The 72,089-nt window shown below is 46.6% G+C and overlaps 1 protein-coding gene across 2 annotated transcripts; it reads right to left on the reverse strand.

The window, feature by feature from the left end:
• Positions 1 to 9,499: 9,499 nt before the first annotated feature.
• CHAC1 (ChaC glutathione specific gamma-glutamylcyclotransferase 1) lies at positions 9,500 to 39,239 on the reverse strand. 2 transcript variants are annotated; one of them, XM_083166232.1, is made up of 3 exons: positions 39,010 to 39,239; positions 12,218 to 12,253; positions 9,500 to 11,877 (listed from the first exon to the last, which is right to left on the reverse strand). In XM_083166232.1, the coding sequence occupies exons 1-3, from the start codon at positions 39,067 to 39,069 to the stop codon at positions 11,470 to 11,472; spliced, it is 504 nt and encodes a 167-aa protein (XP_083022358.1). In that variant the 5' UTR covers positions 39,070 to 39,239; the 3' UTR covers positions 9,500 to 11,469. The 2 variants fall into 2 exon arrangements, with proteins under 2 accessions (XP_083022358.1, XP_083022357.1); XM_083166231.1 differs by lacking the exon at positions 39,010 to 39,239 and adding an exon at positions 13,182 to 13,821.
• Between the last annotated feature and the right edge of the window lie 32,850 nt (positions 39,240 to 72,089).

The raw sequence follows: 72,089 nt of genomic DNA on the forward strand, positions 1-72,089 counted from the left end.
TGTGCGGCTCCGGCCGCACCAACCAGAATAAGGGCCATGGAGAGATTGTGATAAGAGATTGTGAACGTGGCACCTAGAAGCGTTGGTGTGTACTGCTACATCTGAGAGAAATCTTTTAAAATGACTTATATCCAAATGTAGATGAGCCCCAGAGCAGTTAGTAAGAGATACTATACTTGGTAAAGTGCTGGGAAATGGTGCTGATGATTCCCAAAAAATGTAACAGTGTAATGTGGGCTAGGTGACATGAGGGAGAGGTATAAGGTGTAATAAGCATTACAGTGTGTTGTATACAGTGGCGTAACTAAGTTTTGGGCGCCCCCCCCCGCCGTTAGGGCGGCGCCGCCCCGCCAAGCACCCCCAATCCCCTGCCGCCCCGCCGCCCATGCAAAACCCCCCCCCCCAATCCCCTGCAGCCTTACCTATTGCGCTGGTCCCGGCGGCTCCGTTCTTCTTCTGCTGAGGACCACCACAAAATGGCCGCCCCCATACAGCAGACAGTTTCAGAGAACTGTGTGCTATATGGGGGCGGCCATTTTGTGGTGGTCCTTAGCAGAAGAACGGAGCCGCCGGGACCAGCGAGATAGGTAAGTCTGCGGGGGATTGGGGGGGTGTAACTATAGCACCGCAGCCCCCACATGCACAGCGCCCCCCCGTGGTGGCGGGGGCTGCGGTGCTATAGTTACGCCGCTGGTTGTATAATGTGTAATAAGCATTATGGTGTGGTATAATGTGTAATAAGAATTACAGTGTTTGGTATAATGTGTAATAAGCATTACAGTGTTTGGTATAATGTGTAATAAGCATTATGGTGTTTGGTATAATGTGTAATAAGCATTACCGTGTTTGGTGTAATGTGTAATAAGCATTACCGTGTGGTATTATGTGTAATAAGCATTACCGTGTGGTATTATGTGTAATAAGCATTACGGTGTTTGGTATAATGTGTAATAAGCATTACAGTGTTTGGTATAATGTGTAATAAGCATTATGGTGTTTGGTATAATGTGTAATAAGCATTACAGTGTGTTGTATATTGTGTAATAAGCATTACGGTGTGGTATAATGTGTAATAAGCATTACGGTGTTTGGTATAATGTGTAATAAGCATTACGGTGTTTGGTATAATGTGTAATAAGCATTACAGTGTTTGGTATAATGTGTAATAAGCATTACGGTGTTTAGTATAATGTGTAATAAGCATTACCGTGTGGTATTATGTGTAATAAGCATTACAGTGTTTGGTACAATGTGTAATAAGCATTATCATGTGCCATAATGTGTAATAAGCATTACGTTGTTTGGTGTAATGTGTAATAAGCATTACCGTGTTTGGTGTAATGTGTAATAAGCATTACGGTGTTTGGTGTAATGTGTAATAAGCATTACAGTGTTTGGTGTAATGTGTAATAAGCATTACCATGTGGTATAATGTGTAATAAGCATTACCGTGTTTGGTGTAATGTGTAATAAGCATTACTGTGTGGTATTATGTGTAATAAGCATTACCGTGTGGTATTATGTGTAATAAGCATTACGGTGTTTGGTATAATGTGTAATAAGCATTACGGTGTTTGGTGTAATGTGTAATAAGCATTACCATGTGGTATAATGTGTAATAAGCATTACAGTGTGTTGTATAATTATTCGCAAGATTTTTATTTGTAATGTTAGTAGCTCTCCAGGAGGTGTATTTTATTTCCAGCAGCTCCTGCCCAATTACGGTTGGAGACTACGTCTCTGGAAACTCTCTCGCTGCAATCTCTTCTTTCCCATTCTGGATTACTCTGCCTATTCCTGGTCTGTAATGTCAGAATTCAGGTTCTCACTTTACCAACGGTTACGTTGATCATGGTCATTCTTTATCCTGAGTAATCAGCTGCCACTCATACCTTTAATTCTGGCACAGACGCATGATACATAGTAAACAGGACTCGTAGTGTGAATGTCCTGAACATATTGCTCTTGGGTATGATTATAACAAGTCTTACGTCATGTTAGACTGGTAAAACCTGTCTCTGTATTCTACAGTAAACGATATAAGTGTGTGTGTGTGTGTCTATATTTATATCTATATATGTAAAGAATAGGGGTTCAGCGACTTAATGTTTTCTACAGAGCCAACTTAAAAAATGTTTTAAAAATATATTTATTAAAGTAAGTCAAGCAATCACATTAAAAAACACAAAAAGAATAACAATATCTATCTTAAAATATTCGCATGATAGCAAGGAAGGGGGGAGGTATTACAATCCCTAAAAAGTGGACCTCATAAGAATTATTTGAAAAATATATATTATGATAATAAGCGTTGTGACATATCTAAAAAGAGGAGTCAGCAGGCAGTACCCAACGCGTTTTATCAATGTGACTTCATCAAGGGGAAAGTAGGTATTCCCCAGCTGTTGCATTACGTCCTTGGCTATTGGAGGCCGGTGCTGGTTTGAAAAATATGGGGGGGGGGGGGGCATGATGGGCCAATGGCATTGCAGTGTGCAGCATATTGGCCCTTATTCTGGCTCACTCGTAAAGGCAAATTCCTTCTCAAATGGCCAAAACCACGTGCACTGCAGGGGGGGGGGGGGGGGCAGATGTAACTTGAGCAGCGAGAATTAGATTTGGGGGGGGGGGGGGGAACGACACATACCATATTTTAAAAACCAGCTCCGCCGGGCTCCACTTTCACCTTCCAAGTGTTTAGCAAGGCTGCCGCTGCATTCCAGAACATGCTCCCATCATGCGTTCTGCCCGCAGTTCAGGGATCCGCCACTCACAGAGTGCTTCTGTATCAGTGATCCAGCAGCCTCCCAGCGCAGCACTCCAATCCATGCCTGTCTGTCAGCCCCTGTCTCCTGCGGCTTCCATGCCCCCACCATTATCATAGCCATGCACCATGTACAAATTCCCTGAACATGGGAGCAGCCATGTTCTTCCTGGTCACATGGTATTTCTCAGCCTATCCTGTGAGGCTCTCAGCAGTGTTAATTGCCCAGCCAATCACCACTTCCCTGCTGCTATATAAGTGCTGGATAAGTAAAGCCAGTTGCCAGTGCTACTGATCAGATTGTGCTACCTGTATCTAGGAACCATTCTCCAGAGCTTTACATCCTGCTCGAAGTGTGCAGCTCCCCTGGATCCATCGATGTTCCACCATCGGTGACTTCCAAGCACCATCGGTAATTCCTCAACTCAATCGATGTTCCACCATCAGTGTTTTCCAAGCACCATGTGTGATTCTTCAGCTCCTTCATTATTCTTCATTGATATCTACCATGGGGGATTCTCCTGCAACATCGGTGACCCTCCACTTTCATCACTGATCATCATCGGTAGGGTTTATCCAAGATTCTTCAAGTATTTCCTGTGTTATTATCTGGACCCAATTTCCACAGCATTCCTCCAAGTCTTCAAGGGCCCGTACCACTCTGCTGTTTCTTCATAGTGCATTTCCTGAGACTGTGTTATTATCTGGATTTCATATGTGTTCCTACACTGCACCATACCCCAATATCCTTACAGTTGTTGTCATTATTGTTCCCCGGACTCCATCAGTGTTCTCACTGCACCAATTCGTATACCAGTCAGCCCCTATGCCTGTGGTCATTTCTAAGCTCTAAGCTCTGACCACAGTCGCGACACCCGCCTGGAAGCTGCGGGAGGTTCATGATTTTTGGGGTGGCCTCCCGAACCCCGGTAAGGGTGGAAGACTCTCCCGAATCCCGCCCACTTAACTGGGAAATGGGCAGGATGAAGATTCGAACCGGTGAAATCCTGCACCACAGTGTTGAGGGGGCGGGGCTAAAAGTTCAGGGTGCAAGAATGAATACAACATGTATTGATATTATGCATATCAGCACAGTAAATTTGTTTTATACAATTCTGTGGTGCCACCAACACTGAAAGTACAGTATTACACTATCAATTAAACAGCTTTCAGAATATGAATAATAAGATTAAGGGCGGGATGTATTAAAATACATCGCCCCCCTTCGTGCCCCCCCCGCCGCGATGCCGCCACATATGTACTAACATATGCGGCTGGCATCGCGGTGCGGTAACGGAGGCCCCCCGCGATACCTGAAATGTGGTGTGCGGGGGGTCTCCGTCACCTCCTAGCCGTCTCCTGCATCCCTCACGCGGCGTCACACCGGGGACAGCTAAGCAAGCTGTCCCCGGTGCCTCCTCCTCCCCCCTGCAGCCGGAAGGACGTACAGCTGCATCACTAGGGGGAGGAGAGGTTTACCTTCCAGGGTCCAGGAGGACCCTTCAGGAAGGTAAGCCAGAGGGGGGGTCGGCGAGGCGGCGGGTTTGCGTCGGCGGGTGACGAAAAGAAGCCCATAGGCTTCTATAGGGTATCGCCACCCAAAGGTGGCGATACCCTTCAGTGCGGTATCATTTTTGATACATAGGAAAATGCTGTAAAACCGGGGTTTTACCGTATTTTCCATTTGATACATCTCGCCCTAAGCGAGGGCTGCCTAAGCCGGAGTGTAGTTAAGAGGCTTTCATTTTTGTGTTTGCAATAAGGAGTTAATGATTGCTAGTTGTGTAAAGTTTGGTTGCAGTTTGTTGGTAGCCAATGGGAGAGCATAGGGGCGTGAACTTGGGAGAGGGGTATATCATAGACAGGTCCTTTCAGGAAGTACTTCCTCTTGCAGAAGTTTCAGCTCCCCCCACCCTCCCTTGCCTGTCAGGCATACAAATTTATAATCAATTTTGGTACATTTACCATTTTTATGAGAACTATGCAGTACGGCGTCACGGTACAGCGGTCACTTGTGGCATACGAGGGCATTGGGAGGCATTGCCCCTTATAACAGGGGTGGCCAAACCTGTCCTCAAGATCTACCAACAGTTCATGTTTTTCAGGCAACCTGTGGCTCGGGTGTGGTATAACACAGTAGCCCGACGTCGGAATCCCGACTGCACAGCGGGGGGAGCGCAATGAAGCCCCTTGCGGGCTCGCTGCACTCCCCACGCTGCAGACACGGTGGCGAGCTGCATTCGCCACCTATTTTGTTCTCCCTCTATGGGGGTCGTGGACCCCCACGAGGGAGCAGTCGAGATTCCGTCGTCGGAGTTATGACTGTCGGAATCCCGACTGTCGGTGAGCCGTCCGGCAACCTGTGGCTCTATAGTAGGAATGAATGCAGCATTTTTGAAATTGTGACAGTGAGTAATGGCTAAAGCTAGGGGATCTGGGGAATGTGGACCGTTGGTAGATCTCGAGGACCGGGTCGGCCACCCCTGCATTATGATATACATCATGTAACAGAAACAAAGAAACAAGCAGCGCGGTCAGGACACCCTGACAGTTCCTGTTATGAATCTGTTCCCTTTCACCTTTAATCCCATTCCAATAAATGTATTCTTAGAAGCACAAGTTCATGGAACCCACATCCAAAATCATAAACATAATGTCCCCTGCCAGAGTGCTGCAGCGCAGCTGAGAAAGCAGATGGTACAGCGTGTGCCTCCAAATCAGAACAGCAGCAGACAGCAGGAAGGAGCCTTTGGCAGGCGGATCACATGGACAGAGTCTTGGTTGTGGTTCGTCAGCTTGTGCCCGTCCTATAACTGATATTACTGGATTTCATTCTGCAATTTGTTGTGTTTCTTGCAATCATTTTACATTGTGGTCATATCATTTAAATGTTAATAGGGTAACAATAAGTACGTATAGGATAACACACTTCCAATAGAAAAAAAAGATATATGGAACACAGTTCTGTGCTGCACATATATCATAAAAGACATTTATAAAATAATCATGAAATAAATGGTGTACTGTTCTCTAGCAACCAGTAGGCACTAGGACCCAGAGGCCGCAGAGAGACTTCCAACCTAATGCGCTACTGCAGCCATCTTTACTGTGTTAAGGTCCACATACACAGGTCCGACTTGTTCGAGGGAAAAGTGGGACTTGATTTTTCTTCTACCGAGGTTGAGAACCACTGCTCTAGTGTGTGCACTCAATACAGGGTTGCGGAGAGGAGACTGTCAGACGTTATCAAGCCCCACCCCCCAGTATTGCAAATCCTGCAATTTGCGGGTCTTTGGAAGGGGGCCGGACTAAATTAAGCAATTTGCATCTTTAGCTCCGCCACTCCCCGGAAAGCCGCGAATCGCGGGAAATGAATGTTGCCGCGGGGCGCCGATATCTGGGGGCACAATTTTTGGGAGCCTCCCTAACCAGGGAGGGTAGACAACCCTAACTCAATATTGTTAGCGTCCCCCTCCCTCGTCCGACCATGTACAAGTAAGACCTTGTTGATGAGGGCCAGGTCCCCACCAACGCCGATATTGGATGCAGACAACTGGCGGCATGCACAGGAAGGGGGTGGGGGGTGGAGGGCGGTTATTCGGGTGGCCGGCCGTGACCCATTCACTATGCTGCGAGTGTGCACAATCTAGTGAACAGACCCAAAATGCTCTGTATCAGGACCTTCCTCCTAATCCAGTATTGGCGTCTCCTGTGTTGAACTTTTTAATATTTAATAAAGGAATTTTAGCACGGGTGCATGCAATCATAAACTCAGAGGGGAGTCCAGGTAGAGAGGAGTTTGACCCTCCTGGAACGGGTCAGGTTGGAAGGTATGGATTCTGTATATTACATTTAATTGGCTGAAACATATTAGATTTGAACTAGTGTAATAATCCCTGGGTACTGTTATAGCTGCACCTAATTGGGAGATGACTCTCGTCTAACGCTTTCTTATAGTGGAACAAAGACAACTTACACAAAGCAAAATAACATAGTACTGTGCCATCTATCTTGTCATATGCAGGAATAGCAGCAGCCCCTCTACTGTCCTCAGGAGAGTGAGTGATGTCACTGTGCTCTGGCCGGGGGGTCTGGGGTACAGTATACCCTGTGTCTCAGCAGTGGCATTTTGGTATTTTCCCCAATATCCCTAATCCTGATCCCTACCTCTCCCCCGTAGTGCCTAAATGAACACTCTCACTGCATAAGGGTGAAGACCCCTGTTTGTGTTTGTATAATAATATTTCCTTTACAGGGGGGCTTTAGGTACCAGGGGTCTCTAATACCCCGCATGCTGGTACCTGTGGTATCAAGATATCAACCCTGCACCCACCGCCCAGGTGTGCAGGGGATAGCCCCGGCTTCAGCACAGGCCTGAGGTGCCCTGGAGAGGGGGGACCCCTTTATTTGGGGGATCCCCACCTCCCCAAAAACTCCCGGCCTGGTCTGACTAGCTAGGGTGGGTAATGTTAGGGTTGGCCACGGGATCGCATCAAACGTTTCCCCTGGCTATGGCATTACACCCCCTGCTAGTGGAGCCTGGTGCGGGTCCCCAAAATACGGGGGAGCCCTATTCTTTTTGTCCCCACTATTTTGGAAACCAGGGCCGGCTCAAGAGCCTGGTGCTGGTCCCCAAAATGTGGTGGCCTCCCACTCACTTTGTCCTCTGTATTTTGGGAACCAGGACCGCTCCAAGAGCCTGGGGCTGGTCATGCCCATTATTTCATTATTTTTCTATTATAGACAAAGAAGACGACACTGCCCCAAGCTTTATTCCAACCCATTACTTAAATTTGCAGACTTATTTATTCCCCTGAAGTCACCTAAACACTTTTTGTGAGAGATTTGAAATCTCCCGTTATGAATCTCTGGCACAAATCTCCTCGTATGTAGGGCCCTTTAGGACAGCTTTAGTCGGCTATTTTATTCTCCCTCTATGGGGGTCGCGGACCCCCACGAGGGAGCAGTCGGGATTCCAATGTCGGAGTAATGACTGTTGGGGAGCCGTCCGGCACCCCTGTAGTCATGCCAGAGGGCATTGCATACACACCCTAATGATAGTAATCTTGGGCCTTATTTTGGTTCATTCTTTCTGATAAAATCCTTCTTAGATGGGCAAAACCATGTGCACTGCAGGTGGGGCAGATGTAACATGTACAGAGAGAATTAGATTTGGGTGGGGTTTTACTTCAAAGTGAGATCTATATTGCAGTGTAAAAATAAAGCAGTCAGTATTTTCCCTGCACAGAAACAAAATAACTCACCCAAATCTAATTCTCTCTGCACATGTTACATCTGCCCCCCTGCAGTGCACATGGCTTTGTCCATCTAAGAAGGATTTTGTCAGAAAGAATGAACCAAAATAAGGCCCCTTGTTCCTATAATTTACTATGAAAAGACAAATGACGACAGCAAGTTCCATACAAAGGAGGAAGTCTACAAACTGCGCATAAAACTGAAGCGTAAAGAGAAGGTTACAGAGGATGGAAACAGGAAGTGGAAACAAAGTTCTTCTGAGCTAAAAATAGCGCATTTCAATCAGCTTTATTAGCACTCACATGGCTCTGACATTAACAAGGGAGGGATACGGTTCAGCTTTACCCTATTTTACATTTACTGTGACCAATACCTGGAACTAGCACTTTAACTGAAAGACTATGGCCTGATTCAGACCCATTCGCAGCTCTGCTGATTACCGAACCACCACGCATGCCTTTCGCAACTTGATTGACAGGCGGCCAGTGTTTGTGAGTGGCACTCTGGCATTTTCTGGGAGTGCCCATAAAATGCAGGCGGCGCTCGGCCATTGATGTGGCCACATGAAAAAGGTCAACATTGTCAAAAGCAACACAAGCAATATGTCAACATGGAAAAAGGCGACATGAGTTTTAATGTTTTTTTGTTGATGTTGTTGACATGGACACTTTTTATTGGGGGGGGGAGTGAAAAACTCATGTTGACCTTTTGACCATGTCGACATAATGCATGTCAGGCATTTCTTATGTCGACCTTTTGTGGCCAATAGTGGACCATTTACTGTCGACATAATTACTGTTGACCTATTGGTCACGTCCTGTCAGCAGCGGTCCCGATATCCTCACGGCCTTCCCGGGCCAGGTGAGTCTACTTGGCGGCAAACCGGGGGAAAAACATTTGATGGTGAGTGATCGGCTGAGAACAGGGGCGGGGATCCACACTGGCGGGCAGTCCATAGAAGCCGAGGGTTTTACGCATGCGCAGTCCTGCGGCCGCTTGTGGCCATGAACCTGTCCCGGCACCCGCTCCATCTATTGAGCTGGTGATGGAATTTAAAAGATAGAAGTCGCTGCTGAATAGCAGAATTATAACTTGGGGGCCGATTCAGGATACGACCCCAGCCCCGGTGTGCAAACTCCGGCAGCGAACGGCTTCGGCGAGTTAAACACTTGCCGGCCGTTCACAGCAGGGAGGGAGGGTCTGGGGTGTGTAGGGGGTAGCAGCAGGGGAACTCCCAGTGTTTTATGGGTGTCCCCATACAATGTGCTAGGCATTCCCCTGGAACGGGCTGATACTTGCTCGGAGCAGGTACCTGACGTCACATGACTCTTGCTCGGACTCCGACAGCATTCGGCCGGGCGGCGTTTATGGACGCGCTAGGCAGCGAATGACCCCTGCACAGCGAGCTGACCTGCATTAGGCCCTTGGTCACATTTCTAGACCTTATACATACGTTTCTTCTGAAGACATCCAGAGAGGTTTAATTTCATATTTTTCTATTTATTACTGATGAAGTGTATAAAAAACATACAGTACACAGGACATACAGATGGAATACATTAAGGAACAGTGACATGTACATGTTCCAAATACAGAACAATGGAGTAAGTGTCCGCAGAGCCAGGAACTGTCAGGAATTACCTGCAGGCTCCCTAGTGCTAGAAGTCCTGCACTATGGGGCGTAATGGTGTAAGGACTCCGGCACAGTAATAGTCCTTACCTAGTGATACAAGTCACGGAATGTAACAGTCCGTGCAACAATACTTGGCTGGTTATAAAGGCTCATTGCAGAACCGCACAGAACGCTAACTGTAACCTTTAAATGTTTAGCGTTCACCTTTTGCTGCAAATTGGCTACAACCAAGTAACGCTACACAGTATCTAATGCTTGTTCCTGGCAGCCAGGGATGTTACAGAACTTTACTCCACTGCATTATTGCACATTCCCAATTACACATTATAGGCTTCAAATCATTTTATTACGCTATTAAATATATATATATATAAAAAAATCGATAATGAGAATTCGATCTCCCCATAGTCAAGAAGACAGATTCTTAGCAGCGATACCGCAGTACTTTCCCGTTCTGGAAATCCAGGGCTCTCTTTATGAAGCAGTGGAAAGAGAGACAGTGGAGATGTTCTCAATGACAGCCAATCAGCTGCTATGTATAATTTTATAGAATGCACTTGATAACTGTTACTTCCAAGCTGATTGGTTGTCTTGGGCCGCTTCTCCACTGGTCCAATCTTTTCACTGCTGGCATCTGACGGCTTCAGTGTAGAGCTGGCCATCGGTGCAGTCGCCATCAATGGCGATACTGCAATTGGCCATCGATAGTTTTAAACTATGTGATGGATGACCAGCGATAGTTTTATCTATCGCTGGTCATCCATTTTCTTTGACTGAATTGCCCATGGGCCAATCGGAACATGGGGGTGGGCTTTACAGGTGTCGGAGGTATGCTCTGTGTCCCGGCACTTGGAAAAAAAACAAAAAGCAAAACATCGGTTTTGCTGTGCCATCGATGGAGGGAAACCATCTGGCAAAAGTATTCGACATCAGCCATAAACCATCAATGATTTCAAATCATCGATGGTCAATTGCCGTCCCTACTTCAGTGCAGAGTCCTAACACTTTGCCTTTCAGTGGCATATACCCGCACTGGATCCCTAGATAAGTAATACTGCTACAGTCTTAGAAGGCAGGTTTACATTTCGTGCATTCTGGGAGACAATTGTACCAAGGCGGCACCATCTGGAACTGTATTTACCAAACTTGCTCCTTAAGGCAACCTAACATGTTTTAAGGATATCCATGGTTAGTTCGCGCCTCAGTCATTTCAATTTAGCCATCACTGCTCAAACATGGATATCCTTAAAGACTGGACTGTGCCTTGAGGAGCGAGTTACAGAAATGCTGTTCTAAAATCTAATTCTGCACCATTTTATTAAAATAATAAAAATACAACCTCCAGAACAGCAGGGGGCAGTGTGAGGGTTTTAGTTGGCAGTTATCTGTCAGAGAAACAATTAGCACTTTGTAAAACCATCAACTTAGGACTGGACTTGCTTATTTCTGGTTTGTTCTTGTCCTCTAAGACACTCATTACAGACATAAACCCAGTAATAAGTGATGACATGAACCCAGAGGTAGGCAGGTAGTGTATGCGCTCCCGAAAAGGCCAGCTCTTCGGGGCAAACACATATACAGTACAGGAAAGTGCTTTGGATACATCAGGTGTGGTGAAGTGTAGTGACTACAATTATTCAAAGCTTGGGAGTACCGGACACTTTCTGGACCTGTTAGGCGGTGGAGAAAAGAACAATGGGTCAAACATCTGGGGTTCAGACAAGCACTGTCCATGAGGTGTCTGGAAACGTGAAGACTCGATAACCGTAGAGAAATGTCATTCCAACTTCAACGAATGAACGGAGCGAAGTCATTCTTAGCAGAACACAGTCGAGGGGTCATCTGTGCTGTATAGGCAGGGTAAAATGGCTACCAGAGCCTCCTCTATGGAGAACAGATGTTTATCTTCAGCTTCCGGGCAGTAATTATGCATAAAGTCCGCAAGGCGTAGGAGATACTCTATGTTGTGGCCCGCTCGGCCGCTTGACACTACTATTTGAGCTGCAATGTCCTCCTCATTGGCTGGTCCCAGGTAGCTAGGATTTTGAGGAGTGGCAATATACACCAGGGCCAGCATCGCCCCATCCTCCCCCTCATCTTGAGGGTAGAACTTGACCAGTTTGTTTACGTAGCCTCCCAGGACGGACTCTCTTACGTTTAAATATTGGAGCGATGATTCAATTTGCTGTCCGCGGACTTCATAAGCCACGCCCCACGTGCATTCCTGCAATAAAACAAAGGCGCAATTATTATTTGTACGTCTGCGTTTATAAGACAAGAAACAACCTGATCAATGGCAGAAGTACCTCCAGGAGAGGTTTATATTAAGCATTTCCTCTCTGGTAATAAGGACTATGTCAGCTACATTTAGTGGCCCCAAAAGAGCACAAGACCTAGAATTACAGGGCTTCTGTCTTAATGAAGCAGCTGCAGTAAGTAGGGAGAGCGCTGCAGTCCTCGGGGCCACACAATAGGGTATTACACTAGCGCTTCTATTTGGGTAAGGTAGCAATAAAACATCACTGCTTTGGAGAAAATTGGGAAATTCACAGAATTAAACTTACCTCATAATCCTCTTGCAAGGTGACCACTCGCCCAGGCTGGAAGACAGAAGAAGGATAGCCAATGAGAATGCTATATATTACATTACAGTACATGTATCATTCAGTGCAATATAATTCTGTAGCAGGCCCTTCTCTCACCCCTAACATTGTTCAATCTCTATTTAGATTGACTGGGTTCCCTTTAGGTTAACAGTTTCTAAGACAGGCATGTCCAACCTTGGCCCTCCAGCTGTTGTCAAACTTCAAGTCCCATCATGCCTTGCCACAGTTTTGCTATTAGGGAATGCTGAAACTATTGCAAGGCATGCTGGGATGTGTAGTTTCAAAACAGCTAGAGGGCCAACGTTGAAATAAGCCTGGTCCAAGTCGACTGCTATTGTGGACTAGATCGAGATAAACAAAAGCTTGACGTACCAACGGTCAACCCGTGAAAAAGTCAACATGCGTTTTTACAGTTAGATAAATTGTTCAGTTTACGAAACGTGTAGACTGCAGTTGGGAATGGTATGTGTGAAGTCCCCACAGAGCGAGGCACCATGCGGGGTACGCATTATACTAATCGGGCGCCAGCCCATGTCGACACATGTCAACAGACACACAAAATCGCATGTCGACAATTTCCATGTCAGCCTTTTGGAAAAGCTGACCTAGTGCAAGCCTGTGTCCCTTTTTCACCGTCGACCAATAGTGTATCCACTGTCGACCAAATAATCCACACCCGACTGACTAATACCGACTACAAAAATATATATATCCAATTAAATAGTCCAAATAAGGCTTTTATATAGTAATACAAATAATAATAATAATATCAATAAGTATAAATAGTAATAATAATAATAATACATAATGGGAGTGGGCAGAAGAAGACATATGAGGGTACCCCTGAACACCCAGGCAGGTGACCTATGTAATACAAGCACCAGCTGCCTGAGCACAGGCGATAGGGATGATAAATACTCACCATTTGCGGGCTGCCCCTATGGAAACTGTCCCCCTGCCAGAATTTGCGGCTGTAACCAGGGACAAAGCCAACTTTGCTAGAAGTGAATTCAAAATCCGGCCTCCACACCAGGGAGCCATAGCCAAATATCCAGAGGGACTCTCCGTGCTCCTCCATGGTGCTGGGCATTACAGGACAGGTGACACAGTGGTACTGATGCAAGCGGCTGCCGGATCCTATATACACACAACTTACTCTGTAGCCACGCCCAGCCAGCGGGCACTGCCAGGGATCCATCCAATCCCAGCGCCGCACTACGCCCAGCGTCCCGCCCTGCTGCCGGCCGATTGGCCGCCGCACCTGCCTGTCTCTTGCTGACAGTCCCCCTCCCCTCTCAGCCGCCTGTATGATGCAACTGCCCGAGCTGGTGTCAGTCAGCCCATAGAGCAAGCAGAGGGAAGATTGCATCAGGCACTGGCTGCTCTATTGCTGGGATCTAGGCACCTAGAATACACAGGAAAGGACAATAATGCCGGTTACAGTCACAGTTTCTGCTGGCAAATGTATCATATTGCAGGAATGAAGAACATTTAGTTGTATATGTCACAGTAATGCAGTAATACTGTGTTCTGGTTATTATTATTATCAGTTATTATATAGCGCACACATATTCCGCAGCGCTGTACAGAGAATATATGAGCATGCACACAGTCCCTGCCCCAGTCATGGAGCTTACAATCTATATTCCCTACCACATGAACATGCACACAGACATTCTAGGGTTAAATTGTTGGGAGCCAATTAGCCGTCCAGTATATTTATATATTATAGTTCAGTATTTGCCATAGTTTTACAATGGTAACAGAACTGCACATAGGCCCTAATACACTACACATAGGCCCTAATTCTGGTCCGATCGCTCCCCTGCGCATTTGCACAGGGGAGCGATGTTTAGCTACTGTGTATGGGCATATACTTTTATGCACATGTGCAGCCGCTTTGTGCGAGCAGGCGCTAAAAATTTGCCGCCCTGTTCACATGCAGCAGTGCGGGCGTGGGGGCGATGGCCATGGATAGTGCCCATGTTAACACTCAGAGTTTCATGGGCAATCCTATGAAAACGCTGGAAGTTTCCATGGAAATTCAGCGGTGCCGCGGATGCTGGGGGCGGGCAGCTGATGTTACCGGATGTCAGCCGCCCGCCCTCTTCCTGTGCAGCTATGCCACAGATTTAGGACACCAGAGAGCGACTTAGATCTGTGAGTGCTACAGAAATCATTTGATTGTCGGCGACCATTGAATGTTTTCTGCCCCGCATGCAATGTGGGGCAACTACACATCGGCCCTAATTCTGGTCCAATCGCTCCCCTGTGAGTTTGCTGGCATTTGGATGAAATTCGTAGTTTTGCGGGTCAATCAGAATGACCTCCATAGACCCTGATTCTGATTCCTTCGACCCCCTGCGTGTTCGCACGGGGAATGCATGGTGAAGTACTGCGCATGCTTGTGCCGACCTACAATCGGCATGTCGCTCCCACAGGGGGGTGGGGGCAGGACTGGGACGGTGGCGGTGCTGGGACATGGGAACGTCCATTGTTTCATGGGCATTCCTATGCAGATGTGGCCGTGACGCAGTGTGCCCGCCCTGTCTTTATCACAGAGCCCTGGAGAAATGATTCAATGCTTTCTCCTGCTGCGGGCACATGCGAGGGGATGTGTTTTCATAACACATCCCCTCACATGGTTGAGAGGCGATAAGGGGGGGGGGGGGCATTTTTTCGGCAGGGCGGGCACTCTGAGACTTGGCAAGCTGTTATCTTCGCATCTTTAGGCCAATAGACCAGAGGTTATAGAATGACACGCCCCCCAACATGACCCATTCCTGGAAAGAGATAATGCTCTGTTCCTGGACTTCCCTGGTAACGTCTGATTGCCTTCACTTGTTCTAATTAGGTTTATTGATAAGAAAGGGGATTCACTACAGGTGATAAGCATAAATTTATACCCCTTTCAGACATACGCGAAAATCCCGGGTTTTTTCACATGAACGCGCTCAAACCCGGGACTAGTGTATGTCTGAAAGGGTATACCCGGGATTTCACTCCCGGATACTGAGCACCTGCAATTGACCAGGGTTTTTCCCGGTATTTAACTCCCGGGTATAATACCCGGCTTATGTCTGAATGGGTTTACCCGGGTTTTTCAGTTTTAAACCTGTGATGTTGCTTTTTTTTGCTGCCGGGGCGTGTCCCATTTTAATGATGAAACATTGAAATGCTTGAAAAGCCTGGCTTATGTGTGAAAGGGGTCTACCCGGGTATTTCCCGGATTTGAGGTGTAGTGTGAAAGGGGGTCTGTTACTAAAATCCTGGGAGTGACCTGGGTTGAAAATCCCGGGTAAACCTGGCCAAAATCCCGGGTAGTATGTCTAAAAGGGGTATCAGTGGGAAAGTCCAGGGAAGTCCAGGGAAAGAGCATTGTGTCCCTCGTGGAGAGGGTCATGTTGGGATATTAATATATTTTACGTGTCAGTGTGTTGTTTTACCAAAAATGGTAGGGGGGAGAAAAATTTCTAGTTACGCCACTGAACCCATACACACTATGAGATTATTTTTCCATTCTGGCTGTTTGGAATTAAAATCTGGAACTTTTTGGGAGCAAATAACAATTGACTATTTGTTCCTAAACATGGAAAACAGACACAGGTAACTGTGAAAGGGAAGGTGGCCCCTCTCAGCTATGGGCCCCCGGGGCCGGCGCTACCATTAGGCAGCTTTAGGCAGCTGCCTAGAGCGCCAGCCACTGGAGGGCGCTCTTTGCTCAGCAGGCACTTCCAAGGGGAAGGGTGCGGTAGAGGTGCGGGCACTCCACACTTATTTCTAATCATTGTGCCGAACATCTGTCTGGTGCACAAAAGGGCTAGAGTGGCCGGCGGTTTCTCAATCATTGCCGCTACTGACTGCTCCAGCCGCTAAGGTAGAATCAATTACTTCCAGCCGTGTCCTTCTTACCTGCTGATAATCCGTTCAAGTTTGCACAGTGATATCTATATTTATTTATACTCCTGCAAATAATTTTTTTCAGCGATATCTAAATACTTTTTTGATTTCCTAAAAAGTCAGCAAATGCTGATATCATCTAATTAAGCTCAAACTATTCTAAAGAAAGGTGCTTCCCTCAATATATTCCAAAAATATTCCGGAATTGGGTATAGCGAATGCTGTTTTAGATTCATTCATTAAGGACATTTCCAGTACTAATTGTATTCTTTTTGTTTTGAATTGTGTTTTATTGTATAATTCTTTTTATTACTATTAAATATTGCTTAATATTTTTAATAAATTCGTTTTTGGTAGTAACAATTGTGTGGTGCTCTCTCATATAAATATACAAAAATATTTATGTTTTGATTAAATTGTATAGATTAAATCCCTATTTCTATTTATAACTGGGCAATTTCCAGATTGCCACTGGGAGCAGCCTTAAGTATTGCATTTGTTCTAAGACCCACAATTGATCATCTAATGGATAATTGAATGATTTGTCTTAAGGTCCATACACACTGAGCCCAAAGCGTGGCGAGCGGACGCGTATTACTTTACATGCATTCCGCGTCCCCTCGCTCGCCACACTATCTAACATCAACTCTACAGCAACGTGGATAGTGGGGGTATGAAAAGGTCGTTGCACTCGCCATGCTTCAGGTTCGCGTTGATACTGGGGATGGCGTGCGGGTGCTTTTAACATTGTAAGCACCCATTACGGTGCTTATACAATTAATAATCTTATAGGGAGCCCATTTAACATTGAAATCACCCATTAGGGTGCTTATACAATTTTAAATCGTATACCATCGGGTGCCATCGCGTCACATCGCATTGCATACCATTGTAATGCTTATGGTATACGATGCGATGGGCGCCGTGCTAGGTAACAAGTACCATTATTATTTTGCAAAACTTCACTAAATTACAGCTCATCCTGAATCAGGCCCAAAGGGCGGTATGCAGGGGCTAGCTGGCAACTTTTAGCCTAGGGGGCAAGTCGAGAGCACTGGCCCATACCCACCCCCCCCCCAACTTTCTTGAAGACGGAATGCTTGTGCGCGCCAGAGTCGCGCTGAAAAATTAGGCGTGTGACCTATCATAAGGGGGCGTGGCCTGTACCATGATTGTATTGTGCACCTGCAGATTGCACATTGTGATGCTAATTACACATTATGCTGCACACCTAGATGCCCATTACACCCCATACTGTGATGGCAACTACCCAATGCTCCCCACACCGTAATGCCCATTATGCCCCATACCATGATGCCCATTACACCGCACAATGTGATGTCCACAGTGCCAGATTTGCCCCCACAGTGCCAGATATTCCGCCACAGTGCCAAATACACATATGCCCCCACAGTGCCAGAGACACATATGCCCCTACAGTGCCAGAGACACATATGCCCCCACAGTGCCAGATATTCCCCCACAGTGCCAGATATTCCCCTACAGTGCCAGATATTCCCCCACAGTGCCAGAGACACATATGCCCCTACAGTGCCAGATATTCCCCTACAGTGCCAGATATTCCCCCACAGTGCCAGAGACACATATGCCCCTACAGTGCCAGATATTCCCCTACAGTGCCAGATATTCCCCCACAGTGTCAGAGACACATATGCCCCTACAGTGCCAGATATTCCCCTACAGTGCCAGATATTCCCCCACAGTGCCAGAGACACATATGCCCCTACAGTGCCAGATATTCCCCTACAGTGCCAGATATTCCCCCACAGTGCCAGAGACACATATGCCCCTACAGTGCCAGATATTCCCCTACAGTAGGGTGGCCAATCCCGGGATCGGGATCGGCGGGATCCCGGGATTTGGACCCCAAAACGCCGGGATTTCAATCCCGGGATTGGCGTGTCCAATCCCGGGATTTCGGGATTAGACTGCGCATGCGCAGTCTAATACCGGGCAGCGTCTGAGCACTCAGACGCTGCCCGGCTTCTCCCTTACCCGGCCGGCAGTGCAGCACTGAGCAGCGTGATGAGGTCACGCTGCGCAGGGCACAGCCACACACGCACATCCCGCCTCAGCCGTCCACCCGCCCACCCAGCCTCTCCGGCTCCCGGCCATCCCGCGGTAGGAGACGGCAGTACCAACCCGGCAAGAGAGCAGCCCTCCCATCCGCCCACTCGTACATCAGGTCACTGTGATACATGATGTGACTGCTGTACGTGATGACAGTCTTGACACTGCACGGTCAGGTAACAGGAGGTGCATGACCGCATGTGCAGAATGTAGTTTACATGCAGTGTGATAGTGTGTGTGACCCTGTGTGTGACCCTTTGTATGCTCTGCTCTCTACATTGTGAATGGCATGATCTGTAGGACAGCACAGAATCATGTGCTATGCTTTACACTCCACAGGGACTTCTTCCACCCTCCTGATCCCACCAGATAGCAGCCTGTTGCAATAAGACTTAATTTCCCAGTGTCCATTCTCCGATGGAAGGGATAGGCCGGCTGGCAGTACATGCAAGGATTAACAGTGTGATGCATGCCATCATTCCTATCATTTATGTAGGTGGAAGATCAGTTCTAATGGAGGAGAATGGGGAAGTCTAATGTGCAGTGCAGGTAGGGAAGCCAATCCCGGGATCCCGGGAATCCCGGGATTGAGCATTTTTCAATCCCGAATCCCGGGATTCAAAAAATGCCCCGGGATTGGCATCCCTACCCTACAGTGCCAGATATTCCCCCACAGTGTCAGAGACACATATGCCCCTACAGTGCCAGATATTCCCCTACAGTGCCAGATATTCCCCCACAGTGCCAGAGACACATATGCCCCTACAGTGCCAGATATTCCCCTACAGTGCCAGATATTCCCCCACAGTGCCAGAGACACATATGCCCCTACAGTGCCAGATATTCCCCTACAGTGCCAGATATTCCCCCACAGTGCCAGAGACACATATGCCCCTACAGTGCCGTACATCGCATGCATATGCCGTATCCATGAATAAATATGATTCTCATGTAATGGAGAGAACTTCTAATGAGATAAGAGCTGTCTCTTGTGTTGTGAGGACATGTACAAGCCACAGGGGATCAGAGCTGGATCCTTCGGGTCCCTCTCTGGAGCACTACACAAAAAAAGAGCGAAATCTTCTACATGGAACCCCATCTATGGATGATTTGCCTATTGGGAACTAGGGGGTTGTTCTGGTTCATTCGCTCGGGTACAAATTTGCAGCTTTGTGAGTGAACCAGATCTCGCCTTATGAATGGTGGTACGGCGGCCCAACAATCTCAAGGCGCGAACGTTCTCACTGGCTGCGAATGGATGATTTACCTAAACATCGCATGCCACTGGGACCCTCCCACATCTTTCAATGGCCGCCGATCATCGAAAGATGTGGAGGGTGCACGCATATGTGAGGTTGTTCTGAGCGACCTTACATATGCGCGTATGCTCGGAAGGAAGTGGGTGGCAGCTGACATCCGGTGATTTCAGCTGCACCCCCCCACATGTCTGTCATGGCCGCATTAGCGAGAGAACGCCCATGAAACACTGGGTGTTTACATATGCTAATGAGCGGCCCCGCCGCCCCATGCCCCTCCCACTGGGTGTTTACATATGCTAATGAGCTGCCCCGCCGCCCCATGCCCCTCCCACTGGGTGTTTACATATGCTAATGAGCTGCCCCGCCGCCCCATGCCCCTCCCCCTGGGTGTTTACATATGCTAATGAGCTGCCCCGCCGCCCCATGCCCCTCTGCCCAGCAGCTGCAAAATTCTGTTCGCCGTGGCCGCAAAAATGCACATAGCTAAACATTGGCCGCGTGTCAACGCACCGGGCCTTACGAACAGACATGAATAAGCTCCTAGCTCCGGTACCATTGGGAACCATTGGCACCCACAAAATCTCCCCCCCCCCCCGTCCCTGTCTGCTCCTACCTCCAACCTCTGTCTTCAAAGCTCTCTCTCTCTCCATATCCAGCAATCTGAAACAGATCAGTGTCCCTGCAATAATTGCTTTCACTTCGGTTATGATGGTTTTTAGCACACAAAGGAGTAATTTCGTCTGTCAAGTGGCCTCCAGTGGTCAGTGGGGGGTACTACACCTCAAGGAGGTGAGGAATAGTTAGTCTTTTATACTGTATATAGATTTGACAAGGATGAGGTTGAATAGTCTTTATTTGATAACAGACCCTGACAGCTGCAGCTATGTTCTTACAATACAGTCACCGTCTGTAATAAGAATCTGTACGAGATGACAGTGCCATCATATATCGCATAGAAAGGGTGAATAACCAATTGAACTTTGCTCTAATTTCATCGCCCCGTCTTATCAGTTTTGTACATTATGATCCTCAGTATTCGTTTTATTACGTCTGTATTTTCATATCGTGCCGTAATTACACCAAGGAATATTGGTAATGTTCCAAAACGGTGCGAGGATTCAGGGAAACTCAGCACAATTTGGTTTCAAGCCCACGCACCACAGCACAATGAGAGATTCAGTGGCGCAGCCTGGACATTAACGCAGTTAATATTAATTCACAAGTGTGAATAAAATGAACTAATGACTGCAAAGGTGACTATTACTGGGCTCTGTTCTAGCCTTTATCCTGACATTAAGGTTTTGTACGCCTTACGTTTTGCAACATATATTGCTGGCGGGGAAGTTTTACATGTCAAAATATGCAACTAGTATAAGCAGGCGGATACTGGACTTCACAACTGCATTAAACATTAGAAAGTTTCTTATAAACAACTGAATAGCTTCATGGAACACTGCAACATATTGCAAAACTAATGTGTGTTTAAAGCCTTAAGTGAATAGGTTTAAAAGAGGTTCTGACCCCTCGCAGATATCTGACACCCTTTATACATTTATACCGGATACGGTCATTTGGTCTACAGCAGTGGTCTCCAACCTTTTTTGGCGTGTGAGCTACTCGCGGCAAAATATACCACCCGAAGAGCTACTAAAATTAAAAAATATCTACCTATTAACTAAATAATACTCTTTACACATTATGCCACACACTGTAATGCTCCTGACACACCAAACCACATGAAGAACTGCGTGTGCGCGCCATAGGCGCGCACCAAAAATTGGATGTTGCCACATGGGGTGCGTCCAATTAATATGGGGGTGTGATACACATATGCCCCCAATAGTGCAGTGCCAGATATACATATGCTCCCAATAGTGCCAGATACACATATTCTCCCATGGTGCCAGGTATGCCCCCACAGTGCCAGAAACAGGAATGCCACCACGGTGCCAGGTATAACCCCATGGTACTGGGTATGCGCCCACAGTGCCAGCAATGCCCCCACAGTGCCAGCAAAAAGTATGCCCCCACAGTGCCAGCAACAAGTATGCCCCCACAGTGACAGTAACATGTATGCCCCACAGTACCAGCAATAAGTATGCCCCCACAGTGCCAGCAACAAGTATGCCCCCACAGTGACAGTAACATGTATGCCCCACAGTACCAGCAATAAGTATGCCCCCACAGTGCCAGCAACAAGTATACCCCCACAGTGCCAGCAATGCCCCCACAGTGCCAGCAATTCCCCCCACAGTGCCAGCAATAAGTATGCCCCCACAGTGCCAGCAATGCCCCCCACAGTGCCAGCAACAAGTATGCTCCACAGTGCCAGCAATGCCCCCACAGTGCCAGCAATGCCCCCACAGTGCCAGCAATAAATATGCCCCCACAGTGCCAGCAACAAGTATGCCCCACAGTGTCAGCAATGCCCCCACAGTGCCAGCAATAAATGTGCCCCCACAGTGCCAGCAATAAGTATGTCCCCACAGTGTCAGCAATGCCCCCACAGTGCCAGCAATAAATATGCCCCCACAGTGCCAGCAATAAGTATGCCCCCACAGTGCCAGCAATGCCCCCACAGTGCCAGCAACAAGTTTGCCCCACAGTGCCAGCAATGCCCCACAGTACCAGCAATAAATATGCCCCCACAGTCCGGGTCTGGGGTCGCCGTCGCTGCTGCTTCCCTTCTCAGGAGGGAGAAGAGGAGGGAAGTTTTGTGCCTTACCAATGTCTAGGGCTGCCTCCGCTGCTGCTTGCCTTCTCAGGGAGGAAAAGAGGAGGGAAGTTGTGTGCCTCACTGGGGTACGGGGCCGCCGCTGCTTGCCTTCCCAGGGGGGAGGAGAGCAGCACACCATGCGTCTCTCCTTCCCCTCACTTCCATGTACCTGCGTCATCCGCCAATCAAATCTCGCGGGCCGGCTCCTGATTGGCTGCCGGCCGACGAGCTTTGATTGGCAGACGGCACAGTGAGGGATAGGAGAGACGCGCAATGCGCTCTCCTCCCCTAAGAGAAAAGGGAAGCTGCAGTGGCAGATAATGGACCTGCGGGCGAGGGCAGAGTGGTCGAGCCACCCGGATCGCTGCAGCGAGCTACCGGTAGCTCGCGAGCGACGGGTTGGCGACCACTGGTCTACAGCATGATGGTCGACAGTCATTAGGTCGACATGGGTCTAGGTCGACATGGGAAAAGGTTGACATGGTTCTAGGTAGAAAGGTCATTAGTTTGACAGGTCATTAGTTCGACAATGTCTAGGTCGACAGTCAAAAGGTCGAAATGGGGTTTTTCACTGTTTTTTTGAGCCGACATGAGCCAACAGGCGGTATTTCATGCCCTACCATCCATTAGGGCGTGGTGGGAGAATAAAATAGTGTGCCGAGCGCAACGAGACACCGTGCCCGACGCATAGCGATGCGAGGGGATGCGGTGCACTTGAAACTGTGTCCATGTCGACTGTGTTGACAATCAGGTAAGAAAACAGTGATATTTATTTATTTATTATTTATTAACAGTTTCTTATATAGCGCACACAGATTCCGCAGCGCTTTACAAAGCATAATTAGGAGCAAAAACATATATCAAATTACAGTACAAGACAGTTTAGGACAAGTACATGGTAAATATGGATAGTTGCATCAGGGGACAGGACACTGAAGCAATCATCAGGGTGGCAGTGGTTTATATATTCTGAGAAAGGCACATGAGGAGAGGGACCTTTTCACTGTCGACATAGACATTGTCGAACTAATGACCTGTCGAACTAACGACCTGTCGAACTAACGACCTGTCGAACTAATAACCTTTCGACCTAGAACCATGTCGACATTTTCCCATGTCGACCTAGACCCATGTTGACCTTTTAACATGTTGACCTAATTGTGTCGACCTAATGACTGTCGACCATCATGCTGTAGACCAAATGATCCCAACCCATTTATACATACACACACAGGTTGAGTATCTCTTAACCAAGGGGTTCCCAATCTTTTTCGAATCACGGCACCCTAGAGTATCAGAATTTTTCCACGGCACCCCTAGGCGCCAAAAAATATATATACAATTAAGTAGATTGTGTTTATATGTGCTTTTTAGGTTCAGTTATGGTTTAAAGGGCAGGATTTGCTTCTGATTGTACATATATTTTATGATTGGCAGCCACCAGCACTGGTTTTGTCCATAAATAATTGATCATATATAATTTGAATTGGTCCTGGACCACCAACCCGCGGCACCCCTGAAAGTGTCCCAAGGCACCCCAGGGAGCCACGGCACACAGTTTGGGAACCACTGCCTTAACCGTATATCCGAAAATCAAAATATTAAAAAAATGGTAGTTTTTGTAGTGTCCTTTTTTTTTCCTGGCTCCCTGCCCGCAATCCCCCCACATCCCTTGCTGGCACCGGGCACATACTTTGGCCATTGAGACACCTGGAGCATAGAGCTGCCCACCCATTCCCGGTCCCAATGATGATAATAATGATAATGATAATAACAACAATAATAATAATTGTATTTATATAATGTTCTTTCTCCTATAGGACTCAAGGCGCTTACTCAGAATGAATATAAAACAGTACAGGAACAATGAAGTGCAGAAAAGCGTTTCAGAAACAATACTTAAGGAAATTACAGAAATGCTTGAGTAAACAGGAAAGTCTTGAGTCTGTTTTTGAAGGATTCTAGAGTGGCGGTCTCTTGAACTCTGCGGGGAAGCGAGTTCCATAGAGTCAGAGCTGAATGGCTAAAAGCTCAACCCCCAGATGAATTACGGGAGATCCTAGGTACTGCTAAAAGTCCTTCATCTACAGACCGCAGTAATCGAGTGGGACAGTGTGGAATCAGAAGCTGCTACGGGTACCTTGGGCCTTGGTCATGTCGGGCTTTGAGACTCAGTGAAGATGAAGATGATTCACCATATTATAGGCAGCCAGTGAATATATTGTTGAAACAAGAATCCCCATTACGTCGACAGCAATGTTAGTTTCAATACCATACATCTTACATGCACATAATATCTGTTTACTTATATTAATGTTGGATGGTTGTATGATGGTGGGGAGTGTTTGAAAATGAGTGTAGTCCTGTGAGTATTGGAATAAGTGATTACATGTATAATGGTGACGGGTAGTAGGTTGGTGATGGTCTGTGTATTTTTAGGTAGGATGTATAATTTATATATTTGGTGTGTGAGTGGAAGGTGGATGGACAAATGGATAAAGTATACATGGTGTCCAGTGTGGTATGAATGTGGAATGTTTGGGGGAGTATGTGTATAAATGAGTATGAAAGGGTATAAATGGGAATAAAGGATCTTTCCTTTCAAAGTGTATAGGCCTAAATGTAGGCTTAAAGGTAAGCAATAAAGGCTTGTATACAAAGTTTATATATGATTTTGTGAATGAAGTATAAACGTCAAGATATGAAATAAAATCCAGAATATATGGAAATTATGTTTATGTTCAAAGTCATACTATTCTATACGTTATGTTGTTTCTTTTTATACAATGGCAGCTATTCAATACTTTAATTCCCCTTGTGCAGCGAATCCTTCTTTTGGATTCGCTGCACAATCGCCGGGTTCCGGAGGGCTGCAACATTCGCTGCCAGCGCTCCCTCACCCCCTATTCAACGCCTCAGGGGCTTGCTGCCCCTGGCGGCGAATTTTAACCCCCCGGCGAATGCCGCAGGGAGCCGGAGGACGGCTGCAGGCAGGGAGTTGGAAGCCTCCCTGCCTGCGCCGGACACTGTGGGGGTGAAGGAGGGCTGTGGGGGACACAGGGAGAGCCCCCCAGAGCTGGCAGGGGGCTGTGTTAGGGAGCCGCTACACACTGGTCCTGATCGTGCATGTGTAATGATCGGACCAGTGTGCAGTGAATATATGAATATTAATGAGCGGCTCCCGGCTCGGCCCCCTGCTGGTGAATGTGTAAAAATAAAAAAAAATGTTAAAAAAAAATAATTTTTTTTTTAAATATATTCATGTGCTGCAAGGACATGAATAAAAATAGCATGCCCCTTCACAGAAAAAAATATCTGATTTTTTTACACCAAAATAAAAATAAAAAACGCTTTATTTTCAAAGATCACATTCCAGTTCACCTAAAAAAGATGATGAATGTAAAATGGAGAATCCTGGCAAAAATCACTGGAGAAAGCAGTTCTCCACTTCAGCATTGAATACACTCTCTGCGAATTCCACTGAAAACCCCATTGAAAACCACCGACGAATCACGGAGAATCACAAAAGGCGAATCGCCAGACATTCCCTCTTCATTTGCAGCGAATTGTGTCCATTGAATAGGGCGAATTGTCTTTTCTGTGAGAAAATTCAGAGAAGAGACAGATATCTGTGTTCTTTTATATAGAACTACAGGTCTGGGTCCACTCCGCTTTTTGTGAAATGGATAAGAAGTTAAAATTGGACATACAGGTCACACATACATATAAGGTGAAGTGCTTGTGCACTTTTGAAGTAAGAAAGTGTGTTGTTATAGTTTAAAAGTGTTTGCTAGACGTGTTACTGTGTTCTGTTGTTGCTGTATAGCAGTATTAGAGTTGGCAGTTCATGTGCCTTTACTCTCGGACACTAGGGTTGGGGTATAGGACAGTATATCATTAGATGAAATTGACATCAAATGTGCCAGTTTTATTTTTTCACTTTATTGTGTTTCTTTTGTTCACAATTATACGGTGGTGGTGTCACTTGGTATTTTATGGTTACACTGTAGCCTGGTGATAGGTGCCTTCTCAATAAAGGTTATGTTGGCACCTTGTGTGTTTGAGCACCTTTTCCCTCTCCGACCTTGGGTAGAGTCGGTATTGGGTTGGTGGTTGGATATAGTCACGAAAGAGGTATCGCAGCAACCAAATATTTTCTGGAAATGAACCAGAATGAGGAATTCAATGAATTTCTGATTGAATCCCTAAGGTTCATCCTAACCAAAAATTTCTTTACATGCGATGGCTCCCACTATCTCCAGGTTAGAGCTACAGCAATGGGGACAGCGTGTGCCCCCACATACGCTAACCTCTACCTGGGATGGTGGGAGAGAGAAGTCGTCTTTCAAGAACAATACGAGGAATACATGGATAATATCCTAATATTCCTAAGATATATAGACGACATACTGATCCTTTGGGAGGGAACTAAACAAGATCTAGATCGATTTATCCTCAAACTGAACTGCAACAATATGAATCTGAAACTGACATACGAGGCAAGCCAGGAGAGAATTAACTTCCTCGACCTAACCATCATAATAGATGGTGAAGGAAACCTCCAGACGGACATATTTCACAAGGAAACATCAACGAACAGTATCCTACACGCAACCAGCTCACATCTGGCGAGCACCATAAAAGCTGTCCCAAAAGGGGAACTCATACGTTTGAAAAGGAACTGCTCAAACCCCGAAACATTCCGAAACAGACAAACAGAACTTGCCAGCAGATTCTCAGAAAGAGGATATAGCAACAGACTCATTAAAAAATCAATTAGAGCTGTTGACAGCATTCAGAGATAATCTTTACTCCTCCCAAAAAAAGTGAAGAAAAAGAGGAACCAATTAGATTTATTGGGACCTATAATGAAAAAGGACCAGAAATTCGAAACATCTTACAAAGACACTGGTCAATCCTCCAGACGGACAAAGATCTGAAAGATATCCTGCCGCATCAAGTGCAGATGAGCTGGCGGAGATCAAAGAACATTAAAGACCACCTAGTGCACAGTCACCTCGCAGAACCCAGCATCAAACCAAAGAGACAAGGCTCTCACAACTGTGGCAAATGTAAGGCCTGTCAGTATATGGAAGATACCAAGAGATACACAGACAGATTTGGGAAACAGTGGACAATACCAGACTACATAACGTGCACAAGCATAGGAGTGGTATACCATCTCCGCTGCCCATGTGGGAAATCCTATGTGGGAAAAACCAGCAGAGCACTAAAAGTCCGTGTATTAGAGCACATAGGGTCCATCAGGAACTCGATCAATGACCAAAGAAAATTTAAAAAGTTGACACCAGTAGCCAAACACTTCCTCCAATTTCACAAGAGCAACCCAAAGGATCTAGAAGTTTTCCACCAACCCAATACCGACTCTACCCAAGGTCGGAGAGGGAAAAGGTGCTCAAACACACAAGGTGCCAACATAACCTTTATTGAGAAGGCACCTATCACCAGGCTACAGTGTCACCATAAAATACCAAGTGACACCACCACCGTATAATTGTGAACAAAAGAAACACAATAAAGTGAAAAAATAAAACTGGCACATTTGATGTCAATTTCATCTAATGATATACTGTCCTATACCCCAACCCTAGTGTCCGAGAGTAAAGGCACATGAACTGCCAACTCTAATACTGCTATACAGCAACAACAGAACACAGTAACACGTCTAGCAAACCCTTTTAAACTATAACAACACACTTTCTTACTTCAAAAGTGCACAAGCACTTCACCTTATATGTATGTGTGACCTGTATGTCCAATTTTAACTTCTTATCAATTTCACAAAAAGCGGAGTGGACCCAGACCTGTAGTGCCATATAAAAGAACACAGATATCTGGCTCTTATCTAAATATTTTAAAATAAACCAATTAATAAAGGTTAAGTCTTAAATGATGAAATAAAACATTCTTTTTGGTGTGCATCCACTGCGCAATTTTCTTCTCTTTCTCCTTTAAACCAGTCTACCAACTATATTGCCCGGATAGCACCCCCGCCTTACTACCAAAAATGGCGGCTCTCTTCTTTCATTAAATAAAACCCTATACATTAACCAAAACAAGGGTATTATTAATCTGTGTGCGGATCCCCCCAAAAAACCCTTCCCTCTCCCCTCGATAAACTGTGAGAAAATTTGCCAGAAAACAGGCGAATTGCCAGATTCGCTGAAAAAAATGGCGGCATTGAATACTGGCCAATAAAGTGATGATGAAATTCATTTTGAAGCATAAAAGCTTGTACACAAAGTATATACTGTATATGAGTTTGTAAATAAAGAATAAAGTTCAAGATATGTAATAAAATCCAGAATATATGGAAATGATGTTTATGATCAAAAGTTTATGTTATTTAATTTTTTGTATATTGTTTTTATATGATATATTTTTGTATAAAAAGTGATGATAAAATTCATAAATAAAATGAACCATGATCAATACTTCCCAAGATATGTAATTACTAATGTTATATAGAAATATCTCGCAACAACATGCATTAAAGCATAGACACGCCCATATATGGAGCTAGACACGCCCTTTTGACAGAATGTGACACGCCCCCTCAATGGCGATAAGCGCAGCAAGTCCTACAGCAATCGACATGATCCTAGTTATCAATAGTATGATTTAGGGAAAATGTGCAGACCTTGGGAACAAAGGGCCTGATTCAGACCTGTTTGTTAGGCTGCATATATCGCAGCCTGGTGGTCAGATAAACTCCGCCCCCAACAACTTGCTTCCCCCCGTGCCGCTAGCATGCGGCCGAATGGAAGAGAAATCATTTGATGGTCACTTGCCAGTGAATGATTTCTCTTCTGTTTGCAAATAAAAGTCAATCAAGACTGACTTTTATTTTGTCCGCCCAAATTTAACTCTCTTCGCACATGTTACATCTGCCCCACCTGCAGTGCACATGGTTTTGCCCATTTTCCAAACAAATTTGTACTGAGCTCAGATCTGAATAAGGCCCTATATGCAGGGAGACTTGCTTAGCACCAGTGGCGTAGCTATCGTAAGGCAGCCCCCGCTGCCGCTTGGGGGAGCAGGCGGCAGCGGGGGCGCCGACACCTGCATACCCCGTTGGGTCTGCAGGAAGCACACAGCCGGGCAAAAAAACTGCAGTGCAGGGACTCGGAGGCGCTGTCCCAAGCTGTCAGTCAGCGGTGCCGGCAGCAGGAACTCCACGACCCCTCCACTCCGCCTCTCACATCCGCTCTGTGAGGTGACGGTCTGTAGCCTGTGATTACTTGTGTCCCCTCCGGTGGCTATCTCCTCCCCCTCCTCTGCCCGGGACCTTCCTCCCCTTCCCTCCTAGAAGAAGTCACAGGTGGCTCCGCTCCATACCCTAGAGCCGGATTTAGGGCCCCCCTGCTGCCGCTCGTCTCCCCCTGCACTGCCAAGCAGCGCCGGCTCAGCTGTCACTAGCACAGCAGGGAGCGGGATGTGCAGTGCTGCAGATCGGATGCATAAGAGAGATCTGATCTGCAGCACTGCTCTGCGCTCCCGGCTCCCTGCTGTGCTGAGTGACAGGGGGAGCTGAGCGGCAGCAGGGCGGTAGAGTATGGAGCCACATATAGTGCAAGGTGCATTATGAAGGGGGGGGGGGGCAGAAAGTTTTTGCGCAGGGGGGAGCAAAATTTATAGTTACACCACTGCTTAGCACACAATCACTGTGGAGTGACTTTTTAAAATCCCTGTATAAAAAACCCCCAATATATATAAAGGTTTAAAAGCAACAAAAATAATAGCAACAGCCAGATTGACAGTAAAATATGGATAGATAAAAAAGCCCTGCATGTAAATAAATAAATTCCAGCCATCAAACGAAAATACCAATATTCACATTACATAATGCTGGAACAGTCATTCCTATCCAAGCCAATAGATCTTCCTGTTGTGACATGTGTGGCTAAGAGATCCAAAAATATGAATGATAACTGTCCATCATTGATATCATAGTGCCGCTGTATATCCGGATAGAGGTCATTGTATAATGGCCTGATTCATGTTTGTAAGTAATGCAAATAGCACATAACCGCTGCCTCTGTACTAATAACCGCTGTCCCTGTAGTGATATCCGCTGTCCCTGTAGTGATATCCACTGGCCCTGTAGTGATATCCGCTGGCCCTGTAGTGATATCCGCTGTCCCTGTAGTGATATCCGCTGGCCCTGTAGTGATATCCGCTGGCCCTGTAGTGATATCCGCTGGCCCTGTAGTGATATCCGCTGGCCCTGTAGTGATAACTGCTGTCCCTGTAGTAATAATAACCGCTGGCCCTGTAGTGATATCCGCTGGCCCTGTAGTGATATCCGCTGTCCCTGTAGTGATATCCGCTGTCCCTGTAGTGATATCCGCTGGCCCTGTAGTGATATCCGCTGGCCCTGTAGTAATAATAACCGCTGTCCCTGTAGTGATAACTGCTGTCCCTGTAGTGTGGTCCGCTGTCCCTGTAGTGATAACCGCTGTCCCTGCAGTGATATCCGCTGGCCCTGCAGTGATATCCGCTGTCCCTGTAGTGATATCTGCTGTCCCTGTAGTGTGGTCCGCTGTCCCTGTAGTGATAACTGCTGTCCCTGCAGTGATAACCACTATCTATGTGGTAATAACCGCTGTCCCTGTAGTGATAACCCCTGTCCTTGCAGTGATATCCGCTATCCCTGTAGTGATAACCGCTGTCATTGTGGTGATATCCGCTGTCCCTGTAGTGATATCCGCTGTCCCTGTAGTGATAATAACCGCTGTCCCTGTAGTGATAATAACCGCTGTCCCTGTAGTGATAACCACTATCTCTGTGGTAATAACCACTATCTCTGTGGTAATAACCGCTGTCCCTGCAGTGATATCCGCTGTCCCTGTAGTAATAATAACCGCTGTCCCTGTAGTAATAATAACCGCTGTCCCTGTAGTGATATCCGCTGTCCCTGTAGTGATATCTGCTGTCCCTGTAGTAATATCCATTGTCCCTGTAGTAATAACCGCTGTCCCTGTGGTAATAAAGCCAGGCTCTGCCACTGTCAGTAACTATCACTTCTGCCTGGCGGCAGCTGTCCCCCATTTACTGCGAGCATGTATTCCCCCTTGGCAATGAGCATGTAATCCCACATGGCAACAAGCATGGAACCTCTGACAATGAGCATGAAACCCTTGGCAATGAGCATGTAGATAAGCAGCACTTATGTACTGTAGCATAATTTTTAATAGGCATTATGGTGTTTGACATAATACATAATGGACATAATGGCGTGTAACTTAACGTGTAATGGACATTATGGTGTAAATGTTTAATGCGCGCCTTTGGTGGACAATGTCCCTGTTTATGAAGCGTATTGTGAATTTTGGCTTAATCTGTGTGGCATTATGTGAATTCTGGCTCAATCCGTGTGGCATTATGTGAATTCTGGCTCAATCCGTGTGGCATTATGTGAATTTTGGCTCAATCCGTGTGGCATTATGTGAATTTTGGCTCAATCCGTGTGGCATTATGTGAATTTTGGCTCAATCCGTGTGGCATTATGTGAATTCTGTCTCAATCCGTGTGGCATTATGTGAATTCTGGCTCAATCCGTGTGGCATTATGTGAATTTTGGCTCAATCCGTGTGGCATTATGTGAATTTTGGCTCAATCCGTGTGGCATTATGTGAATTTTGGCTCAATCCGTGTGGCATTATGTGAATTTTGGCTCAATCCGTGTGGCATTATGTGAATTTTGGCTCAATCCGTGTGGCATTATGTGAATTTTGGCTCAATCCATGTGGCATTATGTGAATTTTGGCTCAATCCGTGTGGCATTATGTGAATTTTGGTTCGATCCGTGTGGCATTATGTGAATTTTGGCTCAATCCGTGTGGCATTATGTGAATTTTGGCTCAATCCATTTGGCATTATGTGAATTTTGGCTCAATCCGTGTGGCATTATGTAAATTTTGGCTCAATTCGTGTGGCATTATGTGAATTTTGGCTCATTCCATAATGGGCAAGTATAATGGGGTCTAGTATTTTGTTGCATAATGTGTAGAAGTTGTATATGGTGTTGTACACTACACTCAAGGACACGCCCCCTGTTGAGTGGGCACAACCCCTTTTCCGGAGCACGCCTTCGGCGTGCGCACAACTACATCCTTCGCTTTTGTCGCCATGGTGGGCCTGCGTACTTTAAATGCCAGGGCCTATTTTTCATCCCATTCCCACCCTCTCTCTGCCGCTCTCTTAGCATGTACACTGGCACTGCTAACACCGCCCCTCCCCCACCTAAACCCTCTTTTATCATGGTGCCCCCCTGTCATTTTATCCTGGATCCGCCCCTGCAGATACCGGTCCTGATGTATATGGTCTTAGCGGTGTGGATATATGTAGACAACAAATGTAACTATGGATGTAGACATAACAGGTTTATATATAATATATAATATATTTACATTCTTCCAACAACCGACGTCACAATATAAATAATCATTTGCATACCAAGCAGATTTGGAGACTCTTTCATTTTGGTGCACTGACTTTTATAATGACTGATGCGTCACCAATTCCTCAGGTACAAAAAACATAGGAGTAAATGATTCACTCAGTAACACGCAGTACCGTAAACATTACATAACGTGTTAGGGAAGACTCAAACATGAGTAAACCTATAGTATTGTTCTATTCCATTCCTGGAAATGTTATATGTATCAACACTAGATAAGTCATTCGTGGTTCAACAGTTATTTAGGTTCAGACTATACATTCAATTCACCCTTCAATCCCCTAATCCTAAATCACTCAAACGAACGCCTACAGACTAGTCCGAAATGCTGTAAAGCTGCGCACACTCTAACGCTAACCCACTAGCCGTTCCAACTTTACTGCCAATTTCCGCAGAACTAACCTAATTCAGTACACACACCTCAATCTTGCTAACAACTGAACAATATTTGACATCGCTTGTACGCAGGTGATATATCGTTGCTCATGTACACGCTGGAACATCATTGAGGCCAATCCGTTCTAGGGAGTGGCATGAAGGTGACATCAAATCTGTCTAATAGTGTGTACACATGCTTCAATTTGCTTTAGATTCGATGTTTGATTCGATGTTCCATTAGATTTGGCATTAGATCTTTCCATTCAATTTAGCATTAGATCTGTACTTTTGCATTCGATATCAACTTCGATATAAAATTCGATTTACATTCAAGGCACAGTGTACACATTCAATTTACTGGATCGAATTCGATAGTTCCTTGCCTGCATAGTCTATTATTCTTTTCGATATAGAGAAAACGGGAGTGCGCATTGAATCGAATGCAGATCGAAAGCATCATAAAAACCATTTCATTTAGTTTCGATGTTGCTTCTATAAACAAATTCTAACCGAAAACCTATCAAAATCGAAGTGTGCCCCTTAACTTCTAGTCTGTAGTCTGATAGGAGGCCACCTTTGCATGGTACTGTGACAGGAGGCCACCATTGCGTGGTACTGTGGTAGGAGGCCACCATTGCGTGGTACTGTGATAGGAGGCCACCATTGCGTGGTACTGTGATAGGAGGCCACCATTGCGTGGTACTGTGATAGGAGGCCACCATTGCGTGGTACTGTGATAGGAGGCCACCATTGCGTGGTACTGTGATAGGAGGCCACCATTGCGTGGTACTGTGATAGGATGCCACCTTTATGTGGTACTGTGATAGGATGCCACCTGTGTGTGGTACTGTGATAGGATGCCATCTTTATGTGGTACTGTGATAGGAGGCCATCTTTATGTGGTACTGTGATAGGAGGCCACCATTGCGTGGTACTGTGATAGGAGGCCAAAATTGCGTGGTACTGTGATAGGAGGCCACCATTGCGTGGTACGGTGATAGGAGGCCACCATTGTGTGGTACTGTGATAGGAGGCCACCTTTAGGTGGTACTGTGATAGGAGGCCACCATTGTGTGGTACTGTGATAGGAGGCCACCATTGTGTGGTACTATGATAGGAGGCCACCATTGTGTGGTACAGTGATAGGAGGCCACCTTTATGTGGTACTGTGATAGGAGGCCACCATTGCGTGGTACTGTGATAGGAGGCCACCTGTGTGTGGTACTGTGATAGGAGGCCACCTGTGTGTGGTACCGTGATAGGATGCCACCTTTATGTGGTACTGTGATACGATGCCACCTGTGTGTGGTACTGTGATAGGATGCCATCTTTATGTGGTACTGTGATAGGAGGCCATCTTTATGTGGTACTGTGATAGGAGGCCACCATTGCATGGTACTGTGATAGGAGGCCACCATTGCGTGGTACGGTAATAGGAGGCCACCATTGCGTGGTACTGTGATAGGAGGCCACCTGTGTGTGGTACTGTGATAGGAGGCCATCTCTGTGTGGTACTGTGATAGGAGGCCACCATTGCGTGGTACTGTGATAGGAGGCCACCATTGCTTGGTACTGTGATAGGAGGCCACCATTGGGTGGTACTGTGATAGGAGGCCACCATTGCGTGGTACTGTGATAGGAGGCCACCATTGCGTGGTACTGTGATAGGAGGCCTCCATTGTGTGGTACTGTGATAGGAGGCCACCATTGCGTGGTACTGTGATAGGAGGCCACCATTGCTTGGTACTGTGATAGGAAGCCACCATTGCATGGTACTGTGATCGGAGGCCACCATTGCTTGGTACTGTGATAGGAGGCCACCATTGCGTGGTACTGTGATAGGAGGCCACCTGTGTGTGGTACTGTGATAGGATGCTATCTTTATGTGGTACTGTGATAGGAGGCCATCTTTATGTGGTACTGTGATAGGAGGCCACCATTGCGTGGTACTGTGATAGGAGGCCACCATTGCGTGGTACTGTGATAGGAGGCCACCATTGCATGGTACGGTGATAGGAGGCCACCATTGTGTGGTACTGTGATAGGAGGCCACCTTTAGGTGGTACTGTGATAGGAGGCCACCATTGTGTGGTACTGTGATAGGAGGCCACCATTGTGTGGTACTATGATAGGAGGCCACCATTGTGTGGTACTGTGATAGGAGGCCACCTTTATGTGGTACTGTGATAGGAGGCCACCATTGCGTGGTACTGTGATAGGAGGCCACCTGTGTGTGGTACTGTGATAGGAGGCCACCTGTGTGTGGTACTGTGATAGGATGCCACCTTTTTGTGGTACTGTGATAGGATGCCACCTGTGTGTAGTACTGTAATAGGATGCCATCTTTATGTGGTACTGTGATAGGAGGCCATCTTTATGTGGTACTGTGATAGGAGGCCACCATTGCGTGGTACTGTGATAGGAGGCCACCATTGCGTGGTACGGTGATAGGAGGCCACCATTGTGTGGTACTGTGATAGGAGGCCACCTGTGTGTGGTACTGTGATAGGAGGCCATCTCTGTGTGGTACTGTGATAGGAGGCCACCATTGCGTGGTACTGTGATAGGAGGCCACCATTGCATGGTACTGTGATAGGAGGCCACCATTGGGTGGTACTGTGATAGGAGGTTACCATTGCGTGGTACTGTGATAGGAGGCCACCATTGCGTGGTACTGTGATAGGAGGCCACCATTGTGTGGTACTGTGATAGGAGGCCACCATTGCGTGGTACTGTGATAGGAGGCCACCATTGCGTGGTACTGTGATCGGAGGCCACCATTGCTTGGTACTGTGATAGGAGGCCACCATTGCGTGGTACTGTGATAGGAGGCCACCATTGTGTGGTACTATGATAGGAGGCCACCTTTGTGTGGTACTGTGATAGGAGGCTACCTCTGTGTGGTACTGTGATAGGATGCCACCTTTGTGTGGTACTGTGATAGGAGGCTACCTCTGTGTGGTACTGTGATAGGAGGCCACCATTGCGTGGTACTGTGATAGGAGACCACCATTGCATGGTACTGTGATAGGAGGCCACCATTGCGTGGTACTGTGATAGGAGGCCACCATTGCGTGGTACTGTGATAGGAGGCCACCATTGTGTGGTACTGTGATAGGAGGCCACCTTTATGTGGTACTGTGATAGGAGGCCACCATTGTGTGGTACTGTGATAGGAGGCCACCATTGTGTGGTACTATGATAGGAGGCCACCATTGTGTGGTACTGTGATAGGAGGCCACCTTTATGTGGTACTGTGATAGGAACCCACCATTGTGTGGTACTGTGATAGGAGGCCACCATTGTGTGGTACTGTGATAGGAGGCCACCTTTATGTGGTACTGTGATAGGAGGCCACCATTGTGATGTGTGTGACTGTGATGTGTGTGACTGTGATGTGTGTGTGTGACTGTCCCCTCCATGTCACCTCAAGTGTGGTGTAATGTTACTGTAATACATGTGCTGCCGAATCCACAGTCCTGTTATTATAGCGCAGGGGGAGTATACTCTGGTGTGCTACTATGATACAGGTGGAGCAGGCTCTGGTGTCCTGTTATTATGATACATGTGGAGGAGGCTCTGGTGTGCTACTATGATACAGGTGGAGCAGGCTCTGGTGTCCTGTTATTATGATACATGTGGAGCAGACTCTAATGTCCGATATGATACATGTGGAGCAGGCTCTGGAGTCCTGTATGATACATGTGGAGCAGGCTCTGGTGTCCTGTTATTATGATACATGTGGAGCAGGCTCTGGTGCCCTGTTATGATACAGGTGGAGCAGGCTCTGGTGCCCACAAAGTTCCTACCTAGGTGACTCGTGCAGATACAAAATTCGGTTCAGAATCCGCTGATACCAGATTCGGCACATATACCAAATTTTGTGCAGATACCAGATTCAGTGCAGATACCAAATTTGGTGCTGGTTCCAAATTTGGTGCAGATACCAAATCCGGGCCACATACCAAATTCGGTGCTGATTGGGAGCAGATACCAGATTTGGTGCAGATTCGGCACAGATACCAGATTCAGTGCAGGTTCCAAATTTGGTGCAGGTTCCAAATTTGGTGCAGGTTCCAAAGTAAGTAAGTACAGGAACCTGCACCAAATTTGGGGGGGAAATTCTCTAAGCATCCCCCGCCTGGTTACCGCGGCAGGGGCCATTGCCAGAAAAATCTGGCGATGCCCTATAGAAGCCAATGGGCTTCTACCGCATCCCACCGCTGCCCCGCAATGACCCCCCGCCGCCCTGCACGGACCCCCGCTGCCCCGCATCGCCCCCTCCCCCCTCACCTGTGTCCGGGCAACACAGAGCTGTGCTGCCCGGACCTGTGACCTCCTCCCTGCACTGATCCTCTTCCGGGTGCAGGGAGGAGGAGAGCCCGGTGCAGCAGCAGCAGTGCCGGGTGTGGGAGGGAGGGTGGAGCCGCCGGGACCTGCTGGGACCCGGCGACTCTCCCCGCAAAGGACAGCTCCTAACGCAAGAGCTGTCCTTTGCTATAATTAACGCATATGTTATAACATATGCGATAATTATAATTGTGATGGGCAGTGAAGGGGGGCGGAGATTCTTAGCGAATCTCCCCCTTGGAACCTGCACCGAATTTGGAATCTGCACCGAACTTGCAGATGCCAGGTTCCAAATTTGCTGCAGGTTCCAAATTTGGTGCAGATAACAAATTTGGTGCAGGTATCAAATTTGGTGCAGGTTCCAAATTTGGTGCAGGTTCCAAATTCGGTGCAGGTTCCAAATTTGGTGCTGATAACCAAATTTGGTGCAGATACCAAATTTGGTGCAGGTTCCAAATTTGGCTCAGGTTTCAAATTTGGTGGTGCAGGTTCCAAATTTGATGCAGGTTCCCAATTTGGTGCAGGTTCCCAATTTGGTGCAGATACCAAATTTGGTGCAGGTTCCAAATTTGATGCAAACACCAAATTCAGCGCAGATACCAAATTCGGTGCAGGTTCCAAATTTGGTGCTGATAACCAAATTTGGTGCAGGTTCCAAATTTAGCCCAGGTTCCAAATTTGGTGCAGGTTCCAAATTAGGTGATGCAGGTTCAAAATTTGGTGGTGCAGGTTCCAAATTTGGTGGTGCAGGTTCCAAATTTGGTGGTGCAGGTTCCAAATTTGGTGCACCAAATTTGGAAATTTGGAACCTGCACCAAATTTGGAAATTTGGAACCTGCACCAAATTTGGTGCAGGTTCCAAATTTGGTGCAAACCCCAAATTCGGCGCAGATACCAAATTTGGTGCAGGTTCCAAATTTGGTGCTGATAACCTGCACCAAATTTGGAACCTGCATCAAATTTGGAACCTGCACCACCAAATTTGGAACCTGCACCAAATTTGGTATCCACACCAAATTTGGAACCTGCACCAAATGTGGTTATGAGCACCAAATTTGGAACCTGCACCAAATTTGGTATCTGCACCAAATTTGGAACCTGCACCAAATATGGAACCTGCATCAAATTTGGTATCCACACCAAATTTGGAACCTGCACCAAATGTGGTTATCAGCACCAAATTTGGAACCTGCACCAAATTTGGTATCTGCACCAAATTTGGAACCTGCATCAAATTTGGTATCTGCACCAAATTTGGAACCTGCATCAAATTTGGAACCTGCACCACCAAATTTGGAACCTGCATCACCAAATTTGGTGTAAACACCAAATTCGGCGCAGATACCAAATTCGGTGCAGGTTCCAAATTTGGTATTGATAACCAAATTTGGTGCTGATAACCAAATTTGGTGCAGGTTCCAAATTTGGTGGTGCAGGTTTCAAATTTGGTGGTGCAGGTTCCACATTTGATGCAGGTTACACCAAATTTGGTCCATATCTTCTTCTTCGTCATCGTCTCCCTTGTCTTCATTACCTCCACAGTACAGTTCCTCCTGCGTATACCGAACAATACCTCTGCAGCAAGTTCATCCTTCTGCATCTTCGTCTTTGTCCATATCTTCTTCTTCGTCATCGTCTCCCTTGTCTCCCAGTCTCAGATGTCTTCAGCAAAGGCGGGGCCGATAGTCTTCCTTGCCCCATCGCGTTAATTCCCCGGAAAACTCCTCCCAGAGGTCGTATCTACCCTCTGTCTCTCCCGGAGATAAGAGAACTTACAAAAAGGGTTTATCACCAGAAGGAGCAGGCTTCTTTTTTGTCAAGAAAAAAGATGGATCTTAAAAAACATGCATCGACTACCGAGGCTTAAACGATAAGGATGTCATCCAAATAGACCACCAGGGACGAATACAGCAGGTTTTGAAAGATTTCATTAACAAATTGCTGAAAGACAGCAGTAGCATTACAGAGGCATCGCCAAGAATTTGGTAAACACGGTAGCCCTGCTGACCTTGTTGAACAACTCTGAAGAGGATACCGATACCGGATCCTGGAAAAGTAAAGGCTATTGTTGACTGGACAGCTCTTAGCACTATTAAAACTGATATTTTAATAAACCAGTGGATAATGTAATAATCATACTGTATGTGTTACCTTCTAAACCATGCAACCAGTTAACCCTAGCAACAGCAGGTTGCCACAGTGATTTCAGCAGGGCTTAGTGCAGTGTGTGATAGCTTCCCCATTCACAGACAATGGGAAGGGCTGTAAACCACATTTACATATGAATAGAAGCTTCTGGCTATATTGTACAGATTCCTTACAAGATTAGCCTGGTCACTGATTTACTAGAAATAATCCTTTTACACTTTAAATATTGGATGTCCAATGCAGTTACTTAAACGTGCTATACAGATGCATCTGCGAATGAGACTCTCAATCAGAGTTTATGGATTGAATATCTCTATATAACCTTAAGTACATGAACAGTTCACCAATTACATTAATCGTAGTACCCACTGATACAGATCAGAGCTGAAACTGGGCCGGGCCGCCCGTTTGATTAGAATGAAATAATACACGCAGACATTGGTTAAATGGAGATCACGGATCTGACCCCGTGCCTTATATATTGAAGAAGTCGAAGGGGGGGCACAGTGTAGCAAGCAATACATTATATATATATATATATATATATATATATATATATATATATATATATATATATATATATACTATAGAATAGTACAATACAGCTTATACATGGTATAGAGACATTATTACAATAGATATAAATGCAAGTACCACTAATACACACAAAACAGGCACATATAAGGAACAGCAATTACTGTCAAGAGGAAGCAGTGACCACGACCAGATAAGAATCCCCCAAGCACTTGGGATATGTGTTCTGGCTAGATCACACATGTGTCTCTTGGGTCGGGGAAGCTAGGTCGGGGTTGAGAAGCTAGGTCAGCGTTGAGAAGCTAGGTCGGGGTTGAGAAGCTAGGTCGGTGGTGAGAAGCTAGGTCGGCGGTGAGAAGCTAGGTCGGCGGTGAGAAGCTAGGTCGGCGGTGGGAAGCTAGGTCGGCGGTGAGAAGCTAGGTCGGCGGTGAGAAGCTAGGTCGGCGGTGAGAAGCTAGGTTGGCGTTTGAGAAGCTAGGTCGGTGGTGAGAAGCTAATACTCACCAATACTCACCAGTCCATGCGGCTGGCATGTGTCCGCTGGGGTCCTGGTTGGGCAGGTGGTGGTGGTGTTGTACCACTGTGAGTGGCAGCATGGATTGAAATGTAGGCATGGCAGTCTGGCTGTCAGGAGGCCGACACCGGAGTACTTGTCCTCCTTTCTGGATCTTCCCTGGTTCATCTCAATACCCTCCTGATCTGATTCTGGTTCTGGGTCTCATCCAATCTGCAATCATCCAATCTCCTCATCCAATCTCCAATCATCCAATCTTCTTTCATCCAATCGTCAATCATCCAAGGTATATCATCTTCTTATTCTTCAAATCCAAGTCATCTGATCCTTGTCTTGTCTTCCAAGAATTACCTGCCTGAATTATCTTATATTATTATCCACTGTTGGTTATATTATTTCTTGGACCAAGGTGTACATTACCAGCAGACAGGACCAAGATATACCATACCAGCAGACAGGACCAAGGTGTACCGTACCAGCAGACAGGACCAAGGTGTACCATACCAGCAGACAGGACCAAGGTGTACCTTATCAGCAGACAGGACCAAGGTGTACCGTATCAGCAGACAGGACCAAGGTGTACCTTACCAGCAGACAGGACCAAGGTGTACCGTATCAGCAGACAGGACCAAGGTGTACCGTACCAGCAGACAGGACCAAGGTGTACCGTACCAGCAGACAGGACCAAGGTGTACCGTACCAGCAGGCAGAACCAAGGTGTACCTTACCAGCAGGCAGGACCAAGGTGTACCTCACCAGCAGGCAGGACCAAGGTGTACCTCACCAGCAGACAGGACCAAGGTGTACCGTACCAGCAGACAGGACCAAGGTGTACCGTACCAGCAGACAGGACCAAGGTGTACCGTACCAGCAGACAGGACCAAGGTGTACCGTACCAGCAGACAGGACCAAGGTGTACCGTACCAGCAGACAGGACCAAGGTGTACCGTACCAGCAGACAGGACCAAGGTGTACCGTACCAGCAGACAGGACCAAGGTGTACCGTACCAGCAGACAGGACCAAGGTGTACCGTACCAGCAGACAGGACCAAGGTGTACCTTACCAGCAGACAGGACCAAGGTGTACCGTACCAGCAGACAGGACCAAGGTGTACCGTACCAGCAGACAGGACCAAGGTGTACCGTACCAGCAGACAGGACCAAGGTGTACCGTACCAGCAGACAGGACCAAGGTGTACCGTACCAGCAGACGGGACCAAGGTGTACCGTACCAGCAGACGGGACCAAGGTGTACCGTACCAGCAGACGGGACCAAGGTGTACCGTACAAGCAGACGGGACCAAGGTGTACCGTACCAGTAGACAGGACCAAGGTGTACCGTACCAGCAGACAGGACCAAGGTGTACCTTACAAGAAGAAGTGAATACACTGGATTATCTAAGTGCTTGAAGTACCCCTAAATCCCAAACTCTCCCTCTGCAGCTCTCCGGGAGGGCTCACATACGATTTATCCTATGTATAAGGAGTCCCGGGGAGCAGACGGGGGAAGTCAGGTGAAATACTTTGCAATACATCATAGGTGCTAAAATGCACCTGCGAAGTACCGCTAATGAGTCCGATTCCGACACATCTTATGTTCTGCCCGTCTGACCTCGGGACCGCGCATCGGATCGGATGTCAAACACAACTGATTTGGGCCGATTTTACCCGATTTCTCAGCCCGATCTGTTGGAATCGGATGAAATTGACCCAAATCATAAAACTGTATGGGGGCAATATCTCTAGACCACACTATGACGGAGAAGTTCAGAATTTGATTGTCTGAAACATCGATGATAAAGAATCATTGAATGACCTGCTACAGATGGACAGGCACAGCCTTGGAAGACCTTTATCACACTGCTCTGTATCCAACCATACACTACATGGCATTGCTGTAATTTGGCAAAAGACAACGGCTAGTTCATACCTCCCAATTTTTGATTGACGTAGGGACAGTGCGCCCACTGAAATGTTTTGAGCGTAGCCTAGCGGAGGGGTCGTGGCCTATACTTGTGCTTCTTCCGTGAAGCCACGCCCCATTTTAGCCGCTCCGTGAGCAGCTGGCTATGCCCCCCTGCCCTGGGACACTGCCGGTACCTGGTGGGTGGGATGTGGGAACGTCCCAAAATTATATTCCACAGTACCGTTCAGTAATATGCAATGGGCCCACCGCCCATTGCAAATGGGGCAGGGTTGCTGACTTTTGTAATCTCCTCTCTGGAAGAAGCCCGGAGAGGAGACTCTCAGCAGGAGTGTGCCATCATTAAGCCCCACCTTCATGATGGAAACTGCCCCGATTTGGCAATTTCCTTGGAGGGGCGGGGCTAAAATGATGCGATTATGCCACTTTAGCCCCGCCCCCTCCGCGGAGATTGGCAGATCTGGTTATTTAAACTGCGAGATGAGGAGGAGGAAGCCGCGATCAGGGGGGGGGGTAACCCGATTTTCGGCCCATTCCAGGAGGGTAGGCAACCCTGGTATGGGGTAGTACAGTAATGAAAGTATAGTGGTTGTTAACATTAAATATTTTTTTGTAACCATACACTGAGCTGCACACTTTTGCTTCACATGTCTGTATACTGCCTCTGTGTAGTCCATCAGAACCTTAACCCTCTAATGCACTGCTCCATGTACATCCCCCACCAGCATCCGACTCCCGAAAGAACATGCACATTTAAAAAAACCTTCATTTCTGTGCATGCATTCATTGTTATTATTGCAGGAGGATTGGAATGTTCTGTACATACTGTATGTTAGACCACAGAAGGACATCTGTGTCATAGTCCTTAATGATAAAGAAAATAGTAACTACTGTACAACACAGCGGGTGCAGTGGGTAAAGGTTCACTGTGAGGTACTATGGATGGCATTTAATAGGATGAGAGATTCAGAAAGTGAGAGATTTGGTAAGAAATCTCTAGTTTTTTTTAAAGCGGCAATCATTTACTCTGCAGAATCAAACTGGTTTCACATTGCTGCTTTAAAAAACCTGGAGATTTCTTACCAAATCTCTTACGTTTTGAATCTCTCAACCTATTCAAATTCAGCCCATGTATTTTACCCTGGTGAACTACATTTCTCTGTATGCAAAGTTACCCAAATGTAAACAGCACGTTATTTTCTAGATTCACTTATACTATAGTATTTGTCTTGTTTATTAATACCGCTTTTCAACCGTCTTAAATATCTTGGGTTTTTGTACGTAACCCACACCAACTCTGGATTTTTGTCAGTGTAAATAGTGACCAGGCAAACCCGGGACCCAATCAGGGTTTTTAGCAGGTTAAACCCGGGTAAGCCAAAAAAGGATATCAAGTATATCAGAAAAAGGTTCTTGATATGGGTGTGCCGTGCCTACCAGCAGTCTAGAAATGATGGGTAAAGGTATAGCAAATACAGAAATGTGTAAGACTGCGCCACAAAACAATAGGCATGTGGCAATAAAGTAGCATACTTATTTATTTATTTATTAATAGTTTCTTATATAGCGCACACATATTCCGCGGCGCTTTACAGAGTATATTTGAACGTTCACATCAGTCCCTGCCTCAGTGGAGCTTACAATCTATATTCCTTACCACACGTACATGCACACACAGACATTCTAGGGTTAATTTTGTTGGAAGCCAATTAACCTACCAGTATATTTTTGGATTGTGGGAGGAAACCGGAGCACCCAGAGGAAATCCACACAAGCAAGGGGAGAATATACTCTGCACAGTTAGAGCCATGGTAGGAATCAAACCCATGACCTTAGTGCTGTGAGGCAGTAATGCTAACCATTATACCATCCGTACTGCCCCGTATATATATAACACATGGTGGGGATAGAACCCATGACCTCAGCGCTGTGAGGCGGTAATGCTAACCATTACACCATCTGTACTGCCCAGTATATATAACACATGGTGGGGATAGAACCCATGACCTCAGTGCTGTGAGGCAGTAATTATAACCATTACACCGTCCGTGCTGCCCCGTATATATAGCACATGGTGGGATTAGAACCCATGACCACAGCGAGGCAGTAATGCTAACCATTACACCATCTGTACTGCCCCGTATATATAACACATGGTGGGGATAGAACCCATGACCTCAGCGCTGTGAGGCAGTAATGTAACCATTACACCATCCATACTGCCTGTTAATATAACACATGGTGGGTATAGAACCCATGACCTCAGTGCTGTGAGGCAGTAATGTAACCATTACACCACCCGTGCTGCCCCATATATATAACACATGGTGAGGATAGAACCCATGACCTCAGCGCTGTGAGGCAGTAATGCTAACCATTACACCATCTGTACTTAGGGTTACCACCTTTGTGTTGAGCGATTCCCGGACAGTGACCTGCCCATTGACACACCCACAGCCCACCCATTGACCCGCCCCCAGCCCCGCCTTATTATTATTATTTTTTTCATTTGCTTCAAATCTATTCTTGATTTCGCACACAGTAATACCACATACACGTTACGTCACACACTGTAATGCCCATTACACGTTATGCCACACACTGATGCCCATTATATATTATGGCACACACTGTGATGCCCATTACATGTTATGCCATGAGTGGACAATTTTTTTTAAAAATAGGGAGAAAATTTGCCCCATAATGCCTATTACACGTCACACATCCATATTATACCACATGCCATAGTGCCTATTACACATTATGCCAGGGCTCAACAATTTTTCCATAAAAGAAGGACAACAGTGACCATGCGCACCAGAGGCCATGATGCCCATTACAAGTTATGCCAGGGCTCAACAATTTTTTAAAACTATGGATAACACCGTAATGCTTGTTACAAGTCCCACACCCATTACATATTATACCACATGCCATGATACCCATTACATATTATGCGACACACCGCAATGCCCAATTCATATTATTCAACATGCTATAATGCCCATTACACGTTATACCAAACACTGTAATTCCCATTCCACATTATGCCACACACTGTAATGCCCATTACATATAATACCACATGCCGTAATGCCTATTATATATTATGCCACATAAGTGCCGCTTACCTACATGCTTGCTGCTACGGGTTTCATGCTCTATGCCAGGGGTTGCATGCTCTATCAGTCAGGTCAGCAGGAGCAGAAGAGAGGGTCCCTGTTGAGGGTAGGAGGGGACCCTAGGGCCTGCTAAGGCAGGGGGCAGCCACAGCCACAGGCAGCCCACACAGGGCTGGAGACAGCACTGGCCTGCAATACAAAGTGGTGGGGCTGGGGTGGGCAGTGGAGGGTGCCTCAGTAGTCTGTCAGACAGACACTGACTGGGACTTGGGTCTCTGGAACAGCTGGTATGGTGTCAGTGTCACTCAGTCTGGACAACAGGCCAAGCATTAAAGCAGCAGGGGGCAACTTAGGGCTCCTCAGATAGCCAGTGCCAGTCTGCCACACAGCAGCAGCCATGGGGGGGGTCACTTTTACTGTTACTGATGGTAGGCAGTGGAAGCACACTAGAATGGCTGGACATGCAGCATCCAGCCTGATGTCAGCCAACCTTATAATTAAAATGTCATCGGAATCCTTGACATTGACCCCTGACACTGCTCTCTAACACTGACCCTGACAACTCTCTGGCACAGCTCACTGACAATGCTTCCTGACACATCTCTCTAACATTGACACTGCTCCCTGACGCTGACTGTCACTGCTCCCTGACGCTGACTGACACTGCTCCCTGACGCTGACTGACACTGCTCCCTGACACAGCTTTCTGACACTGACTGATTTAAAAAAAACAAAACAGAAAACTGCTTGAAAGTTAGCGGAGGCTCGAGGTCCCGGGGATGAGGTGCACTGACATGGCGCTTCTTACGCAGCAGCAGCCGCAGTTAGACTTACTGTTCTATGTATCATGTAACTAGCAGCGTGTCTGCCCCCACAGGTGCCACACATGTCCCGCACATCTGCCTGCTACAACGCCACCCCCGCCCGGCTATTTCAAATCTCGCGGTCTAGCAGCCAATCAGGATCCACCATTCCTGATTGGCTGCTGAACCGCGAGATTTGAAATAGCCGACGAGCAGACTGTCAGACAGAGGAAAAAGAATGTGTGTGCGTGGTGAGCAACCAAACAGCAGCTGACACGGGGTTGTCAGACCCCAATAGGTTAAAAAAATTGGAAAGAAGGAGTGTCAGCGCTGGCTATACCAATAATTGGATCAGACGGTTCTCAAAATATAACAAATTTAATAACATATAAAATACAATATAAATGAAAATAAATCTATTGAATAAAAGGTGTGAATCAATTGGCTGAATGTCCAATTATAAATCTTAAAAGGTATATCACTGGGATATTTGGGCTTGGTGGCATTTATAAACTGACAATCAATGTTACCATCCTGGGTGGTCTGGTCTTTAGATGTGTCCAGATTGGTGACTAGGAATGTCCTGAGTTGTCCTATGTTTTCAAGGACTCACGGTTCCCACTTGTGCAGAATTCCTCTTAATTGCTGGAATAATTAGGGATCAAGCGGTTATCCCAAATACGATTGGTCCAGTTGAGTGGCGAGGGATGTGGGTAGGTCGGACAAGTCACCGGTTCAGCAAGGATGGTGTCAGTATGCCAGGATTGTATTGGCTCAACGCGTTTCCCGGAAGGTTTGTGTATCCGGCTTCCTCAGGAGCAAGACTTGCTCCTGAGGAAGCCGGATGCACAAACCTTCCGTACTGCCCCGTATATATAACACATGGTGGGGATAGAACCCATGACCTCAGCGCTGTGAGGCAGTAATGTAACCATTACACCGTCCGTACTGCCCCGTATATATAACACATGGTGGGGATAGAACCCATGACCTCAGCGCTGTGAGGTGGTAATGATAACCATTACACCATCCGTACTGCCCCGTATATATAACACATGGTGGGGATAGAACCCATGACCTCAGTGCTGTGAGGCAGTAATGCTAACCATTACACCATCCGTACTGCCCGGTATATATAACACATGGTGGGGATAGAACCCATGACCTCAGTGCTATGAGGCAGTAATGCTAACCATTACACCGTCCGTGCTGCCCCGTATATATAACACATGGTGGGAATAGAGCCCATGACCTCAGTGCTGTGAGGCAGTAATGTAACCATTACACCATCCGTACTGCCCCGTATATATAACACATGGTGGGGATAGAACCCATGACAATGCTTCTTTATTGAAGATTGCAACCTTTTGTACAAAAATATATACCATTTTATATACAGTATAAAATATAATTTCACATAAATTTACATACATCAATTTGATCCATATCCCCATGCCTTCCCACCATCCCCCCACTCCTTTTTTTTTTTTTTTAAACATTTCCCACGTTCACCTCCACCACCTAACAATCTTATACAAAATAAACTTTCCTATCCTGTACTTTCTCCTGATCCTGAGCTCCACCATTTCTCCTTTTCCAAAACATCCACCCTGACTCATACCCTCTCATACTCATACCTCCCCATACATCTCTCCTTCCACTCCACTTTTAAACTTACCATAATTTTTACCTTATCTTCCCGTCCTTCCATCTTCATTCATTCTCACTACATTCATTCCTATCATACCTCCCCTCCACCTTCACCACTATACCCATCACCTTTAATACAGAACACATTCATTACCCTTACCCACAAGACGCCTTTCATCTCTTCGTTTACTCCCCCCAACCATTTTCTCCACCTACATTTATTTTTTAAGTGAAGGATCTGGTACTAGCAAAACATGTATGTAAAACATTCTTTTATTTCATATTCCATATTCCCCCTATTTTGTGTGAAAATAAAAAGAACAGAGGCCCTTATTCTGATCGGTGCGGCCAGAGCTGATTATGCGGCCAGGACCGTGCGTGCGAAACCCCGCCTTCCATACGGATCGCCAACTCCGTCCGTATGCGGTAAGAAGCTGGCCGAACGGACCGCACGTGTATTTTTTACGGAAAACGCCTCCTCCATCTAAGGGAACCTCCCCCATCATTCGATGGTCGCAGACCATCGAATGCAGGACCGAGTGCTCCACCAGCACCCGCAACCTCAGACCACACGGGCATTTTTCCGTGCAAAAGCAGGGATCTGGGCGGGCAGCTGACATCCGGCGATGTCATATGTCCGCCCCCTACACGTGCGTCACGGCCGCATTACCATACGTACGCCCAGCGTTTTCATGGGAACTCCCATGAAACGCGGGGCGTATGCATATGGTAATGAGCCCAAATAGCCCTTCACGCCCCTCTCCACCCCCTGTTCGGAGTGTTCACAGATCATGCGGGATTTGGCCGTACGCCCCGCTCGCACATGCGCAGAGACGCCTCTGCACATGCGCAGACACAAAACATCGGCGGCCCGAACGCACGCGGATATATCCGCACCGATCAGAATAAGGGCCAGAGTCCCAGTATGTTCCAGGTTCTACTATTTGCCACCTACTAAGGAAGTTTTCAACTGTCCCCACAAGCGAGACCAGCTGATGGCATCCAGCTTCTCCTTTTCCATCATTACCTTCACCTCATGTAGAATAAGACCCACCACCGTCCTAACAGGGATGATCTTTTGTCTCAATATAAAATGACACCGTGCATTCCACGTGTGATACCTGACTGCTAAACTAATCATATAAATTGTGCATAAATCAAAATTCCCATAACCTTTGAATGCCCCATAGACCCACTCCGAGTAACTTAGCCCCGAAAGGCAAGGGATCCCTAGAGCAACTGAGACATCTTCGTAAATTTTTACATTGAAGGGACATTTAAGAAAGAAATGGTCCATTGTCTCCTCCTCCCCAGGACATTCCTCATGTGGACAATCACGGGTATTGGCACCTCTAAACTTAATATTCCCTTTAAAGTAAAGTCGAAAGCCAGGCAATGTCTCTAAACTTCAGTGGGATCCTCTGCTCATTAAGCAGTTTCAACCCAGCTGAACAGATATCCCCTGGGCAATCTCTCAAAGCCAGTGGAACATAAAAGTAGGTCTGCAAGATCCTCTTCCCCATCTCCTTTCGCAAGAGATCTCTCACATCCCCCACCTTCAAACTCGACTTGGTAATCATCTTTATGGATTGAATCATGTAAATCGGAAGGTAACCTCACCTGGTCCAAGGTCTTCCCATCCGACCACCATCTATCCATGTTCTAGAATAAGGAGACATCCATTCCATGAAACCATGTACCCATCGAGGGGGGTTGTCTAAAAATAGACCTCCCACATTCAATTTAAAAAAAGTTGTTACAAAAAGGACTACAGGATTGACCATTTCCTGGCCCCCTTCTGCCCTCGATCTGTATGTGATTCCTCTCTTGACTATGTTCATCTTGTTTCCCCAGAACATCTGAAAAAACACGGAACATAATCTGGACCACAAAGACTGAGGCAAAAAACAGACATAGCTGATGTAAAGGAACATTGGTATCAAATAAGTTTTGCAAATGTCAACCCTTTCTCTCAGGGAGAACTTGCACCCTTTCCAGAAATTGACCCTCTTGGTGACATCATCTAGCTTTCTTCCCCAATTTAGCAAGGAATAATCTCCGTGATCAAATTGGATGCCTAATATTTTGATACTATCTTTAGGCCTGGGGAGGGTGTCCGGGAGAGAAAATTCTTTCCCTCCCTCCCCCATCCAGAAAACTTCACACTTGTCCTGATTTATCTTCGAACCAGGCGCCTCAGAAAAATCAGTCACTAGTTGGTTGATGTCACTTGCCTCCTCCTCCGCTGACAAGACCACCGTAACATCATCTGCATAGGCTACCACCTTTAGAGTACACTCCGGTGACAGCTGTACCCCTTCCAACCTGCTGCTCTCAATCCTCCTCACGAAAGGATCAATTGCAAACACGTATAAAAGAGGGCTCAGGGGGCAGCCCTGACGCACACCCGAGCTTACCCCAAATTTGGGCCCTACCCAACCATTCACAAGCGGGAAGCTCTCGGGCTCTTTATAAAGGACCTTTAACCAATTGACCATTTTTGACGGAAAGCCATACCTTTCAAGTAATTTCCAAAGATACTCATGATTGACACGGTCAAAAGCTTTAGATTGATCCAAGGCCAGCAGGAATTTTCCTCCCCCCCCCAGCCCTGCACCGCTCCATGGCTTCCTGGACACCAAGGACCGCACTAAAAGTGCTACGCCCCTTCACTGTACAGTGCTGGGAGGGGGAGAGAAGCCTCTCAGAAAACTCCATTATTCTGTTAAAGAAAACTTTTGTCAAAATCTTCCTGTCCGTATTAAGAAGAGCGATGGGGCGCCAATTCTCAATATGGGCTTTTCCTTTGGACAATAAGATTAGAGCCGACCGTCTCATGGAAGGAGGCAGATTTCCTTCCTCCAAACTTGCATTGAACACATCCGTGAGATGGTGAGCTAATACATCAGAGAATTCCTTATAGAACTCCGATGTTAGACCATCCAGTCCAGGTGACTTTTTTGATGTCAAACCATCAATTGCTTCCCTAACTTCCTCTACTCCAATCTTATTGTCCAAACACTCAAGAGAGCCATCTGGCTCCATCAGACCTGGTGTCTCCCTCAGAAAAGTCTCCATCCTCTCTCTGATAGGTGCTTGCTCAGACAAAAGATCAGAATAATAGGCTCTAATGACTTCCAGGATGCCTTCCCTCCTCTCCTGAAGCACACCCCTTCCATCACATAGGCCACTGACTTCTCTTGCATCGACGGCTTTTCTACAATTCTGGTAGGGATCCGGTGAGTGGTATGTACCATAATCCCTCTCCAGAATCAAAGATGCCAATCGGTTATACAGAAATTCCTTCATCTGAGCCTTCACCTGGGAGATTTCCCCACCATCTCCACCCTCAGAGATCAAGAAATCCAATTTCCTTTTAAGAACATAGTAGGCACTCTTTTTTTCAATCCTCTGTTTTTAATTATTCTTTTCAAAAACCTTGGACCTTCTTTTTCATTTCCTCCCACCACTCTGATTTACTCCATCCTGCCTCCAACAGTGATTCATGATCCTCAAAGAGACCTCTGAGAGACTGCTTCACACTCTCTTCCTTTAGGAGCTCTGAGTTCAGCCTCCACAGACCCTCCCTTTCTGGATGGACTGTGAAGCATTCAATGAAAAACTAAGAAAACAGTGATCTGAAAATTCTACTGGCTCTACCTTGGAAGGCAGAGTTTTCGAATTTGTTTTGACAAAAAATCTATCTATTCTACTTCTATTCTGACCGCTATAAAAAGTGTAACCAGTGAGGTTCGGAGTATGCCTTATATGAACATCCACCAGAACAGCCTCTCTAACCATTCTAACTAAATAATTTGCATCATAGCCCAAGGCCCTACTGCTTCTGGCACCTCCTCTGTCTTTGGTTCTTACAACAGTGTTATAATCACCACCAAAAACGACCTGTTGGGCTGTGAATAAGAATGGTTTTATCACCTCAAAAAGACATTTCCTATCCCAAGCTTTTTGGGGACCATAGATATTGATCAGCCTCAGGTCATGTCCTCTAAAGGTGACATTCAAAACCATACATCTTCCTACTTCAATTTCTATGATTCTGTGCACGGTTACCATGCCGGAAAAAAAGTACCGCCACCCCAGTATAGGGCTCGGCCGCAAGAGACCAGAATGAGGGCCCCCTACTCCACTCCCTTTTAGCCTTATGCAAAGCTTCTAGGGTCCTCAGTCTGGTCTCCTGAAGGAAAAAGATATCTACCTCTGCTGTTCTAAAAAAATCAAAAGCCATGAACCAAGCTCGCTCAGAATGTATAGAAGCCACATTAATATTGGCACATCTTATGGGGTGAGGATCCATGCAAAAAACCATAGTGTAGGGCCATACAAAATCCTTTACTTATTTACACCTAACTCACCACCTTCCATACATTCACCACCACCCAACGCATCCATATCCTCAGCCATACCCTCAGACAAACCATCATTCCTTTTTACAGGATCAGGAGGCCTGTCTGAGACATTTAGCAAGTTTACTCCGTTTCTTTCCGGGTCACCTTGCTCTCCTTCATCCCTTGTCACCACCTCTCTGTGTATTGTTTCATGTTCCCCTTCTCCCTTTTTCTCTTTTGAACTAATTTATTTTACCACTTACCCTGTCTCCAAGGCTACTTTTTCTATTTTCTCCCCCTTTCCTTCCTCCTTCTTACTTTTCTTCCCTTGCGTTTTCCCTTTCCCTTCCTTATTTGCTTTTTTCTTCTTTCTCTTCCCTACTACTTTCTCAACTTTCCTAAGAGCTAAAGTCTCCCCTTCCTTATAGACTTCCTCCTCCTCCTCCTCCTCCTCCTCACTATCCTCATCTTCTTCAGAAAAAACTAGAAACCTGTTGGATATGCTCACTATTTCTTCATCCCCTTTCCTTTTCGTGGCACTTTTCCTCTTCCTCACTTCCTGAAAATGTTCCTCCCTTTCTGATTCTTTGTCGCTTTCCCAAACTACCAGAGTCTCCTCTTCTACTGTTGCCTTTTTGAATTTACCCTTTGTTCCCACTCCAGGTGTTCTATCCATATGGCGCATAGATTCTGGGCATCTACTGTAGGGATGCCCCTCAAGGCCGCACAAGTTACATTTTACTATGTTACACGACCTCGAGGGGTGACCTGCCTTGTTGCAGAGGGAGCATTTTACGTTTCCACATTCACTGCTCATATGCCCCTCTTCCCCACAACGAAAACAGGTCCTTGGCTGGCCTAGATAGAACACCTGTATACGGTCTCTCCTGATATAAGCAGCTGAAGGGAGATGTTTTGTCCTTCCTTCAACTTGGTGTAATCTTATCTGCACAGACCATGCACCTCCCCAGACTCCTAAGGTGTGTCCAACCTTAACCATTGTAAATGTTGGGTTTTTAATAACTGACCGGTGGATTATGGAAGAGTTATACTATATAAGTTACCTTATATTACATATAAGCCGTTACCAAGGGCAACAACAGGATACCACAGAGATATAATAGAAAACAAAAGCCTTTACCAGAGGTCTGTGAGCTAGTCTTTTCACTGACAATGGGAACACCAATTAACATATGATTGAGAGCTTTGATAACCAGCGTGCAGTGCCCCCAGCAGACTATTAACTCTTTTCCTGCTGTATAAGAAATGAACCCTTGCTCTTGGTCACCTTAACCACACACAATAAATATTACACAGTGTAGACGCAAGAGGCGATACGCTAGCTGCTCAGACTCAAATGCGTCTGGTACCTCCAAGTCTCGATGCTTGTCCCTTTCATAACCTTTGACCAGTTATCATTACACAAGCCTTAACATGGCATGAGCGCTAGGTTATGACCAATGTTGCTAATGCGTCTGCATACGCCCACGGATATACTTGTGATTAAATATAGATATCACACTGAGGTAATAAGATTTACGGGTCCAACCCCGTGGGTAATGTATTTATTGTCTAAAGTAGACACAAGGGATAACAAAATGAAAGGGATATGCAAAATAAAAAAATATACACAATATGGATATTATTTTAAGGGGAACAGTAATACATAGATATACAATGCAGGTTACGGCTAACACACAATCGCAACTGAGACAGATAATAAAAACAGCAATTACCATCAAGAGGAGCAGACACCACCGCACAGGGAATCTCCGAGGCCTCGGAGATTGTGCTCTACAAAAGATCACAATCCATCTCCCACCCGTGGCCTCGTACCAGACTTTTTAAAGTAAGGGGGAGTGGGGACCTGCTGGAATGCTATTGGGTGCTGAAAGGGGACTTGACAGGATATCATTGGTTTCCTTCTGTTCACGGTCCCGTTGGAAGACCAATGAGAATCTTCTTCTGGGTTCTTTGTCTTCGTTCTTGGGGAGGGAAACCTTAGAACAGGTCTGGACAGGATATGTGGGCCATGGCTTTACTACACAAAGGTTTATTAGATAACATTGACTTGGATATCGGTGAGAGTCAGTATAGCGATTGTCTCCTCTTATACCGACCTCGGCCACTATTGACAGCAATTGTGACAAAAACAAATAGTAAACAAAGTCTGGGTTTATCCATGGGGACACGGACACAAGAGGGAAAAACATGAGGGAACATATTAACATGAGGATTTACCATTAACGTATCACGTCCGCCCTTGTCCGTTAATTTATGCTAATAAGACGCAAATGCGACTGAGTATTGCGTAAAGAGCGGTCGTACTACGCTAATGGCGTAGTGATAGAAATACGTTTTCCACACCATGTCCCCTATCCAGATGCATTGTCTACTCAACCAGTACTTTATGTCGTCAGCTGGGATAGTTTCATCCCTCACCAATATCCTTGCTCTGACATTCTCTGGTTTTGACACTGATAAAATTTCATAACCCTTATAAGCTTCTTCTTTCTTACTTGCCATTGGTCTACAACCTCATTCATTTTCCTCATAAAAACAAAACTGAGATAAAAAATTTGAGACCTTTCTGGATGGATACATGCCGTTAGGTCATGAGCACTGCAATCCAGAGTAAAGATTAAATTAAGAAATTTTTCTTTTGTGGGGACCGGATCTGACTTAACCCACTTAAACTGTATCACATTTCTCCTTCTCTGAATTACACTCTGGCTCATGACCTGACTTTGTCTGTCTTCATTTCTTTTATTTGTTTGTTTTATCATATTGGCATAAGATATAGGTGCTGGCATTTGAATTGGGTCTGGAGTTCCAAGCTTAGAAACTCCACTACCCTCACCGGCTTTTACCTGCACTTTCTTTGTACGGATGTTTTCTGCAATCAACTTGAAAGCAGCCCCAGCTCTTTCAGGTACTAGTACATCCCCATATACAGTTTGCATTATTTGTGCCTCATCAGCCTTTAAATTTGCCTTATTTAAAATTTTTGGCCCTGTGCCAGCTCCACACAATTTTACATTTCTGGTAGAAACATTATCATTTCTCTCAGCAGTTTCTTTAACACCTTCAAAATTTTTTGGACAGTAGCAGTAACATTGCTCGGTCCGCACAATTTGTATCCATTTTTTCACCGTCCATATTTCCCCCTCCCCCAGCTGTCCCTGCAAGGTTGGGAGTACTGTCTGCAATGTAGACAAAACTTTCCCCTTTACCTGCACCCATGGTCGGAGTTAGAGCACTGTCCAGTATCATACAGTTTTTGTCATTGGTTTCAGACTTTGCACCCGGGTCTCCCCGGGACACATTTGCAACTTTCATACTTACTGTGTCCAGGGCAGCCGAGAGGAATGCCGGGCCCCGGTAAAATTTTTGGGGTGTGGCCTAAGTGTGTGTGGTGTGGGCACCTCCCACACTTAGGCCACACCCCCACAATGTTTAGAGGTGGGTAAAAGAAAACTCTAAAAACTGTAATCTCAGATGCAGCACACACCTACAGCATGTGCTGTGCTGACAGCAGGCTCAGCATGACCTCTCACGCTGTCAGTGAGACACTCATGCTGAGCCTGCTGTCAGAACAGCACATGCTGTAGAAGTGTGTGCTACTGGTGATACCCGGGAGGGACGGAGGGGGAAGGGAGGGGTCGAACCAGGGCCCCTGCGGGGCCCCTTCAGCAAGCCTGGGCCCGGGTAATTAGTACCTGCTCCCCCCCTCTCTCGGCTCCCCTGACTGTGTCCCGGGGGACCTGCTTCATCTTTTCGGTGCCTTCCTCCTCAGCTGTTAGCTGCACTCTCTTTTCCTCTGAGTCCATTTGCATGGGCTTCTCATTCTGCAGCTGCATCTCCATGCTGCTGGTTTTTTCCATCAGCTGATCTGGACTAGGCCGCCTCCTCTGCAGCTGCTCTCCATTACCTCATCTACATCAGCTGGAGCAAGGGAATCCTGAAGCTCCTGGCTTGCAATTAACCCTTTCTTCGCCTGAGGTAAATCTTTGCTTTTTCTTTCACCTTTAATTTTTTTTGCAATATGAGTCTTTAATTTTGACAAGATTTTTGAATTTGTAACAATCTAATCTCTCCATACTTGGCGCTCCCATGAAAGGCAAGAATTTCTCTTTTTCTTTGCTTTATAGACTCTTTGGTAAACTTTTTTTGCCTCTTTATTTAATTCCTCCAGACCCATTTTCTCAAAAGCATTATCTTCTTCTGCACTTAAGTCTTCATCCTCAGACTGCATTTCTTCCTCAGACTCTTCTGACATCATTTCACCAGGTCCCCCCGCAGCGACTGCTATGTCACCACCGGCGTTTGCATCCCCGCCGGGTTCTTCCATAATTTCCCCCCGTGGCTGGCTTGCCACAGGGGTACCTCCGGATTCATCCAGGGGGACATTTTCCATTGTACTCACTGTATCTTTGTCTGAGGCTCCTGCTGCAGATGTTGCAACAGCAGGGATGTTCTTCCTCTTGGACCGGCTCTCAACTGCACGGCCTCCTCCACGTACCATAGAAAGGTACAGCAGGCCCTTGCCTGCAAGCTTCCCCCACCAGGGTCCCCTGGCTTGGGGATTCCCAGAGGAGGAGCTACTGCAAAATTCTGAGTCTCTACCTTCTCAGGAGCACCTGCAACACACACCCTCCTTGCAGATCACCTCAGCGCTGTGAGGCAGTAATGCTAACCATTACACCATCTGTGCTGCCCCGTTTATTAATGTAATAAAAATAAAATGTAAAAATAATATAATATATTAACAAGACAGTGGTGTGCACTTTTGTTTAAATGATAAAGATATTGAAATGGATAGTCACCCACTAGTCCACATCCACCAGTACGGGGGGAGGGGGGGGGGTGTGTGTTGGTGGGTGGAGATTCGTAGAAGTGGAAATCCTCACCCACTTGTATTGTATGTGTACTGGGCCTTATAGGAGGTGGCATTCCTCCAAGGTGGTTTCCTTGCCGCGGTAAAGTGGATGGCGTCTGGGCTCCCAAGGAGACACTACAAGCTTGTTTTCTTGCCTGTGTTGGGAGGATGGAGACCTTGATTGTGGAGGAGCAACAACAATGGGATTTCAAATGAATGGTAGTTCTCCACAAATGCTGAAATGTCCTCAGGTGGAGACAACAGGTAAAAAACCCAGAGCAAGTAACTGTGTGGTGCACCTGCAGGAACCGTTTCGCTGCTATCTGCAGATTTCCCAAAGGTGACTTGTTCTGTGCAGGGGTAGGGTTTAAATATGCCACACACCTGATGTAAGCAATTAGTATGTAATTAGCCCCAATTTCTGTTAAAACAATGTAAAAAAGAATTCATGGATAAGTTGGAGACTGATTTACTTACATTTAATAAATATTCACCCAAAAACTTTTATGTGCGGGTGAAAAACTAACTTTATTTGTCGCGCTTGGTTTCCATTTCCGTAAGTCTGGTCCGTCCAGCACTTTCGGTAAATGGAACACTCATGTGGTGGAAACGTCTCTTACCTGGCTACAGGGGAGTTATAAAATTTTATTTAAATGTGACTGTGACAGGGAAGGTGGCCCCTCTCGGCTCCGGGCTCCATAGCAGCTGCACCCCCTGCATATGGTAACTATGCCCTTGCATTCTGAAAGCAAAGTATATGGCTCAGTCGCTTCCTGCAATATTACTAGTAATAGTCTGTGTGCTGCAGTTCTTTGGAAGTATTTACTGACCTCTAGTGGTTTCCTTATTGTAATACATGTTTTAAACAAACCAAGCAGCAAAAATATGACAATAGTCAGAAATATACATAGGTACCCATAAGCAACTCAGTTATATGTACACGTATGTATTTGCTACATTAAAATAAAATGATAATAGGGATACAAAAAAATGACCAATTTGTACTGTCCTTGTTTCATTTTAGCTATATTTGTTACGTTGGTAAAAAAATATAATTTATTATTTTATTCAAATGACTGTAAATTAATGATGTATTCATAAGCACACAAACACAGGTACAGAGCAAAATACACACTTGTAATAACTTTAATATTAATTAAATTACACAAAATTATACTATTAATAAAGATCTTAAAATAATCTTAAAATAAAAAAACTTCTCTGGTGCAATGCATACCTTCCTTCAGCTGCATCACACTAAGTGACTCACTGAAGTCTGGGCATGCTCACTGCACAGAATTGCTTCTGGGCTCAGGGCCGGCGCTACCCGCTCAGCAGAGGATGCAAGGCAGGTAGGCGCCGGACAGGAGAGGCGCATTTCCAGCCCTGCATCCTCTGCTGTCCTGTCACTGTGTCCTCTGTGGCTGCCGGGCCGGCTGCTGCTGCGCCTGTCATACATACATGATAGGCCGCGGCACCGACAGCAGAGAACTCCCTCCAGCCTCCTAATCAAAAGGCCATCGGCAGGGACGGAAAGGGGGCGGAGCTACGCAACGGAGTGGGCGTGACTACAGAAGGGGCGGATCTACAGGGGGCGGAGCTACAGGGGTAGCTTGTCTGATGAAAAAATGAAGCAGGAGAGGAAGGATGAGCTGCCAGCCTGAAGTAGGTGAGTAACTTGTGGGCATACTACTGCTGGCAACTGGTGTGGGCATATGTATGGGCAGCACTACTAGTGTCAGCAACTGGTGTGGGCATATGTACAGGCAGCGCTACTACTGTCGGCAACTGGTGTGGGCATATGTACAGGCAGCGCTACTACCGTCGGCAACTGGTGCAGGCATATGTACAGGCAGCGCTACTAACGTCGGCAACTGGTGTGGGCATATGTACAGGCAGCGCTACTGCTGTTGGCAACTGGTGTGGACAATATGTACAGGCAGCGCTACTACCGCCGGCAACTGTTGTGGGCATATGTACAGGCAGCGCTACTACCATCGGCAACTGGTGTGGGCATATGTACAGGCAGCGCTACTACCGCCGGCAACTGGTGTGGGCATATGTACAGGCAGCGCTACTACCATCGGCAACTGGTGTGGGCATATGTACAGACAGCGCTACTACCATTGGCAACTGGTGTGGGCATATGTACAGGCAGCGCTACTGCTGTTGGCAACTGGTGTGGGCATATGTATCGGCAGCACTACTACCGTTGGCAACTGTTGTGAGCATATGTACAGGCAGCACTACTACCATCGGCAACTGGTGTGGGCATATGTACAGGCAGCGCTCCTACCGCCGGCAACTGGTGTGGGCATATGTACAGGCAGCGCTACTACCGTCAGCAACTGGTGTGGGCATATGTACAGGCAGCGCTACTACCATCAGCACCTGGTGTGGGCATATGTACAGGCAGTGCTACTACCGTCAGCAACTGGTGTGGGCATATGTACAGGCAGTGCTACTACCGTCAGCAACTGGTGTGGGCATATGTACAGGCAGCGCTACTGCTGTTGGCAAATGGTGTGGGCATATGTATCGGCAGCGCTACTACTGTCGGCAACTGGTGTAGGCATATGTATCGGCAGCGCTACTACTGTCGGCAAATGGTGTGGGCATATGTATCAGCAGCGCTACTACTATTGGCAACTGGTGTGGGCATATGTACCGGCAGCGCTACTACTGTCGGCAACTGGTGTGGGCGTATGTACAGGCAGCGCTATTACTGTCACCAACTGTTGTGGGCATATGTATAAGCAGCGCTACTACTTTCAGCAACTGGTGTGGCCATAATGAATAAGCAGCGCTACTACTGTCGGCAGCTGTGGGCCTTTTTTTTATATAAGTAGCGATACCACTGTGGGCATGTGCAGGAGTACTTGGGCCATTTCGTGCAGCATAATGTGTGTCATTATGTCATAAGGGCATTATGGGGTGTGGCATAATGTGTAATGGGCATTACGGTGTGTAGCATAATGCGTAATGGGCATTACGTTGTTATTGGTACTTTTATATGGCCACGCCCCTTCCCCATGAAGCCACACTCCTACATTTTTGACGCGCGCCTGCGGCGTACACTCTCCCTATTTTACCTGGGGCAGTCACCAATTCCCTTTCTGGCACAGGGCACCAAAATGTATAGTTATGGCACTGGTGCTGTGTAATGTGAATAAGATGGTGTACCGTGTGGTGTAATTTGAAATGGGAGTACTATTGTGTGGCCACGCCCCTTCCTTGTGAGACCACACGTCTTTCTTTTGGTGTGTGCTGTCCCTTTGTAAAGTATAGGAGGGCGCATATTTATAGTTTGCAGGAGGGCGCCGAACACCCCAGCACCGGCCCTGTCTGGGCTGCACAGGCAGCAGCCCATAGAAGCACTGTAGCTCTGGTGATTTGCACAGAATGGCTTCCTGCTGGAGAGCTAATGCTGTCATCGCTCCATGTACTGGCAGCCCAAGTGGGGGAGGAGTTTCCAGCTCTGTGTTTGATGAGCAGAAGCAGCTTCCAATAGGAATCTACTACATGCTGAACTCCTCCCCACAGGGTTGGGCTGTTTACTGTGTCCGGCCTGCTGCTTCATGGAGCCTGGTGAGAGGAGGCTACCAGCGTGTCAGAGACACAGACAGCCAGCACCAGAGCTCCGGAGGTAGCGTGCACACCCCCCCCACGATTGCGTGCACAAACCCGTGACCTTGGGGTTGCCCACGTGGGATTTCATGTGGGGGGAGGGTGCCCACGGGAGGGGGAAGCCCAATAGCAGGAGCCGCCACTGATGCCAACCCATGCTCTAGATAAGGGCTGGGCAACACCGGCCCTCCAGATGTTGATGAACTACACATCCCAGCATGCCTTGCATCAGTTTCAGCATGGCCACATAGCAAAACTAATGCAAAGCGTCCTGGGATGTGTAGTTCATTAACATCTGGAGGGGCGGTGTTGCCCAGCCCTGCATTAGATGATATATAATGTTTCTCAGTTGTAGAATGCCCTCAAAGGAGGGTATGTAATCTGTATACCCCCGGCTGTATTTCCCCCGGCAGAAATAGCGTCACTCACCTATTCAATCCTGACGTTTCCGACAGCATTGAAGGCTTTCAGATTCAGCTTCTGCTTCAGTCAAATCTGAATTATCGGAAACGGACGCTAATTGTCAAATTTGCGGTTGATCCCGACAATTTAGAGTCCGTCTCTGATAAAACGCGGCCGTTCCAACACTCGACAGTCTTAACATTGAATCATACTTGCCGACTTCTTAGCTGGTCTTTGCGGGAGAGTGGGGGCGTGGGAGCACTCAATTGTAATTTGGATAGCTCCGCCCATGGCCCCACCCCATTTACGGCATGTAAATGGGGCGGGGCCATGGGCGGAGCTATCCAAAGTACATTTCAGATGGTACGCTATTTACATTTTTCCAACTTGGAATCCTTCGTTTCCTCCGTCCCTCCCTCCACGCTGCTGCTGCTGCTGCTGCTGCTTTATAAAAATAATTGTTCCTCTCCTCCTGCACCCTCATTACTGCTTCATAAAAATGTTATAAGGCAGTGGGGAGGGGAACAATTTTTATGAAGCAGCGGCAGCGTTGGTGTCTGTATTGAGGGGGGCGGGGGTTTGAGATACAGCCTAATTCTGTAAACAGCGCAGCGGGGAGCAGTGGGAGAGAAGCAGGAGGGAAGTGCCGAAGCAGCCAGCCGCTATCTTACTGTCATCTGCGGCACTGCCGGCCTGCCCTCTGCTGCTCCTGAGTCCTGTAGCCTCCTCTCCTCTGCTGCTCGCTTGTGCGCTGGTGCGCTGGTGATGATCCCGCGGCTGCCCCATGCTGTGCTGCTGCTGCCGGCTTGCCGCTATAATGGTGACCACATCCGGCCCCCGGCTGTCATTTAATAGGACAGCCGCGGCGCTTTGTGACTTGCGCATGGCAGTCACTGATTTTTTTGCCTAAAAACCGGGAGGATCCAGTAGATTCCCGGGAGACCGGGAGAAAGAATCAAAAAGCGGGATACTCCCGCGAAATGCGGGAGGGTCGGCAACTATGCATTGAATACGACTGTCTAGTTACAGTTGGAACAGGTCGAAAATGGCCGTGAGTCCGACTGTTGGGAACGTCACAACAGTCGGATTATTGATTGAATACCCCCCCCCCCCCCCAAGTAGTTTGAGCATAATAAGGATAGTAGCATAATTAATAGCCATTTTACCCTATGTTGTGGTATATCCCTGTTTGACCCCTGTCCAGGCACTGTAATTTATTTAATGTTTGTAGAAAGCTATTAAATTGTTATCTATAGAAAACAGAAATCTACACAACTCAAATTATTATTATTTTTTTTTAGAGTTTAAGCAATAAATTATTGTCAAGAAACACTTCTCAGGGACTGTACTTAAGCAAAAGGAAATCAGGCCATAGGAAGTGGCAGAAATGAGGGGCATAATAATTTAGTCACATCCTGGCTGTAAGGACTTGAGCCTCAATTTATCAAGTGGTCCAAAACTTTCAACCTCTTTTCCTACCGAACCACTTATCAGTATCCAAAATAGTCTTGATAACATGTTGCGGTTTATCCTCTGTCTACCGATTGATATGTGGAATACGGCATTTGGTGCATTGTGCAAGAGCATCGCTATGTCACAGAAGAGGAAACTGTGATCACTGAACCTTTGGGAGTACTCGCACAAGTGTTTGAGAAAATGTGTTCTCTGCCAAACACTCATTCATAATTTCTGACCAAACATTCTTTGTAAAAGTCCCATAAAGTCTTGGCTGACTTTTATTTATGAACGTCCTGGTCAAAGACGGGGTGGGCTCTGATGTCATGTGACGTGAGCCGCTCGCCCGGAGCAGGGAATGCCATGCCTGCATTACCAGGGAAACGGCCAGTGTTTTCATGCCCCCCAAAAATGCTGGGTGTTCGACCGATGCCGCTCTCTGCCCACTTTGGCGAGTGTGATACTCATCAAAGGTGTTTGAAAAGTGGGTATGGGCATAATGAGCTATGTTGAATCAGGACCATAATACTTTGCTGGCAGGAGTGGTAGATGTGTAGTAGATGTTAAAGTTTTATAGTCCCAATGTTACAGGGTTGCAATGTGTCCACTCCTGAGACAACATTGTGTCCTTGGCAGCACTGGTGATTTTTCCTTCCATCACACCACAGCAGAGAGGCAAGGAAACCCTCTACCCTTTCCCAGACACAGACAAAATGTATGCAAAAGGATTTTTGGTACTTGTTTCCTAGCACGGCGCCCAGATTTGCATATGCAAACGTAGTCAAATCGCATCACATAACGCATAGTACTAGCATGCGATGCGATGCAATTTTCACTAATGAATGTTCTTAAATTATTTATGCTACATTAATCAAATTTGTTAAGTAAATTAGTTATAAGTTAACACATGTCGTCATTACTGTGTCAGCTGTATGAATGTGCAGGTGTGAATGTGTCGCTGCGCTCGCCACACTATATAAAATCAACTCCACACCAACGTGGATTGTGGGGGTATGAAAAGGTCGGAGGATGCGATCCACCGCCCCTCGCAGGGCTTGCTGCGCTCACCACGCTTTGGGGTGGCGTGGATACAGGGGTGACACAAAACAATGCCAGAGGTGCTTACATGGGGAGATTCGCTGAGCGATTCTAGATCACTCAGAATGCTCAGCACACAGAGATGTGTCAGCGCTGTGTGCTGAGCGATCTGTGAGGACCACTGTTCTCTGGCCCAGATTTATCCAGCATAGAGGATATTAATCGCTGGACGATAATGACTTGCATCGCTATCACTATGGCCGCTACACACCGAGCGATGTTGGGGCATTTTCTAAGCGATCTGATGAAATCATCCCGTGTGAAGGGGCCATTACATTTACGTCTCACTGAGGGCCAGATGTACTAAGCTTGAAAAGTGATAAAATGGAGAGTGATAAACCACCAGCCAATCAGCTCCTACCTGTCATGTCACAGGCTGTGTTTGAAAAATTACAGCTAGGAGCCTGATTGCTTTGTGGTTTATCACTCTCCATTTTATCACTTTTTAAGCTTAGTATATCTCACCCATAATAAGGCCCATAGTAGAAGTTTAAGAAGATTAAACCAGTAATAAAGTCATAATTATGCTTTCAGGTAAAAAGGCAAGCGTATCTGAAATCACATCGCTGGATTCTCCTCATATCATTAGGTCATTTCTCCTAGTATCTTGGAGGTTCTTGACGATCCCACCTACCAACCAACCAGAACACCAGAAACACCTGCATTCTATCCATTTGTTCTCAGCCAAAATTAAAAGACACTTAAAAGCCTGTAAGTAGAACAATCTGTACTGTTATTTTAGGCGGAGGTTCCCAAACAGGGGTGTAGATGTATTAATCTATGTTGTAGGGGAGAAGTGGTATCAGCACAAGTTATGTGTGCCCTTGCTGTGGCAGGTGCCGGCTACGGGCTACCCAACAGATGTCTGGCTCGCACAGGAGATCTGGTGTGATTAGTGAGATCTCACACATGCATAGTGGAACCAGCCAATCAGGGGGAGACACAGCACGTCAGGTGTGAGGCTGATACGCTGCGTGCTCAAGGCGGAAAACTCCCCCCCTCTGGTGGTCAAGATGATAATGTGCCTCTATAATACATCTACCCTAGAGTGCTGTGCCACTTGCAGAGGTGACTCGGGTTGGTGGCCTGGGGCCAATTCAAATTATTTATGGTCAATGTAATGTGAACACCATCAGTACAAATATAGACCCTTAGGGCAGGCATGTCTAAACTATGGCCCTCCAGCTGTTGTGAAACTACAAGTCCCATCATTTCTTGCCACAGTTTTGCTATTAGGGATTGCTAAAACTATGGCAAGGCATGTTGGGATGTGTAGTTTCACAACAGCTGGAGGGGCATAATTCGGACATGCCTGCCTTAGGGGCTCACATTGCTCGCTACCTCTGCGCTTGCAGCAAGTTACTATACCCAATGGTAGCCGTGTTGATAGCAATGAAGAAAATGTTGGGAAAACACGTGTTGACCATTTTCATGAGGGCTTTTTGATCTTTTCCACCTTTTGGACCTATCGACCTTTTGTTGCTGTCGACGTAATGCATGTTGACCATACAGTGTCAACTTATTCACTGTCTACTTAGATACTGTGGGGTCAGTTCACTAAAGCATCTAAAAATGGAGAAGTTGATGTTGCCCATACTAACCAATCACATTCTGTCTGTCATTTTCTAGGATGCAATAGAGAAATGTTAGACAGGATTTGATTGGTTTGCTACATCACCTCTTTTTATTTTAGAAACTTTAGTAGATTTATACCTGCCTATCTATCACCCGGATACCCAATACAATTATTAGGTAAGGTAGGTAAGGGAAATGATTCAATGCAGATAGTAAATAGAAGGGAAAATCAAATCTTCTATTTCTCTTTATTTTACTCCAGACTTTAGTCGTTTTTACAGTGACAGTTTTCACGGTTTTCCTTGCAAAATATCTGTTAAGGAGCTATATTTTTATTCCTGACGTATTTTAATCAATATTGGGTGTATTTACTAATTGGGGGTCCTATTGAAGATAGGATGTTGCTATGGGCAACCAATCAGATACTATATATTATCTATTAGCGCGGGGCAGATGATCGCTGATGTCTGAGGGCAGCGTGGGTAGTGGATTGCTGGTCCGGCAAAAGCACGAAAAGGCGCTGATGACGCTGCAGACAGAACTGGAATTGGTGCAACGCGGTTCGTCTTTAAGGCAGCGGGAGACTTCTTCCACCATTGGGAGACTTCTTCCGCCATTACCAATATAATTTTCAAGTACTCCCATCTGGTATGCAGAATACCCCCAGAGGTACTAGTACCCCAGGTTAGGAACTACTGTTGTAGAAAGTGCTATATAAATAAGAAACAGAGTCTGGTTGGTAGCAAGATCTTAGCAAATACAGGTGAAACGCGAAAAATTTGAATATCGTGCAAAGTTAATTTGTTTCCGTAATTCAACTTAAAAGGTTAATATATTTTATAGACTCAAAAGTGACATGCGAAAGTGAGATATTTCAAGCCTTTATTTGTTATCATTTTGATGATTACGGCTTACAGTTTATGAAAACCCAAAATCTCAGAAAATTAGAAAATTGTAAAAAGGTTCAATATTGTAGGCTTAAAGTTTCACAGCTAATTAATCAAAACATATTTTTCGAGTTTCACCTGTAAACCCCTATGAGATGATAATAATATTATGTTCTGTGGATGAGACCGTGTCAGTGTATCCAACGTGTATCCAACATGTAAGGTGCATTTTATCTAAATATCAGAAAATCATGAAAAAACTGGTTCATTGTGGGATTAAGTCAGTGGATTTTTATTTATTAGGGTATTTATGTTTTAAGAATAAGACAAGTTGAGGGAGGCAGGTTGTACATTGTAAGAAAAACAGTAAGGCACAGCTAAGCTTTAATCAGACAGGAAACAGGAAATGATGTCATTAGTTAACAAACAGGAAACAATGATTATAACACAATGAGAACACAGCTTTGTGCTGAGAATTCATTTATAAAAAGTACACGTCTTTCACTCTCCTGCCTCTTTTTATTTTTTATTTTTATCAAGGGGTAGATTTTGTGAGCAGCGCTGTCTGGGATACAGTGTTTGGCTTTCCCAGGGTGTATTTATATTGCGGGATGGTTGTTGCATCCTTCAGTGATAGCCACTTCCTATTCCCAGGAACGGTGCGCCGTCTTATCATGGTAAAAGAAGACAGCATCAATGACTTCAGTGTTTAGTTATTACATTAACTCCATGTATTGTATGGGGATTTGAGGGGAATCTCCTGAAAGCGGACAGAAAAATATACTTGATGAAATGTCATATCATTTAATATACGCAAAGGGGGTTATGTTGGTTGACTCGCGAGGGGGCAAATTCGCAGCCTTATGAGTCCACCAAACCCCGCCCGGCGAATGCCGGTATGCCAGCCCCCCCTCACAGCGCGGGTTCACCCACACTGGCTGCGGATGGATGTTTAACATAAACATCCATACGCAGGTTAGGGGGAATCAACCACTCCCATTATTCGATGGTCGCCGACCATCGAATGATGGCGAAGATGCACGCATATCTAAGTGGCTCTCAGGTCACTTGGGAGGAAGTGTCACCGCGTCACCGCCCGGCACGCTGCCGCACACCCCCCGCTCTCAATCCTGGGGGCATGCGCCCGGCGAACACCCTGTTCACCGCGGACGCACGCACCCTGCATCTGCACATGTGTAGAAATGGGTCTGCGTATGCACAGACTCAAAACATTGCTCCCCCATGCAAAATGATTACACATTTATATACCCAATTCCCATTCTAATATCTTACAAGTGTAGGAATATGAGAATAGTTCTGATAAATATTACAACATGAAATGATACAATTATATACGATGTGTTCGCTGAGACTGATGTTTTCATTGACCACTGTTGGCTTCTGTTTTCCAAATATAGATTTTCATTGGCATAGAATTAGATGGTATGTCTTATACAGTATATGCCTCACTTGTGTATGCATACCCAGATTGTGACTATTAACAGAAGTGATAATAATTAGACTCAGACAATTTAGCTCGGAGGTATGATAGCTGCTACTGATTGTCATGAGACATCATTTATGCACCGTAATAATCACTAAATTATATATTCTCAAGCATTTCTGGAGGTGACATAGCTGTTCCACTGAGCCTTACAGCCTGGATTCCAAACTTATGATATTGTTTTTTTGTATGAAAATAGCATTGGTGAGAAATATGTCTTTGTTTGATTTTTACCAGCTGATTAAAAAGATAAACTGACACAAAATAAGTAAAATAAAATATCTTCAAGTGCACATAATTACAGTATATCGATGCAATCAAAATTCTATTGGTAAGATGATATTAATTTATGTGTTTTACATGGAAAATGTTGCAGATACCAGATGCTCTGGGACCCCACATGTGTAGTCACATACCTCCCAACATCTGCCTATGGAAAGGGGGTGTGGTCTCACAGGATATACTGCCTTCAGGCCACGCCCCCATTTTCACCCCTCTGCATCGCTAAATAGACACTGTTCGCATGCTGGGGGGGACTCCGAACGCCCCCCCACCCCACCGCGGGACACTGGCGGCCAGGGCAGGACGCGGGAATGTCCCCAAAAACCGGGACGTTCCTGCAGAAAACAGGACAGTTGGGAGGTATGTAGTCAGCAGACAGCCCATACCTGGCAGCATTGTGGAGGCACAGAGTAATGGGAGGAGTCTGATATACCATAACCTATCACATCACACGTGTAGTCAGCAGACAGCACATACATGGCAGCATTGTGGGGGCACAGAGTGATGGGAGGAGTCTAATATACCATAACCCTTCACATCACACGTGTAGTCAGCAGGCAGCACGTACATGGCAGCATTGTTGAGGCACAAAGTGATGGGAGGAGTCTGATATACCATAACCCATCACATCACACGTGTAGTCAGCAGACCACACATACATGGCAGCATTGTGGAGGTACAGAGTGATGGGAGGAGTCTGATATACCATAACCCATCACATCACACGTGTAGTCAGCAGACAGCACATACATGGCAGCATTGTGGAGGCACAGAGTGATGGGAGGAGTCTGATATACCATAACCCATCACATCACACGTGGGGGAGACGGGGTGGTAGAGGTGAAGAGGGGTGGTATAGGGGAGAGGGGGGGAGTAGAGGAGGTGAGGGAGCGGTAGAGGAGGAGAGGAGGGTGGTAGAGAAGGGAGAGCAGGCAGGTGTTTGATAGTTACAGAAATTATTTTGCGCCTCCTAAGCCTTACTCCCCCTCAATCAAAGTGACGAGTGTACCTCAGGCAGCTCTCCCTCTCTCCAGCGCCGGGCCTCCTCCTCCCGCTCACCGCGTGCCGGGACCTCTTGTCTGCGATCACCTGGTGTAGAGCCTCAACCTCCTATCTGTGGCACCCAGGCCTCCTCCTTCCAATCCACGGTGACGACTTCCTCCCGCCATCCACAGCAACGCGTTTCCTCCTGATCCGTGGCGCTGGCAGCAGAGGGCTGCAACTCTTTGGAAGAGCAGGAGATGGGGTTATAGAGGAGAAGACAGAGGTTTGAGGAGGAAAAGGGGGTGGTAAAAAAGGAGAGGAGGAGAGGGGGTTGCATAGGACGAGAGGGGGTGTAGGGGAGGAACCGGGTTAGAGGAGAGGGGGGTTTAAAAGAGGAGGAAAGGGGGATGGTAGAGGAGGAGGTGGTGGTAGAGAAGGGAGAGCAGACAGATGTTTGAAAGTTACAGAAATTACTTTGCGCCTCCTAATCCTTCCTCCCCCCTCAGTGGCGAGTGTACCTCAGACAGCTCTCCCTCTCTCCAGCGTGGGCCTCCACCTCTTGTCTGAGGACCCCTGGTGCAGAGCTAGGGTTGCCACCTTTGTCTTGAGAGATTCCTGGACATTGGCCTGCCCACAGCCTGCCCCTTGACCCACCCACAGCCCCAACCCTTGGTCTGCCTTATCATGGTTTTTTTTAACCCTTGCTTCAATTCTATTCTGGATTTTGCACACCATAATGCCCCTTACACGTTACATCACACACCATAATGTCCCTTACAAGTTACATCACACACCGTAATGCTCCTTACATGTTACATCACACACCGTAATGCCCCTTACACATTACATCACACACCATGATGCCCTTACACGTTACATCACACACCGTAATGCCCCTTACACATTACATCACACACCGTGATGCCCCTTACACGTTACATCACACACCGTGATGCCCCTTACACGTTACATCACACACCGTGATGCCCCTTACACGTTACATCACACACCGTGATGCCCCTTACACGTTACATCACACACCGTGATGCCCCTAACACGTTACATCACACACCGTGATGCCCCTTACACGTTACATCGCACACCGTGATGCCCCTTACACATTACATCGCACACCGTGATGCCCCTTACACGTTACATCACACACCGTTATGCCCCTTACACGTTACCTCACACACCGTTATGCCCCTTACACGTTACCTCACACACCGTAATGCCTCTTACACGTAACATCACACACCGTAATGCCTCTAACACGTAACATCACACACCGTAATGCCTCTAACACGTAACATCACACACACTGATGCCCCTTACATGTTACATCACACACTGATGCCCCTTACATGTTACCTCACACACACTGATGCCCCTTACACGTTATATCACACACACTGATGCCCCTTACATGTTACATCACACACTGATGCCCCTTACATGTTACATCACACACACTGATCTCATCATTTCCAGGCACCAAAAGCAACTGCGGGGCAGGGGGAGAGGAACAAGTTTTATAGTAAAAGGTGCACTGCACCAGGAGCGTGGAGGCCTGGAGGTGGGAGACAGCACCTGAGCGAGGAACCCTTCTAAAATATCAGCAGAGGGACATAAGTACTGAAGGCTGCACAAGCTCAGCAGCGTGTCAATCTCACCCGCTCCCGCTCCCCGTGCTGCGCTGCCTCCTGCTGTGGTGACTGCACTGCAGAATAAGAACTACACAACAGCAGGCAGTGCAGCGTAGCACGGGGAGCGGGAGTGGGTGAGATTGACTCGCTGCTGCTAGGAGCACCGCACCATGACCACACTAACCAATTAATCTCTGCCACTTCTCCCGCGGCTGTTCCGGAGGTCGTGGCCGCTCCCCCTCTTCGTGCTGGACTGCCCGCCTGCCGCCGCTGCATAGTGTGTAGCTGCTGTGGACAGCGCTACCCACAAATTTCCGCAGCGTCCGGCATGAAGTAGGACAGCTGCGACTGCCAGTCCCAGACGCACGCCGCCCACCACAGCCAGGCACACTCACTGGCTATTCAGCCGCTCTGATAACCTTTCCCCTCGCGCGCGATGAGCCCCCCACCGCGACCCGAAACCTGCAGGCAGGGCAGTGGCAGCTCCGTGGTAGGTGAGTTTTCCAGTCACGGCCTGGCGGGGAATGAGGTTCCGGAACGCCGTTCCTGTTGACGTCATTTTTAATTTGAACTTCAGGAACGGCGTTCCGGACCGTTCCTGCTGAAAAATAGCCCTGGATATACCATAACCCATCGCATCACACGTGTAGTCAGCAGACAGCGCATACATGGCAGCATTGTGGAGGCACAGAGTGATGGGAGGAGTCTGATATACCATAACCCATCACATCACATGTGTAGTCAGCAGACAGCACATACATGGCAGCATTGTGGAGGCACAGAGTAATGGGAGGAGTCTAATATACCATAACCCATCACATCACACGTGTAGTCAGCAGACATCACATACATGGCAGCATTGTGGAGGCACGGAGTGATGGGAGGAGTCTAATATACCATAACCCATCACATCACACGTGTAGTCAGCAGACAGCACATACATGGCGGCACAAAGCGATGGGAGGAGTCTGATATACCATAACCCATCACATCACATGTGTAGTCAGCAGACAGCACATACATGGCAGCATTGTGGGGGCACAGAGTGATGGGAGGAGTCTAATATACCATAACCCATCACATCACACGTGTAGTCAGCAGACAGCACATACATGGCAGCATTGTGGAGGCACAGAGTGATGGGAGGAGTCTGATATACCATAACCCATCACATCACACGTGTAGTCAGCAGACAGCACATACATGGCAGCATTGTGGGGGCACAGAGTGATGGGAGGAGTTTGATATACCATAACCCATCACATCACACGTG

Source organism: Crinia signifera, chromosome 12 (assembly GCF_055691185.1).
Source record: "Crinia signifera chromosome 12, ASM5569118v1, whole genome shotgun sequence".
In the NCBI taxonomy this organism is placed as follows: Eukaryota; Metazoa; Chordata; class Amphibia; order Anura; family Myobatrachidae; genus Crinia; species Crinia signifera.

Bases quoted from the DNA above. Each gene is read 5' to 3' on its own strand.
- CHAC1 (XM_083166231.1), bottom strand. From the start codon at position 13,628: ATGCAATCTTCCCTCTGCTTGCTCTATGGGCTGACTGACACCAGCTCG. The intron at 12,254-13,181 runs GTGAGTATTTAT...TCTGTCTTCCAG, and splicing joins ATAGGGGCAGCCCGCAAATG to CCTGGGCGAGTGGTCACCTT. The intron at 11,878-12,217 runs GTAAGTTTAATT...GTTTTATTGCAG, and splicing joins CCTTGCAAGAGGATTATGAG to GAATGCACGTGGGGCGTGGC.